Here is a 72089-nt window from a genome sequence, read left to right as displayed (position 1 = left end):
AGAGGCCTGCCCAGATGCACTACCCAGGAAGCTGCTTTTTCATTGTGTTTTTCTTTCTATGCATGAGAACCTTGTGAGCAGGGCCTATAGCTCTGGCACCCTCTGGGGATGAGTCAGAGGAACGGCTGTCCCCTCAAGAAGAACAGACCAGTTTTCTCCTAGTTTTCTTGGGCAAACTCTTGAACATTTTCCTTCAATTACTCCTTAGGGGAGGTGGGGATTGTGAACCTGAGTCGGATGAGGCGTTTTGTGAACTGCTTCGGCTAACAGACATTTCTTTACCTTTGCCCTTTTGAGAAAGGATAGGCGGCCAGTGAAGGCATACTGCAGCTGCTGCCTGGGGTTCGCAAGATTTCACCTCAGAGGCTGCCAGCACTTTTGGCCCCAAATTCAGGAGCCTCCTGTCCCATAAGGGATTTTTTTCCTTGAGGGCAATTCCCTTCTTCTCCTCCCCATGAAGAATTCCTGACTTCCCCTGGGGCAGAGGGTTAGAGATCGAATTGCCCAATGAAAAAAGAGAGCGGGAGATGATGCGACCTATGCATCAGCAGTGCACGCATCAAAATGGTCTGACCTGAAGGGTGGGGAGAGAATCCCAGATTGGTTTTACCAGCCACTTCTTGCTCTGTCTGTGGTGGATTTGTCTGGTCCCACTAATGGTTTTCCTATGCCGGGCAGCTGCCCTTTGACATAATAGCCTTCAATGGCAGAACAGCTCCCTTAATTTTTCCACCATCCTTTGGGACATCCATGGCCTGGCTCTCAGTCTCCCTGCTGGTGGGGATCTCCTAGGGAACCAGCTCCTGGGTCGGGGAAGGTGGCTGAAGTGAACCCTTTCATCAGGTGGATGACAGGGGCTAGAATGCACAAGGCAAACATCTCCTTCTGCAAAGATACAGAGCCGGATGGACATAGCAGTGCAGTGGGGGATGGCAGGAGATCTATATATATATATATATAGATATATATAAAATTCTCTCTTGCTGATTCTGGATTCTTCTGCCCTCCCAATAGCTCCAAGAGGCAGAACAAAATGGAGGGGGCCTTCAGAAAGGGGACGCTAGTCCCTTGTCTGCCCCCTCCACCTACAAACAGGTGATGACCCACTGAGGATCTGGGAACTTGGCTCTAAGAGAGAATACATTCTTTTCCTATCTTCCTTTTATTATTTCTTTGTTGTTTGTTTACTCAGGAAATTTGCAAACTTATTTTCACATCTATTTTCATAAATTTCCATACATTTCGCGGTGTCTTTGTGGAGATCCCTTGGGCAATAACACTCATCAGGGAAGTTCTCAAGCTTTCCTGTCATGAAGGATTTCAAAACACTTCAAAAACATTCATGCATTCTGTATACATGCAAAGTGCTGTGTTATTAACATCTTAATGATGTGTTATTGCTTTGGGATGCACAAGTACTGAGTGATAACATCACTTTACACACATCAGAGTCCTCTGATCTCGTTCCCCTCTTCAGATCACATTTCATAATCTTGGAGTTCATTTGATTTTCATTCAAAAGTAACTACACATTTGTTTTTAGAGAAATTCCTTTTAAAGCTGATAGGTAAGATCCTCAGCTGGTGTAAATCAGCACAGCTTCATTGGTCCTTTTTGGTCATGTAGCTATGAATTTATGAAGAGATTTCACTGTCAAGACACAGATGAATATTTGCCCCTGTATGCCAAATAGTATTTTCCAAGGGTACTCCCAATTTACCTCTGTAAGGGTTATAAAGGACTGGCCTCTCTCTTGTATGGCATGTCTGCAAATTTATTTAGCAGGTGGCTTGTTACTTGGTTAAGATGTCCGTGCCCTTTAGCCATTTCCCATTCCCTGTGAATTTAGTCCTCATACGTAGAGGAGAGGATGGATAGTCTAATTAAAGCATCATGTTCAGAGATTTTAAGACCAAGATTTTCAAAACTGACGCAGTGATTTTTGGGCGCCTGACCTGAGATCCATTAAAGGGGCCAGATTTTCAGAGGCTGGGTGCTCAGCACTTTCTGGAAAACAGTCCTGTTTTAAGCTGGGGGGGCTCTAGTTGTGTGCTCAGAAGTTGACACACCTCACACTGCAAATCATGGATGAAAGTCTTGGCTGTGGGTTTAGACACAGAATGAAGGAACCTGGCTAAATCAATAAGCTCTCTCTCCACTGCAGTCCCTGTATTGGTTGCATTCTGCTTAGATGTTCCTTTCCTTAACCCCCTTTTCCTCCACATAGACTCATAGAGGAGCAGAGCAGTGACCTGGTGTGGGGGTTTGATGCGGGGTTTCCTGGATAAATTTTCAGGGGCTCCCTGCCCCACAAGACCAATCACAGCTCAGCTTTGTGCTGGACGGTGCCAAAGGATCCTCCTTTGACACTGAGGAACCCTGTTGCTGACCAACTGCGAAGAAGCGGCAGCCCCGGACACTTAGCATGAGCTATGGAAGAAGCACAGGGCTATTCATTCTTTCCTTCTGTTGCACCCACCCGTGCACCGGGGGCAGAGCTCAGGGCAAGCAAATGATTGTTATCCTTAGTGGATCCTTTGGGCACATAGCTGCTGTCCTTGCGATGCTGACAGACCATTGCATTTTCTTTCCTCTTTGGATCAAAACTGCGTTCGGGTTTCTGCTTGTTCTCACATGGTCTTTGAAGGAGGTGAATCTATTTTTTTTATTATTTATTTATTGTGTGGATCGGGGCAATGAGGGTGGAGAGGAACACACCTATCAAAATTGTGGGCTTCCTGTCGAGCTGGGATAAAAAGATTTACCAGCAGACTCCGCTCAGAACCTATTTCTATGGTGGCTCGAACCCTCTGCGTGGGGGTGAAGAGTAACCTGGTACAACCAATGATCCAGACCTCGGTAGCCGTGATGGATTCTCTGACTGGGCAGCCAGTTTGACTTTTGGGGTCTGCCACTCAGAGCAAAGGGTGACTCATCTGCACCCACCCTTCGATAGAAAACATGATTATTTCCCTCCTGAAGCTGTTTACAGTCTTGTTTAATAAAGTTCTGCTTTTTACACCACAACTTATTCCTCAATGAGGAGGTGTGGTTTGGTGTATTCCCTGGGAAATAACACTCGTTGGAGAATGTAATGAGGATTCAAAGATTTCTAACCGCTTTACAAACACTCATTAAAGGTTTATACAAGCAAAGTACTGTATAATTTGAATATTAAATAGATATAAATGGCTTTTGACACCCATGCATTGAGTAATAGTATTGCCTTCGAATGAGCATGCAAGGCCACTAATCTCGTTCCCCTAATCAGGTCATGATTTATAGCATTAAAATGCAGGGTTATTTTATTTTAACTAAAAAGTAGCTTTGCATTTCTTTTCATATAGCTCACGGGCGAGATTCTCCGCTAGTGCAAATCAGCACAACTCCAGCTCCTTTGATGGTACCACAATAATTTACAACAATTTATTTTAAATAATGTATTTTAGGAAGCTCCAGTGCGATCAACAAGTTGTTAAAGCTTTTTTCTATGTTCTGACTCTTCTGTCTACCAGTGGCAGACTTAGTTAAATATCCTGTGACCTTCCATTATAGCCCACCTCCCCATGCATGTAGCTCTGGTACATAAAGGAAAGGTATAGAAGATAGTCTCATGTTTAAGTCATGTGGGTAGGACAATTGAAGGCCAACATCTCAAAAATGATTTTGGAGTAGTAGAAACTGGATGAAATTACACTGATCTGATCTTTTCCTGTCTTGCAGCTAACAGAATACTCTGTGAGCCTCTGCAACCACTGTTTACAGTCTTGTTTAATAAAGTTCAGCTCTTTATGCCACAACTTATTCCTCAATGAGGAGGTGTGGTTTGGTGTATTCCCTGGGAAATACCACTCGTTGGAGAACGTAACGAGGATTCAAAGATTTCTAACCGCTTTACAAACATTCATTAAAGGTTTATACATGCAAAGTGCTGTATAATTTGAATATTAAATAGATATAAATGGCTTTTGACACCCATGCATTGAGTAATAGCATTGCCTTCAAATGTGTATGCAAGGCCACTAATCTCATTCCCCTAATCAGGTCATGATTTATAGCATTAAAATGCAGGGTTATTTTATTTTAACTAAAAAGTAGCTTCGCATTTGTTTTCATATAGCTCACGGGTGAGATTCTCCGCTAGTGCAAATCAGCACAACTCCAGCTCCTTTGATGGTACCACAATAATTTACAACAATTTATTTTAAATAATGTATTTTAGGACGCTCCAGTGCGATCAACAAGTTGTTAAAGCTTTTTTCTATGTTCTGAAAGACTCTTCTGTCTACCAGTGGCAGACTTAGTTAAATATCCCACAACATTTCATTATATCCCACCTCCTGGTGCATTTAGCTCTGGTACATAAAGGAAAGGTGAAGAAGGATTGTCTGGGGTTTAAGTCATGAGGCTAGGACTACTGAAGGCCAAAAAATTTTTAAAACGATTTTGGGTGCCCCTCTTGTCTTCATCCACCAATATATTAAATTTGTGATGACAACACTCTGCTATCTTTTGAGGGGTATTTATTCTAGATCTTAGGGTTTTTTTTTTCATAGCTGCCTGCTTCTGTTCTACATAAGTATCTCCAAGTAAACCTCTGTGAAGCAGCAAGTACTGATCACTCTGACGATTCCTATATCCCTACATCTGCACAGAGAGGTCCATGGGGGACTTCATAGAGTGTCCCTTTCTTCCTTTCTCTCAGTTTATAGGAAGCTCCACTTGGAGTGCAAAACTAGTCCAGTGATGGCGGAGTGGCTTTCTCAAAGAGGTGCTCCCCCAACGTGGTCAGACTCTTTGTCACATTTGCTATGTTGTATTGATGTGTCATGGATGGAGTTGTAGGTGCAAGAGCTGTTAAAAAAAAAACAACCCGCAACAATTTTCTTTCACCCACTGCGGACTTTCATGTCAAGTCAGTCTGAAATCTACAACAGGCAGCCCTCTTTTGCTGTATGATGACCCCCAAAACATTTCAGTATAACTAAGGTCACTTCAGAGCATAATTCCTTCTCATCACTGAGTGAAATACACCATATGGAAAGGGCCTATGGAGAATGTTAAGTTCCACATAAGCCATATTTTGAAGGCTAATGTAGCAGTTAAATGGCCCATGAAAGTCTTGCAGTGGCTTTCTTTCCAGGAGTGGATTACAACCCCTAGGACCTCATTCAAAGATTCACTGAAGTCACAGGACAGATGTCTGTAAATTGTTATGGATATTGTATTGAACACATAGTGAACAGATAGAGGGTGCAGATGCTAAGTATCCAGAATCCCCATCCTCTTAGGAAATCCCCACTTTCTCCCCAACTAGCTAGTAGCCTGGATTTAAAAGACTAAAATAGAATCCTGGACATAATGGCAAATTGTGCTACTGAACCATCTCTGAGCTCTCTTCATGTAGTAAAGATGGCCAAAAAAACCCCAAACCCACCAACTAACCAACTCTACATCAATGGAACCAGCTTAATTCCTCTTTTATCTCAAATGAGGTCAACGGAATGATACCAGAAATTCATTTTGTACATACAGTTTTTAAGAAGAAAAAAACATGTAGGGTGTAATGTAGGGTGTAACAGGCGTGCCACCCAATGTAGGACTGATCATGTCCTGATAATCACAGGCAGAGAACAAAGCAATAAGCTGGAGGAAGTACATGCGCAACAAATTTTGCAAATAGAGGGCACAAAGAATGTCTCACTTCCTCCAGGATGCCTGAGGAATAGTATAAAAGTGTTCGCCACTCAAGGCTGTTCCAACCACTTCTCTTGACTTAATCTCCTTGGTGAACAGGTAAGTCTGATACTTACTTACTTGGAACTGAATCCTGCAAAAATACCTTGTGATTTTGGCAATCAACAGGGTTTATTTTGTGTGGGGGGTTCCCCCTATTTTTATTGATATATTTATATTTTCATTATTTAACTGTAGGGGTTGGTTTTGGAGACTTTAGAAGTTAAGTCTGTGGATTTCAAAAAGACAAAGGTGTTTGGGACACCTGATTCTTATTAACTTTAATTTGGGAATGCAAATCCATTGAGCGACTTTGCAAACCTCATCCTCAAGGTACTTTAATACTGCAGAGTATTAATCATTTAAAGAAAAAATAACATATAGGTATATATTATATGTGTGTTTGTATGTGTGTATATGGCCACATCCTCCACTCTCTTCAAAGGAGCTAAACCCATCTTTGAAAACTGAGGATCTAGTCCATTTTTTTAAATAAAACAATGATATTTGATTTCATATATAACTTTTGAAGTGTAAATATATTGTTCCCTTCAATTTAGTTTTCATTGATAGATTAGATAAAAACATAACAGTCAGACTGGGTCAAGACTAATGGTCCACCTAGCCTAGTATCCTGTCTTCAGATAGTGGCCAGTGACAGATGTTTCAGAGGGAATGAACAGAACTGGGCAATTATTGAATGATCCACCGCCCTGTTGTCCAGTCCCAGCTTCTGGCAGTGAAAGGCTTCAGGACACCCAGAGCATGGGGTTGTATCGCTGACCATCTTGGCTAACAGCCATTCATGGACCAATCCCCCATGAGCTTATCTAATTCTTTTTTCGAACCCAGTCATATTTTGGCCTTCACAACGTTCCTTGGCAATGAGTTCCACAGGCTGAGTGTGAGTTGTGTGAAGAAATACTTCCTTTTGTTTGTTTTAAACCTGCTGTCTATTAATTTCACTGGGTGATCCTTGGTTCATAGAATCAGAGGACTGGAAGGGACCTCGAGAGTTCATCTAGTCCAGTCGCCTGCACTCATGGCAGGACTAAGTATTATCTAGACCATCCCTGGCAGGTGTTTGTCCAACCTGCTCTTAAAAATCCCCAATGATGGAGATTCCACAACCTCCCTCGGCAATTTATTCCAGTGCTTCACCGCCCTGACAGTTAGGAAGTTTTTTCTAATGTCCAACCTAAACCTCCCTTGCTGCAATTTAAGCCCACTGCTTCTTGTCCTATCCTCAGAGGTTAAGAAGAACAATTCTTCTCCCTCCTCCTTGTAACAACCTTTTATGTACTCACATGTGTTATGTGAATGGGAAAATAACACTTCCCTCTTCGCTTTCTCCACACCATTCATGAATTAATAGACCTCTGTCACATCCCCCCTTAGTGGTATTTCGATATTTTCTGTTTTATGATCTATCCCTTTCCTAAAGGTTCCTCAACAGACTCCAAATCAATAGTTTGGGAGTAATAGAAATCAATTCTCCTTCTTCAGAGCAAAAACCAGGCTCCACCTTAGGGATGTCAGAAAAAAAACATCCTGTATGTGTAGTTTATTCCCTAGTAGACCACTTGAGGGGTTACTGCTTTCCTATGAAATATCTGTTACTGAAAGCTTTCACAAAAAGTACGGGATGGGGCTAGGACAGCTGGTGCTACCGAATATGGCAATGGCTAAGTTATATGTTGAACTGGGTGTTCTTAAATGCAGATAAATTGTAAACAGGATGAATTACAAAGGGACTGTACAGATTTTCCTAGCCCTCATTGTCTCTATGAATCAGCTCTTCATACATAAAACAGGGATAGCCAACCTTTCCTCCCTCCCCTTGTCTCTCTTGTTTAGTTTGTTTTTATGCACTGCAGGGCAGAGAATGTCTGTTACTCTGTCTCTTTACAATGTACAGTACAATGAGGCATGGATCGGAGAGCTTTTCTACACGGTACGACAGTCTAGACAATGGTGGTGTGAATTATAGACCGCTTGAAGGTGTTCTGCCCTGTGCGGAACCCACTGGCACGAACTGAAATGGACCTAGTGCATGTTAACATAGTCCTGAAACAGGATTACATTGATGCAAATTAGGTACATTTTAGTTTGTGCCAGCAAGTTGTACACAGGGGAATTAGAGTGTGACATGCTGGCACACTCTACAGTTGAGACCCCCATAGTCTGCATTGCAGCACAGTATCGATGAGAACTCAGATGCTGCTTCTAGAAGCGACTGGAATTCAAATATTAACAAAAAGATTAACAGGTGGGTGTGCCTGAATTCTAGTCCTAGCTCTTCCCTTCATTCAACGTGTGACCTTAGGCAAGTCATTTGGCCTCTCTGTTGCAACTTCCCTTCTAGTGAAACAGGGGTAATAACTACCTAATTCACATAGATTGTATGACAGCAAATGGGTGCTTAGAGCTGTGAAGATATTCTATGTAAGTGCTAAGTAGGATTATAATGATTATCTGTGTTTGAAATAATTGATTTAGTTTGATTTAGCACTTGTGGGAGACGGGGCTCAAGAAACAGGGAGAGAATTAAAATGAATGGATGCAGATGGTGCAAGGATGAAGCGGTTGTGAGCGCTAGAAAGATCATCAATGAAGGCTTTACTCACCAAGGGATTAAGTCATCATTTTCTTCATTATATATCAATCTATCCCGGTTCCTACATGATACCCCTTACCACAATAGCTGAGAGTTGTACCTCTTATTCCACTGGCAGTTTGCCTTTTGTTTACTCCCTACTTTATATTTCAGGCTCAACTCTATTGCAGAAAGATGTATTCCAGTGAGGAGTTCTATAACAAAGGTCAGCAGCAACATCCACAACAGAAACACCCAGAACCATGTCTGCCGCAGAAAGGCCAAAAACCATGTCCGAAGCCGTGTCCGAAGCCGTGTCCGAGGCCGTGTCCGAGGCCGTGTCCGAGGCCATGTCCTCCGTGTCCGCAGCCATGCCCACCAATGTGTCCACCAATATGCCCACAACCATGTATTGATGTCCGCAACGAGCCGTGTGTCGCACAATGCGGTGACTCGACTGCACTAGTCTATGCACCACCGGTTGTCGTGAGATTCCCAGGCCCAACTCTTGCCACTTGCCCTCAGTATAGCGTAGTGGGATCCTCACTACCAGATGGAATTTTAGTCCCATATGGTTCTGGGGGCTCCTTCGGTTTCGGGGGCTCATCCTTCGGTTTCGGGGGCTCATCCTTCGGTTTCGGGGGCTCATCCTTCGGTTCCGGGGGCTGCTCCTTCGGTTCCGGGGGCTGCTCCTTCGGTTCCGGGGGCTCGTACCCATGCCAGTATGGAAAATGTGGGCCATGTTAAACCCAGCAGGAATAACCATGGAAGAAAGAGCAACAAGGAAATGACAAACAGGATACAGATTCATGGCTGAGCTTATGGGATTTAGAAGTGATGGGCATCCACAACTCCTACTGAACTCAGTCGGAGCTATGAGAGCTCAGCACCTCCTAAAAATCAAGCATACGTGTGTCTCTCTCATGTTATGCTTTATCTTAGATTTCTGACCCAGGGGCTTCCCATCTTTTCTTTCCCCTTCATATATTGTCCTTTGTGCTATTAGATGCCGGTAGGGATAAAGCAAGTAACATAAAAAATGTATAAAAGAGCATATGATTGCCAAACTGTACAGCTGCAACAAAGAAAGAAGAATATCTTGTGTAAAATGCATCACCTTGCAGAAGGTGATTGGTTGTAGGCCTTATTGAAATGCTAAACACGCTACTTTATTTGCATTCTGCAAGTGTTTACTGTATTTCTCACTCTCATTAAAATTATCTTGCATCATATTATTGGGCTTCTGGTTTTTCTTTCACTTCCATTCTTTGTTTACATACCACTCTGTGTGAAAGTCAAGTTTGTGGAGAGGACAAATGCCAGGTCTCTGCCCTACTCAGATTCTGAAGTTAGATGCTAATCAAGTACCTTAAAACAGTGGCTCTCAACCTTTCCAGACTACTGTCCCCCTTTCAGGAGTCTGATATGTCTTGTGTACCGCCAAGTATCACCTCGTTTAAAAACTACTTGCCTACACAATCAGACATCAAAATACAAAAGCGTCACAGCTCACTTTTACTGAAAAATTGCTCACTTTCTCATTTTTACCATATAATTATAAAATAAAGCAATTGGAATGTAATATTGTACTTACATTTCAGTGTATAGTATATAAAGCAGTATACATTAATCATTCTCTGTATGAAATTTTAGTTTGTACTGACTTCGCTAGGGCTTTTTATGTAGCCTGTTGTAAAACTAGGCAAATATGAAGTTCGTGTACCCCCTGGAAGACCTCTGTGTACCCCCAGGGTATGTGTACCCATGGTTGTGAACCACTGCCTTAAGAGGTCAATAGAAATATGCAGGTCTCCTGCCATGTGGAGAATTTTACCCTCTTTACACGTGTTTCAGAACTCACTTTATTGTGTAACAATTTTCCTTCCTTGGAGAGGCTTGGTTATACCTTCTTCTAGCTACAGAGTGGGAGAAGTATAGGTAAAAAATATGCCTGGAAAGGTTAATCATTATTAATTCATCCTGCCACTCAAAAATCAGAGAAACTATATACCTCTGATGACTCCAAAATGGGTACCTCCACATAGTCAACTCCACCTAGAAAGTCAACAAAATAAGAAAACATTGATTCATATAAGAACAACCATATTAGGTCAAACCAATGGCCCAACTAGCCCAGCATCCAGTCTTCCAACAGTGGCTGATGCCAGATGCTTTCGAGGGAATGAACAGAACAGGGCAGTTTTGTGCTATCCATCCCATGTTGTCCAATCCCAGCTTGTTGGAGTTGGAGGTTTAGGGACACCCACAGCATGGGGTTCTGTCACTTAGGTAGCCTTGGTAGGCCTGATGGAATATCTGGCTTGGAAGACAGTTTGACTTATGGCTGCCACTCAGAGCAAAGGGTGACTTATCTGCACCAGACCTTTACTGGAAAATATATCATTATTTCCTCCTTATGATATTTACATTCTCTCTCCCTTTTTCAACAAGGTCGCAGCCTGCATGCCATAAATTATCCCTAAATGTTGAGGTGTGGTTTGGGAGATCTCCTGGCCAATAACACTCAATAGGGATATTCTGAGGCTCAAAAGAAGGGCTTTCAAAGCATTTCACAACTTGTTCATGGTATATAGAATCATAGAATATCAGGGTTGGAAGGGACCTCAGGACATCATCTAGTCCAACCCCCTGCTCAAAGCAGGACCAATCCCCAACTAAATCATCCCAGCCAGGGCTTTGTCAAGCCTGACCTTAGAAACGTCTAAGGAAAGAGATTCCACCACCTCCCTAGGTAGCCCATTCCAGTGCTTTACCACCCTCCTAGTGAAAAAGTTTTCCCTAATATCCAACCTAAACTTCCCCCACTGCAACTTGGACCATTACTCCTCATTCTGTCATCTGCTACCATTGAGAACAGTCTAGATCCATTTTCTTTGGAACCCCCTTTCAGGTAGTTGATAGCAGCTATCAAATCCCCCCTCATTCTTCTCTTCTGCAGACTAAACAGAATAATAGAATATCAGGGTTAGAAGGGACCTCAGGAGGTCATCTAGTCCAACCCCCTGCTCAAAGCAGGACCAATCCCCAATTTTTGCCTCAGATCCCTAAATGGCCCCCTCAGGGATTGAACTCACAACCCTGGGTTTAGCAAGCCAATGCTCAAACCACTGAGCTATCCCTCCCCCCATAATAATCCCAGTTCCCTCAGCTTCTCCTCATAAGTCATGTGCTCCAGCCCCCTAATCATTTTTATTGCCCTCCGCTGGACTCTTTCCAATTTTTCCACATCCTTCTTGTAGTGTGGGGTCCAAAACTGGACACAGTACTCTAGATGAGGCCTCACCAATGTCGAATAGAGGGGAACGATCACTTCCCTCGATCTGCTGGCAGTGCTCCTACTTATACAGCCCAAAATGCTGTTAGCCTTCTTGGCAACAAGGGCACACTGTTGACTCATATCCAGCTTCTCATCCACTGTAACCCCTAGGTCCTTTTCTGCAGAACTGCTGCCTAGCCATTCGGTCCCTAGTCTGTAGTGGTGCATGGGATTCTTCTGTCCTAAGTGCAGGACTCTGCACTTGTCCTTGTTGAACCTCATCAGATTTCTTTTGGCCCAATCTAGGTCCCTCTGTATCCTATCCCTACCCTCCAGCATATCTACCACTCCTCCCAGTTTAGTGTCATCTGCAAACTTGCTGAGGGTGCAATCCATGCCATCCTCCAGATCATTAATGAAGATATTGAACAAAACCAGCCCAGGACCGACCCTTGGGGCACTCCACTTGACACCGGCTGCCAACTAGACATGGAGCCATTGATCACTACCCGTTGAGTCTGATGATCTAGCCAGCTTTCTATCCACCTTATAGTACATTCATCCAGCCCATACTTATTTAACTTGCTGGCAAGAATACTGTGGGAGACCATATCAAAAGCTTTATAAATGCAAAGTTTTGTATTATTTGTATATTAAATGTATGTGACCTATTTCAGAAGCCAAAGCACTGAGTAATAGTAAACCTCCCCTAATGAGGAGAATGTCATTCCCTTAAGGAGGTTGTGATTTATAGCTAGTTATTTATTTGGAATGAAAAGGAATTTTGCATTTGTTTTCATAAAAAATCCTTTTTAAAGCTTACGGTATCAGACCCATAGTGAATAATTAGGAGGTAGTGTTGCTAAGCCTGAAGAACTCCCTTCGTCTTAGGACCTGCAAGGAGAGACTGCACGTTTTCTCCATCAAGACACTACCCAGGAGTTAAAGGACTGAAATAAAACCCTGTGCATAACAGCAAACTGTGCAGCTGAAACATCTCTGAACTACTGTAAAGTTGAGGGCGGGAAGCTAAATAAATGGAGCCCGTTTATTCCTGCTGTAACTCAAATGAAGTCAATAGAATGATACCAGATATTAAGCTGTTAAACCAAGTTTTAAAATGGAAGAAATATGTAGCGGGGAATGCACATGTCATGCTGCGCAGGACTGATAATTGACTTAATAACCACAAGCAGTGAGCAGCACAGTAATTTGGAGCCATTATATCTGCAATAAAATTTGCTTTATAACTAATTAGGACCTCATGCAACTAATTAGGACCTTTCAGCTCCTTCAGGCTGTCTGAGAAATTGTATAAAATCACTTGCCTCTCAGGGTTGTTCTAACCACTTCGCTTGCGTTATTCTCCTTGGTGAACTGGGTAAGTCATATACCTGAGTCAACTCTTCTCTTTCTAACTGTCAAAACTGAAGTTTTCACATTGAACTGAATACTCCAAAAATACTGTGATTTTAGTAATTGTAAGTGTTCTGGGGGAGTCAGGGGGGAGAGCAGGGGAAGTGGCCCACACACTTGTTTTTGTTTTTCAATTCAGTTACACACTCAGGTGTGGGCGAACTTGAGAAGTTAAGGCTGGGGTTTTCAAAAACACATTGGTTTTTGAAGCATCCAAATCTTATTAATTTCAATTTGGAAATGCAAATACATTGAGTGACTTTCAAAATATCAGCCTGAAAGTACTTTGATACTGAAGAGTATTAACCTTTTAATACACTAAGAGTCTACTATTCTGTCTTTCTACAATAGCCAGCACAATGTGGCCTTGATCTCAGAGCTTGTCTATATGGCACCACAGGCCAGACTATGGGGATGTGAATTGTAGAGCAGTCAGTTGCACGCTAACTGCCCTGGGTAGACGCTGCTGGCATGAACTAAAAGATACCTAGTGCATATTAACATAGTACATTGACTTAAGCTAGATACCTTTTAGTTCATAGACAGGGTCTACAGGGGGCATTTAGAGAGCAACGTATTAGAGGTATTTGCAATTCACACCCTGAAGTCTGGACTGCAGAGCCACGTAGAGAAGCCCTGAGATCAAGCTCCCATTGTGCTGGGTATTGTACAGAGTAATGCAAGTCCTCAGATGACACTTCTCAGAGCAAATTGAATTCTAATTATAAATAATAAGATTAACAATGGGTAGGTGTGCCTGGGTTGTGGTCCCAGCTCCATGAGACCAGCGACAGCAATATTCAAGCTTCAAAACTCTTATTTCACGGGCAGTGGGGCTTATGTTTACTGACTCCTCAGTGTGTTTCAGGTTTCTCTCTGTTGCAGAAAGATGTCTTGCTATGACAGGTGTGACACACCCTGTGAAGGCCATGCCCAGCACCCTGTGCTGAGAGCTGCACAGAGCCATACGCCAGACGGTGTCCTGGCTCTAGAATTGACACTGCGAGGCCCAAGCTCTTGCCTGCAGGATAGTGAAGTGGGATCCTCCGGACCAGCTGGAATCAGGAGTCTTATACAGTTCCAAGGACTCTCTCTTTCTTGGAGGCTTATACAGTTCCAGGAGTTTCCAAAATTACCAGAGGTTCATCCTTGGGTACTGGATACTGTAGCCCTTATTCTTACTGGCAGTACAATAGATATCGCTATGGAAGCTGTGGGTCATGTGAAGCCCAGCAGGAATTACTGTGGAAGAAGGATTAATCAGGAAATGAAAAACAAGATACAGATTGCTCTGCATACCTTATTCAGGCACATGTGTTTCTTTCTCTCGTTATACTTTATCTTCGATTTCCGTTCTAGTGGCTTCCCACCTTACTTTTCCTCTTATGTTGTGTATTGTTGTATTTGACATTGACCAGGATTTTTTAAAACGTATTTTGGACACCATGGCAGGAGCTCACCTCCACATCTGTCCATCCCTTGATTAGCTATTAATTCTGCCCCCAACCTCCAAATCAATCCTGTTCCCCCGATCCCTGCATCAGTTGGTGCACCACCAATTCAGACCATCCTCCTGCACCCCAGCCGTTCAGCCCCCACCCAGCCTGTCCCCCAGCAGTAGTGCCCCCATGTGTTCAGCCTCCCTATCAGTTCAGCCCTCTACTCTCCCTCTGCTCCTTACTGCATCCTGCATCCTCCTTTCCAAGACCTGTGGGGAAGCTGCAGTGGGGCTCCTCCCCATGAGGGTAATTGCTGATCTGATTTTGTCCTGTCTTGCAGCTAACAGAAAAATTTTGTGGGCCTCTGCAACTATCTGCACTAGATGAACTAGGCACTGAGATGGTTGAAGATGACTTTTAGAAATTTGCTGTAAAATCCTGCTGTTGTCATGGTCTGAGTCACTCAAGAGGACCTTTCCTTGGATGAGACTACGCCTTGAACATCATCCAGGAAAAGCAACACCAGTACCCCCTTCTGCCGGAGAAGAGCCACCAAAATGACAAGGACTTCCGTGAACGCACAAGGTGCGGATGAGAGTCCAAAAGGCAGCACTTTGTATTGGAAATGATTGTCCCCATTGTTAATGGCAGAAATCCCATGAGAGTCTGGTGAATTGACACATGAAGGTCAGTATTCCTCAAGGCGACTGATATAAGGTAAACCCCGGGGCAGATTGCCACCACTATCAACTTCAAGGACTCCATCTTGAATCTGGTTATCCTGATAAACTTTTTCAGGTGACTTAAGCCCAACACCACAAGGGGCACGGTCAAACTGCAAAAAGCAGGGTCCCATTAACCCGGCAGGTGTCGACACGCAGCATAAGCTGGATTTGCTCAGTCTGGCAGTTGTCACATGGCTGATTCGCAGCATAACTTCTCTCTTCCTCTGATTGCCCATGCAGTGTTCTGCCCGAGAAGCCTGCCCCCACACGCTACGCTGGAAGCTGCCCTTTTATTATGCTTTTTCTTTCTATGCATGAAAACCTTGTGAGCAGGGCCTATAACTCTAGCGCCCTCTGGGGACAAGTCAGAGAAACGGCTATCACCTCAAGAAGAGACCAGTTTTCTCCTAATTTTCTCGGGCAACTTCTTGAATGCCTGTTCTCAATTTACTGCGTTGGGGAGGTGGGGATTGTGAACATGAGTTGGATGAGGAGACATATGAACTGCTTCTGCTAACAGGCGTCTCTTTTTCTTTGCCCTTTTGAGCAAGGCTAGAAGGCCTGTAAAGGGACACTGCAACTGCTGCCTGGGGCTCACAAGATGGCAGCCTCTGAGGTGAAGGGACTTTTGGCACCAAATCCAGAAGCCTCTTATCCCACGAGGGATTTATTTCCTTGGAGGAGATTCCTTTCTTCTCCCCGTCCCCCACCCCCATGCAGATTTCCTGACTTCCCCTGTGGCTGAGTGTTGGAGACCGAACTGTCCAATGAGGGAAGGGAATGTAGCCCTTACTGAAATTCTTCATACTCTCCTGTATGTCATTCTGCAAGCATACATGGCACTTCTCATTCGCATTAAAATCATCCTGCATCATACTGTTGGCCTTCTGGTTTTTCTTTAGCTTCCGTTCCTTATTTATGAACCTCCATTCATTATTTATGAATTTAGCTTTGTGCAGAGTGCTACTCAAACTCTGAAGTCAGATGCTAATCAGGTCCCTTAAATGGTCAATAGTATTATGTAGGCCCCCTGACTGGCGTGAATTTCACCTTCATTACACATTTCAGAACTCATGTTATTGTGCAGCAATTCTCCTACCTGGAGAGCTTTGGTTACACCCTCTTCTGGCTACAAAGTGGGAGAGGTATAGGTAACAAATATTCCTAGAATGATTAATAATTCTTCCTGCTCCTCAAATAACAGAAAAAACTATACACCTCTGTTTAATCCAACATAGGGTCCCACCCAGTACTCAACTCCACCTAAAAAGAAAAGAAAATAAGAAAACAGTGAGTCACATCATGTGAGACACTTTGTCTAAGGAACCACAGATGAGCTAAGGTTAGGAGATCCCACGCTCCGAAGAACAGAAACTAAGTATGTTTAAATATCAGTATTCTTAATTGCCTAGGCAAGAATCTCTCAATTTGCATGTGGATAAAATGTCTCTCTCTCTCTCCTGGCTTATAAAGTACCCAAAAAGAGGGACATCTTGCTTTCTTATATAAAATGGATCATGTGGCTTGTTCTAGTGTTAGCCCTGGAAGATGGGAATGCTTATATGCAATCTGAGAATGCATAGACTAGGTCCACTTGAATTAGAAGACAAAGATGTGGTTTGTTCTCATTGTAAATGATTGTTGCACTGCAAAGGTGATTTGAATGATATAGCTCAAGAAGGAGAAAGGCGTAATGAAGGTTATAAGCACCCACCCAAGGTATAACTTTGAAATATTCAAGGCAATTGCTTAAAAGCAGGAATACCAATTGGTAGTCGGAGTCAATAATGAGAAATACAGTCATTACAATGAATAACCATAAAAAACCTGCTAGAAGAAAAGGTTTGCAGAAATTTCTTGTCATACACCATCGCCATCTGCTGGACATCAGAGAAACTAAAGGCTGAAACAAGAGAGCAATTTGGAAAGTGTAGAGACCAGAGGGTGGCCACCTTCAATGAACACTGAAACCAGGGTCTGAAACACAACGTCACTTGTGGCACTCCAGAATTCCTGGAAATATTCCACTCATATCCAGAAGTCTTTGAAAACAATGTTCCCCCTCTCTTGGGGTCTAATTTGTTAAACATTGCTCAGCTCCCCAGAAAGAGTCAGCTTTTCACTCACCCCTTAGGTCCTGGGCCCCTCAGGCCTCCTTCCTGGGGCTGTGTGGGTCAAGCCCTGGCTTCTCAGTCTGCAAACTCTCTTCTTTAGTTCAAAGTTTTTCACAGCCCTCCTTCTGGGACTATATCATGGCAGAGTCTCAAGCTTTCCATGACCCACTTTAGGTGGTGTAAAAACCACCCACATGATCAGTTTGGATCTGCCATACAGGGTCAGACCATGGTCCATTTAACCCACTATCCTGTCTCCAAGAGTGGCCCATACCAAGGGGAATATACAGAATAGGGCAATTATGGATTGATCCACCCCTGTCTTCCACTCCCAGCTTCTGGCAGTCAGAGGTATAGGATTGCCCCGAGCATGGGGTTGCATCCCTAACCACCTTAGCTAATAACCATTAATGGACCCATCCTCCATGAACTTATCCAGTTTGAACCTAGTTATACTTTTGGCCAACATAATATCCCATGGCAATGAGTTCCACAGGTTGACTGTGAAATGTGTGGAAAAAGTACTTCCTTTTGTTTGTGTTGAATCTTCTGCCAATTAATTTCATTGGATGAGCTCTGATTTTTGTATTGTGTGAAAGGGTAAATAACACTTCCCTATTTCATTTTTCACAACAGTCATGATTTTATAGATCTCTGTCATATCACCCCTTAGTTGTTTCTTTTCTAAGCTGAACAGTTCTAACTTTTTAGTGTTGGTCCCAAGATATTAGAAACACAAGGTAGGTTAGATAATATCTTTTACCAGGCCAACTTCTGTTAGTGAAAGAGACAAGTTTCAGAAGAGCTCTGTGTAAGCTCAAAAGCTTGTCTCTTTCACCAACAGAAGTTGGTCCAATAAAAGATATTCCCTCACCCACCTTGTGTCTCTAATCTTTTTAGTCTCTTCTCAGATGGAACCTGTTCCATACCCTTGATCATCTTTGTTCCCCTTTTCTGAACCCTTTCCGGTTCCTCTATATCCTTTCTGAGATGGAATGACAAAACCTGGACACAGTATTTAAGGTGTGGATAAACCATAGATTTATATAGTGACATATGAGATATTCTGTCTTATTTTCTATACCTTTCCTAATAGTTCCTAACATACTGCCAGTTTTTTTGGTGGTTGTTGTGCATTGAGTGGAAGTTATCAGAGAACTATCCACAGTAACTACAAGATCTCTTTCTTGGGTGGTAACAGCTAACGTAGAACCTATCATTGTATATGTGTAGTTGGGATTATGTTTTCCAACGTGCATTACTTTGCATTTATCAATTCTGAAATTAATCTGCCATTGTGTTGCCCAGTCAACCAGTTTTGTGAGATTCCCCTGTAATTCCTCACAGTATCTCTTTGGAATTAGCTATCTTGAATCATTTTATATCACCTACAAACCACCTCAGTTGTTCACTCCCCTTTCCAGATCATTAATGAACATGCACTGGTCCCACAACAGATCATTGGGGGATCCCATTATTTAACTCTCTCCATTGTGAAACCTGACCATTTATTCGTACCCTTAGATCAGGACAGGCATGGCCCCATGCAAAGCTGCTCTTAACCATTGGCTCCAGTTACCCGGTGACAGGTGAGGAACTGATTCCCCTTTTTGGCCTTCCCCCTTCCCCCAGCTCTGGCATGTTTTCCCAGGGTGTTTCTCCAGACCCCAAAGATATGCATAGACCGGGAGAACATTTCCTCTCCTAGCAGTGAAACCTCTAACATTCCTCAGAGCTGACTACCTCTCCACAAGATCAAGAATTGAGAACCCTGTGCCAATACTCCCTGGTAAAAGGAATCAGTAGAGGGATTCTCTTCCCAGTAGTTTGCCACTCAGAGTGATTACGCTGGCGCACCGTTCTCCCCACACATCCTGATGGGAGCTGAGCAGTGGGTTTCGCCCCTCACCTCTCAGAGACATTTACATTTTCAAAGAGCATCAGAAACCTACCAGCAGGGAGAAGTCCTCCTCCTTCATAGTGGCTTCGACTTCTGCATTCTCCCAAGCAGCTGCTGAACACTTGTCTTTGCTTTTCCCCAACTTCCGGCAAGTGTCAAAGGCTGGCAGTAGTCTTTAACTCCTCATTTTCCTCACATCCCATGGGGATTTGATTCCCATCAGCGCTCAGCTGTGCCTCGGTTTCCCCATTTTCAGCTCAGGTTTTATCTGTAGCAACACCCAGATGAGCTCTAGGCACAGCAGTGCTCTGCTCTGCCTCAGTTTTTCTGGTAAGGGAACAGAGTAGCAGCCGGGTTAGTCTGTATCCGCAAAAAGAAAAGGAGGACTTGTGGCACCTTAGAGACTAACCAATTTATTTGAGCATAAGCTTTCGTGAGCTACAGCTCACTTCATCGGATGCATGCAGTGGAAAATACAGTGGGGAGATTTTTGATCTAGCCTCACTTTTCTATTTCTGTTTTCTATTGGACAAAACTGAAATCTTCCAAAGTTTTTTGTGAAAGGAGAGAGAGAGAGAGAGAGAGAACAAGCGCACCCGCAAGAATAGAGGGTTGTTAGAGAGTCCCTCCCCCAAGTTCAAGTCCCTGATCTAACATGATCACACTTGCCAGTCTTCGTCTGGCTCTCTAGTTTTGACCAAAAGTTATGTCTTGTGCCTGAAAAACCTTTTGCAATTAAAGTTTAATCAAAACTGGTACATTTCCCCCAAACAAATTTTGTTTTTAATGAATAGGTATTTTCCTACAAAAAAACCATTTGTTGAACAATTCCCGACCAACTCTAGTCACAAACTTTCTTGAACAAGTTTGTTCTCCACACATATATACCAATTACATGCCAAGAAACAAAACCCCTGCTTTCGGAAATGTGGGTTCAATCCTATGGTCAGTTCATATCCTTGGGAGGTTATACAGACATATACCTGCAGAATGTATGTTGGTGTCGTGATGTTGGCTATCCATTGGCTTTTTTTTTTCTGTTCAGGTCAAGCCAGAATTGCATGCATACTTCCATGTGTTCCCATAAATTCTATTGCAATTTTGCAGCTGACATAGTCTTAGCACAAAGTTAAATTCACTCGGCTGAGAGGGCAGGGACAGTGATTCGGGATGAAATACATCTCCCAGAATTGTGTGATTCATGTGTGTCTAGGACCAAAAGACTCACCAGCAAAGACTGCCATGGTGGCAACTCTAGCCATCTCTACAGGAGTGGAGAGTAATTTGGGTAAGCCTGGTGCCCAGCCTTGGGTGGGCCAGATGCTCTCTCTGGGAGGGGTAACATTTTTTACCTTAGTTTCTGCCGGTCAGGACGATGGGTTTCTCATGCTTGGATTTAGCAGCTACAGCCACCCTTGACTACAAACGTGTATTCATTTCCCAGCATAATTTGGTAACTTTCTTATTATTTATTTAATAATAGCTTTGGCTTTTTTGCTATAAATTATCACTAGCATGTGAGGTAGCCTGAGGGAATGACACTCAAAAGGTGATTCATGTTCTCTCTGAGGCGCTAAAGTCACCCTTTCCTACAAAGTCTACTTGGCTTTTCTCCTCAATATGATTACACTCATATTGCTCGCTCATTTAATAAACCTGCAACCATTTTCACATAAATTATCCTTAAATTATGAGGTGTGTTTCTGGGGATCCCCTGGGCAATGACACTTAATGGGGATGTTCTCTGGTTTCCTAAGAACAAAATTTCAAAGCGCTTCACAAACATTCATTAATGCCTTACACACGCAAAGTGTTCTATTATTATAATATTGAAAATACATTATTGAATTTAGACTCGCCAGTCCTGAGTAATAGCATCACTTTAAATATGTGGGTCAAGGTAATTTATGTCATTCCTTGAACTTCCCCATACATTTGTATCCCTCTTTTGTCTTATAGATTATAAACTCTTTGGGACAGCGACTGTCTTTTAGTTCTCTGTTTGTACAGCTCCTAGCACCAAGTGTCCTGCTCCATAATTAAGGACTCTATGTGCTATGGTAAAATATTAATAATAAAGGTATAAATTTTTGTCATTTTATTTGGGAGCGTGAATTGGCACACCATGCTGAATGTATATTGTAGCTGTGATGTTGACTAGCCATTGCTTTTTCTTTGCTGTTTGTGTCATGCTAGAATTGCATGCTGATTTTCACCTGTGTCCATACTTGTGTTGCAGGTTTTGGGTGGACGTCATCTTCAGAGAGTGGTAAATTCATTCAACTGTTTGGTGCAGGATAGTGAGGAGGGACAGAGACCTATCTCCCAGAATTTTTGTTTCATGTGTACCTGGGACCAAAGGACTTACCAGCAGCGACCATGTGAAGCCTGTCCTGCAGTGGTGTCTCTCATCATCACTACAGTGGGATTCCGTGTGACTTTGGGCAAACAGACCTGGGTGGGCCAAATGGTACCTGTGGCTGAGGAACCATGTTGACCTTGGCCTCTGCCTGTTAGGACAAAAGGTGGTTCATACTCAGAGGAGGAGCTAAAATTATCCTTTGTTGCAAAATCTTTGTTTCTTTACATGCTTGTTGTCTGCTCATTAGACAAAGTTGCAAACTTTTCCACAAATTATCCCTAAATTATTATGTCTTTGTCAGGATCATCTGGACAATTACTCTTATTGGGAAATTCTGAGGTTTCTCCAGAACAAAGGATTTCAAAGTGTATCAGAAACATTCATTAATGGTTGATGCATGCAAAGGTTTGTATTACACTAATAGTCAAAGCAGGAGAGTGGAGTTAGAGGCTCAAGGACAACTGAGTAATAGCGTCACATTAAAATGTGTGTCAAGGTCACGCATGTCATTCCTCTAATCAGTCATGAGCTCAGAACTCAGAATTCTTGTTTTTTTCCCATAAAAAATAGCTTTGCATTTGTTTTAATAAATATTCCTTTTAAAAATGTATAGCCCAGACCTCAGCTGGTGCCAACTGGCAATACTCCATCGACTTCAATGACCCTATCCTGATTTATGCTATTTCAGGATCTGGCCCTATGTTTGATATATCTTCCTGCGGGACTTCAGCTTTATCAGGGACTTATTGTATTTTTATGTTGTAAAAGGATGGTGTTTTACTTTTGTAGAATAGCTGCACTTTTATTTAACAGTCTGCCAGTCGTCTGCTTGAGATTACCTTTGCCTTCAACCACCTTTCACTGCCTATGGATTTAAATCTGGTACATAAAGGAAGGAAGAGGTGGCTAAGACCTGAGACTTGCAGAAATGAAAGCCAAAGTTTTAAAAAATTGACCAGTAACTTTGGCCTCTCTTTGAAACACCGTATAGAGGCCTGGTTTTCAAAGGGTAGGTCTGAACAAAACAGGATCTTTAAGGGTGTCTCCACTTTGGTAGCCAAAATCTTTGGCCACTTTTGAAAATCTTGGCTTAGGCTTAAGCCATAGAACTCGTGAGTGATCTTGGTCAAATCAGTAAACTCTCTCCTCTTCCCTCTCCCCATAGATACCATTAAACTCAGCTGTTCTCCCCCTTAGCTCCCTTGCGCTCTACACAGACGTGCATGGAAGTGGGGGCAAAGGCCAACAAGCCCTGATGGCCTCCTTGGATGGATGCCAGATGCTCCAGGCCTCTCCCAAATTTGATGGAGCTGCATACCTTCCTCCCCAGAGCCTGAGATGATGGAGGCGTAAAGGTCTTCACAAGGGACTATATTTATTTGGACCAGAATAGTGAGTAGGGAAGGGTATATTTCTCCCAGAATAATGGGATTCATGTGTATCCAGGACCAAAATACTCACTGGTAGAGACTACCCGGAATCTATCCCAGTGGTGGCTCTAATTCTTTCTACTAGAGTTGAGGATAATACGGTGCAAGGAATGTGCCCAGATTTCTGTTAGCTCAGTTCACAGCCTTCCCCCCTTGACAAAAACACCTTATTTCTATCTCTCATGAGCAGTGTATCTAATCCAATAGGGTGAAATTAACCCTGTGCGGAGGGCTTACACAAGGTTTATGCACCACTTAAACTCTACTTAAGCACTATTTTTCAAGGCTACAGTGGGACTTAAATAGCACATTGACCACATGCTGGCCCTCTGTGTAGGAATGAATTGCTACTCGTATAGCTGAGTTCAAAGACAATTGACCTCACTGGAGAGATGCCCATGCATTTCCATGGGTATTCTACTAGATCAATAATAAATAGTTAGGGGCAGAGATAATAAAACACAGATGAAAGTCAGCCTCTATCATCAGAGTTGCAAGGGTGAACTCCACTTTGTCCCCAACTAGACTGTAACCGGGATTTAAAAAACTAAAGTAGAACCCTGTGTATTACAGTAGATTATACTATTGATGTTCCCCTGAACCATTCATGTTTTAAAGCTCATATAAGAAGAACAAAATAAATGAAATCTGCTTAATTCCTGGCATAACTGAAATGTGGTTAATGGATGTCAGGAATTAATTTGACACATAAAATTTTAAGATCAAAGAAACTTGCAGAGCATAATGCGCAAGCCATACTGTGTGAGGCTGAGAATACACTAGCAGACAACAAACAGTAAGCAAGACAATTCCATCAGTGGTTGGAGTTAAGCATAGAGCATGATTCGTTTTGAAACTAATTAGGGCCTCTTATGGAAAGTGCGTCACAGATCCTCCAGGCTGTCTGGGAAACAGAATAAAAGCACTTGTCAGCCAGGCTCTTTTCTCCTCTTCTCGTCTATTTTCCTTGGTGAACCTGGTAAGTCCATTTTGGTGAATTGTTCAATTCTATTTAAATGTTAATTTAGTGATGGCTCTCAGTTTACAATTGAATCCTGCATAAACACTATGTGAGTCTCGAAAATGTTACAGGATTTCTTTCCATAACAGAATCTTTTTTGTAGCCATTCAGTTTCAGGCAGTGGTGCCTGCAGGCTTCAAAAATTAAGACTGGGGTTTTCAAAGCTACTGAAGTGTTTGGGACATTCATTTTAACATCCCATTCATTTTAACTGGGCATTAGGTATCCAACCCCCTTAAACAGCTTTGTAGAATCTCAGTACTTTAATACTGGGAAGTACTGTTTTTATATTTTAAAAATATTTATATATATCCAGATCCTCAGATGTCTTCAATGAAGGTATGATGTTGGCTTTCAGTTTCTGAGGAACTTGCCCTAAATATTTCCATAAAACTAGAGATTGGCATTCTCTAGCGTTGAGATGCAACTCTATTGCTATTTTCAATGGAGGAGACTACATCTATCAATAGCTACCTACTAGGCAGATAGATATGCACCCAGAGTTTGGACAGAATATATTTAAATCCTCCTTCATCTGGTCAAAGGCAACTTTTACCTTAGGAGTGTTAGGGAGAAAATCCCCCTATGGATATTTTACTCCATAATGAACCAAGTTAGCTCTGAAATGACAGACACTATCTGAGACAGGATACTGGCCTTGATGGACCACAGCACTGATTCTGTATAGCAATTCTTTAATTCTCATATGCAGAACTAGCAATTTCAGATCCAGATCCTCAGCTTGTATAATTTGGTGTGGTTCCACTGAAGCAAAGTGCCCTTACTGGACATGCATATGAGGGTCTTGTGGTTACAGCTCTCTGTTGTGTCTCAGGAAATCTGCCTTTAGGTCTTGGCTCTGTAGAGATTTCCTGGGGAACCTTTGGCAAGTTATTTGGGGCCAGATTTCTAAGGACTCAAAATGCTTTGAAAAGCTAGCTCTTAATCTTTGTGCATCAGCATCCCATCTGTAAAACTGAGATAATGAATACATCTCCCATCCTTTGCCTGTCTCAGCTAATTAGTCTGTGCAGAGCTGGGACTCGCTCTTAATTTGTGTTTGTAAATGGCCAGGAGCAGCCGTTACATCTTCAAAGAGCTACTGGAATTCAAATTAGAAATAATAATACAACAACGAGAAGTGCCTGGGTTCTATCCAGGCTGTTCCATGGGCTCACGAAGTGACCTGGGGCAATCCTCTGTGTTTGGGTTCCTCCTTTTATTAAGCATGGATAATAGCTACCCACCATTTCATATGAGTGTTGTTTTAAAATTAAGGTTTGCATAGAGCAGGGGAAAGGTAAATTGTTCTGGTAAGTGATCGGTAGCTTTTTTTAATAGTGTCTGAAGCAGTAAAAGGCATGGTAAGGAGTGACCAGGGAACAGAGTGGGAGGATAGGAGAGAGCAAAGGTTAATGAAAAAGAGGACTAGAATGAGCAAATGGGAGATACCTGTCAGTAGGAACTAAGGAACCAAGTCATCTTTGCGCACCACTTTCTTCCTATCTACATGGTCCCATAATCATAGTATCTGAGCTTTGAATCTCTTACTCCAAAGCCTTTTGTGCATTTTGTATATTCAATTTGAGATTGTGTGTTGCAGGTGTAATCTCCATCACAGAAAGATGTCTTGCTATGGCCTAAGCAACATACCATGTGAGGTTCCACGCTCAACGCCAGATGCTGTCACCTACAAGGAGCCTTGTGTCATTCAGTGCCCTGAGTCAATATTTGAGACTGACTCACCGCCGGGCATTGCTATAATCCCTGGGCCAATTCTCACCACTTTCCCTTATTACTCTCTAGTGGAACATTCAGCACTATTTGACATTGAGAGATCATTCTGCTCCAAAAGATCTCTCGGTTCTGAGGGTTTCATGAACTTGTATAATTAGAGTTTTCCATCCTTTGACACCAGATCCTAGAATCTTTATTCTTCCCAGCTGCCCAATAAATTCTGCTCTGTGAACTGTGAGCATGTTGAACCCAATAGGAATATCCAGGGTACAAGTAACCTGGAAATGAAAAGTAAGATACAGATTCATGGCTGAGCTCAGCACAATGAGTTTCAGAACTGCTGAGCACCCACAACTCCAATTCAAGTCAATAGAAGTTGCAACTGCTCTGAACTACAGCTGTGTGGGAACCAGAATTTCCACTGCAGCGAAATAGTCACAATTTCAAAAAACCTGTTTTTGTTCCAAATTAGAATTAGAATTTTCAAATTTAAAATGGAATTTTTGAAAAAAAATTCAAAAAATGTTTTGTCTTGACTTTTTACAGATTTTATACTATAAAATTAAATTAAAAAACAACATTGTTTTAAATGAAAAATCAAACGTTCTACTCCTATGATATCTGATTATGACATAATCAAAACACTGCCCCCCACACCTCCCAAATGAAATTTCATTGAAATTAATAAGCTCCTATAGAAAGTTTCAATTTAGCTGAAATTTACATTTTCCTATGTAAAAACTTTCCATTGTAAATTTTTTAACCAATTCTACTTGGTACCTCTTAAAATTAGGCCTAAATAAGTTTCTCTCATGTTATGCTTTACTTTAGATCTATAATATAATGGGTTTCCAACTTAGTTATCTGCTTGCAATGTGCTTTGTCCTAATTGACACTGTCTGGGATAAATCAAATAACTAGAAATATATGAAAATGGGACTTGATTGTCAAACTCTATAGTTATAACAAAGAAAGAACAACATCTTGTGTGAAATTTAAACCTTGGAATGGGTGATTAGTTGTAGCTTTTCTTGAATCCCTGGAAATGCTTTCTTTAGGCAAGCATACACTCCATTTGTCATTCTCATTAAAAATTATGCTGCCACATAGTATTGGTCTTCTAGTTTTCCTTTCTCCTTCTTTCCTTATTTACAAACCATTCTGGGTGAAATTCACCCCAGTACAGATGGTGAATACTGAGCCTATGAACTATTTAACATCTACCGAAGCTAAAGTGACTGGCTAACCATGCCCCATACATGGTCTTTAGAATTTTGCTGGCCCTCTGCAAAGAGGTGATTTTCACCCTTGATACACATTTCAGAACTCATCCTATTGTATAGCAATTCTACTTCCTGGAGGGGTTTGTTTACATCTGCTAGCTACAAAGTAACAAAAAAGAGTAGCAATGAAATAAATAAATTATTTTTCAATACGAAAATATTTCTGTACTCTAAATAACATTTACTTGGAGCTCAGAAACACTCATCTTTCACTAATGAGTTAATACATATTTCATTTACTTTGAATATCCTGTGAGGATTAGTGGTAATCTTTGAAAAAGAAATTTTTCATTTCCAACTTTTTGGTCCCAAATTGGAATAATTTCCCCCCCCAAGATATGTGAAACTTACCATGGGTTGGAAATTCCAGTTCCCACCCATCTCTAGTTGTATATTTCTGCTGCGCCCCAATTTGAACTTGGTGTAAGCAATTAGGCTCGTGCTGAGTCCATGTGGATACAACTATCCTTCGCTGCAAAGACTACATTCATTTTGGTTAGATATGAGGGAGCTGCAGACCCCCCACCCACCCAAGCTTGAGCTGTGACAGAAGTAAAAGTCCTATCAGCCTATGCTTCTGCTGCATTAAGGTTTTCCCTGCCACTAACCCCTGGACATGGAATCTGGGTTTAGGGCAAGCAGTCAGTTCTTATCCTCAGGATTATTAGCATATTGTTAGCATATCAATATTAGCATATGACTGCTACGTGTAATTCTGCAACTAATGTAGTGTTTGCGAGGGTGGGGGAGAGGTTATATTTATTCAGTAGCTTAGATCTGGATGCTGTATAGGAAGGGGTATATTTCTCCTAGAACTATGGGATTGCTGCATAACTGGGAATTAAAGGATGACTGTCAGAGACAACCTGGAATCTATCCCTCTGTGTGGTATGGTACAAAGCGCATAACCAGGCCTGGCTAGGGAACCGTTTTGACCTTTTTTATCTGCCAGTCAGGACACAGAGTGGCTCATGCTCAGACCCACCTTTGCTATGAAGCCTATGCAGGGAAATGAGCACAATTCACTTCCATTTTCATGGTTATTTGATTTAGGCAAGTTGTGGTCTTAATACTATTCATTATCCCTAGCATGTGACCCACCTCTGTGAGACCGCCTGAGCAATAATGCTGACTGGGGATGTTCTGAGGAAACCTCAGGGGACCTCAGGATTTCAAAACATTTCACAAATACTCATGATTTCTATAGACATGCAAAGGGATGCCTGAGGATAATCTCACTATGATGTCACTCAATGTAGATACCCCATGTTGAATAGTAGCATCACTTTAAAATACACACCTCAAGGTCAAGCATGTCCACCCTTTATTTACATAATGAGGTACAGCTTCTGAATTCAGGATTATTTGATATTCACTATAAAAGTAGTTTGGGCTTATTTGTTATAATTTTTTTTTTCAAATTGATAAGCCAAGTCCTCAGCTAGTGTCCATTAGAATGTCTCAATAGATGTCAATGGCTCTCTACCATCTACATCAGTTGAGGATAGGACCCTATATTTCTAATAAGATACCCCCTATCATATTATGGATGAGTAGGACAAAATTCTAAGTTAAAATCATCACTTAAGTAGAATTTCAATAGTAATGAAGAAATTGAGGCCCAGACCCCCCACAGTGTTTAGGCACCTAACTCCCATTGATTTCCTTGGGAGTTAAGCATCGAAATAGCTTTTGAGGGTCTGGGTCTGAGTCAAAAAGGATTTACCCACTTCACTGAAGAGAAGAAGTCAGAGGAAGTGGAGTGAAGAGCCATTGAGTTGCAAGAACTTTGGGACGGATAGAGCTGAAAACAGCCTTCATGCACCTGAGGTCCTAATTGGTTACTAATCAGTTTGTTGCACACATAATTCCTCCAATTCATGACATTATTTTGCTCCCTGTGTTTGAGTCTATTCTCAGCCCCATGTGGCCTACATTGCACATTGCACCTTGCAGGTTTATTTAATCTGTCATACAGGGAATTAACACATGGCCATGAAAAAGGGAATTCAAACTCACAATCCCTGGGTTAAAAGGCCAACAGCTCTTTACAAAGTCACTGAAAGGAGATGATCCTAAAGGGGAAAAAGTAGCTTGAAGAAGTGTGAAATGTCTGTAGGCAGAGTTGATAAATCTTCTGTAGGTCATTAACTTTGCAAAAAAAAGGGGGCGGGGTTATAAAATATCTATAGTGCCTTTCAATATCTAATCTCTGGAGCAATGACATATTTTATGAAGATCAAAGTCATTATTTTTTCTTATTCTGTGTAAATAAATATATGTGAATATAATAAAAACAGATCATTTTTGGATGTCACTCAAACTTCATGACAAGATGATGTCAAATTTGCACCATAAAAAGTCTGCTGACATGACTTACCATTTTTAAAGGTGATTTCATTATTTTCCTGGAACTTCTAAAGCATTTTATATTCTGTCTGGACACAGATATATTTCTAAAATGTTTTTAAAATACCAGCTGGGCATGTCATTAATATTCTATACACAATATCTTCAGCTCAGCCTCACCTAAGAAGAAAAAAGAAACCATGTACTTTGTCTTCAGTGTGAGATCCTATTCAGAGGGGTGGTCAGCCATCTTGCTGGAAGAAGCGTGTGCTAAGAATCTTACCCAATACCTGGACAACAGTTTGTTCAAGTTTTAGCACCAGAATATTTTTATTTGTGTGTGTTTGTCACCCTTTCTAACTCTATCCTTTATAATTGAACTGACTTAAAATCTTATCTCCTTTTGTTAATAAACTTGGTTTACCTTTAACCTAAACCAACCAGTTCGGTGTTTGAATTAAAGTGATTGTTAAGTTGGGCTACTGTGGCAAGCTGCTGGGTATTGACTGTTTGAAGGAGCAAACAAACCTTCTTATTCCTCTCAATGGTCCAGGAAGGGGCTCGACATTGCAGAGCACACAGCTTTGAGAAAATTCGAGACTGGGAATGTGTTGAAGAAGTCACTTGGTTAGTAGTAACCAAGGTTGGTGGATACCATGACTGTGGCTGGGGTATAACAAACAGGTTGCTGGACACAGAGTTGCTGAATGAAAGCTGCTCAACACACAGACACTCAGCGCATGCTTGTTGACTGGCTGTTGGTGTCCAGGCTGTGAGCCACAGTAGCGGAGCTTACCAGGGTTACAGGGCAGGCAATAACACAACCCTTCACTGGTCTGGACTGCACCCTTTCCCTGAAGAAGAGTTCTGTGTGACTCGAAAGCTTGTCTCTATCAGAAGTTGGTCCAATAAAAGATATTACCCCACCCACATTGTCTCTCTGTACACAATATAGTCAGTGTTTTGTTTGTTCATATTTTAACCCACCTTTTGTCCTTCATTGTTCTGTTGCTTCTATTGTGAACCATTCAAAGGTAGAACAGGACATACAGCTGAAAGGAGAATAATAGACTATGTCGTGTTGCATGATGAACTAAACAATATCGTTTTCAGAGTAACAGCCGTGTTAGTCTGTATTCGCAAAAAGAAAAAGGAGTACTTGTGGCACCTTAGAGACTAACCAATTTATTTGAGCAAAAGCTTTCGTGAGCTACAGTTCACTTCATCGGATGCATACTGTGGAAAGTGTAGAAGATCTTTTTATACACACAAAGCATGAAAAAATACCTCCCCCCACCCTACTCTCCTGCTGGTAATAGCTTATCTAAAGTGATCACTCTCCTTACAATGTGTATGATAATCAAGGTGGGCCATTTCCAGCACAAATCCAGGGTTTAAGAAGAACGTCTGAGGAAGGGGGCGGGGGGGTTAGGAAAACAAGGGGAAATAGGTTACCTTGCATAATGACTTAGCCACTCTCAGTCTCTATTCAAGCCTAAGTTAATTGTATCCAATTTGCAAATGAATTCCAATTCAACACTCTCTCGCTGGAGTCTGGATTTGAAGTTTTTTGTTGTAATATCACAACTTTCATGTCTGTAATCGCGTGACCAGAGAGATTGAAGTGTTCTCCAACTGGTTTATGAATGTTATAATTCTTGACATCTGATTTGTGTCCATTTATTCTTTTACGTAGAGACTGTCCAGTTTGACCAATGTACATGGCAGAGGGGCATTGCTGGCACATGATGCCATATATCACATTGGTAGATGTGCAGGTGAACGAGCCTCTGATAGTGTGGCTGATGTTATTAGGCCCTGTGATGGTGTCCCCTGAATAGATATGTGGGCACTGTTGGCAACGGGCTTTGTTGCAAGGATAGGTTCCTGGGTTAGTGGTTCTGTTGTGTGGTATGTGGTTGCTGGTGAGTATTCGCTTCAGGTTGGGGGGCTGTCTGTAGGCAAGGACTGGCCTGTCTCCCAAGATTTGTGAGAGTGTTGGGTCATCCTTCAGGATAGGTTGTAGATCCTTGATAATGCGTTGGAGGGGTTTTAGTTGGGGGCTGAAGGTGACGGCTAGTGGCGTTCTGTTATTTTCTTTGTTAGGCCTGTCCTGTAGTAGGTGACTTCTGGGAACTCTTCTGGCTCTATCAATCTGTTTTCAATATCGTTTTGTTATAGGCACTGTATCAATGAAAGTCTTCACCAAGTGGGCCCAAGGTTCCACCACTAATCATGCCCCAGGACCCAATGAGTAATTTTCAAGAAAATTCAAGTATTCATATGGATATTAAAGTACTTGGAAACACTGAGTCTGAAAAACAGAAAGCTCTGCTCCATACTGTCTCTTTTCCATTCTATTCTTTTGTTTGTTTGTTTGTTTTTTGCCTTCTTCCAGGATATGCAGCAATATACAGGGGTTAGAAACCAGGCAAAGGATAGTCGTTTACACCAGTGCAAAGTGCTCATAACATGCTACTGGATCGGGTAGTCTACATCCATTGTGCTTTCACTTTATACTGATGAAGATGGCAGTCTGAGGTACAGGGTTAAGTATTTCAGCTTAATTATGAGATTTTGCACCCAAGTCCACTTTGAAGTGATGCAAACTGGACTGCAACACTGCCTAGTCTTTCATCCTGTGATCAAAAGACGGGGTAAGACGATGACTCATCAAGGATGTTGCAAGCAAATCTGAATAAGTCTGTTCTCACATATTAATTTACACACCAACAAATACAACCCAGGCCCTGAGAGACAGGGCTGTGGACTCAGGGTAGATGTTTATCCTTGAGAGACTGTATTCGTTTATACCCAGAGACTACTATAATTAATGAGACAAGGTGGGTGAGGAATTATCTTTTATTGGGCCAACTTCTGTTGGTAAGAGAAAAGCTTTGAAGCTTACACAGAGCTCTTCTGATTAAGAGTTGCATATTATTTTCTGTTTGGCTCCAGCCTGAATTGTGTTTGGGTTCCCACATTTAATCGCAGTTTTGAACTGGATGTCATCTTTCGCTGAGATGGTGAGTGGGGAGGGGCATGTGTCTCAGAATTGCAGGATTCATGTGCTAGGAGCAGAAGTCCCTTCTGTAGAGATGGCCCAGAGAGACTGTCCCATTGGTGGCTCTAATCCTTTCTACAGCAGTGCAATGAGGCTTGATTCAAGCAGCATAACCAGACCTGGGTTGGGCCAGATATTTCTGTCTGTGCAGAGAATTTGACTTTGGCGGCTGCCAGCCTGGACAAAGTGTAGCTCAGGCCCAAGCTATGGACACCCTTTGCTGCAAAGACTATGTTTATTTCTGTTCATTTATGTTCTTATTGTTGGTTTATTTTGTTAAGTTTTTGTTAGGCTATCAAGGATCCCTAGCTTATGGATAGGTTGGAAGGATGCAATTTTTATTGGTAAACGTCAGTGAGCACTGATTTCATGTACACAAACCTTACAAAAACATTTACATCTATAATCGTTAAAATTTACAGACTGGCAAAGTAATAAAAATGCTGCTTGGAAACAGAGTTTGAATTAAGGTTATTTATTTGGTATATTTTGGCATGTGATGCTGACTCTGTGTTCTAATGGTCAGAAAGCTTTAACGTTTTGAATCTCAATGCCTACTCTCGTTAAATAATTATTGCCTGACCACCCCATCATTTTCTGTATCTGTGAACATTTAAATCAATAAAGATAAAGAAATGCTTAAAAACACTAATATTATCCACTGATATTATAAATTGAATGCTGACATGTTCACTTAAGAAGTGTCTTTCACCTGATCAACAAGACTTATGAGGGATAGTCCGTGGATTCCTGAGAACAAAGGATTTCAAAGAGTTTCACCAACATTCATTAACATGTTACATATGCAAAGTGTTTTACTCTAATATTAAGAGCATGTTGCTGGGTTTAGACGCCCCAGCGTTGAGTAATAGCATTACTTTCAAATGTGTGGCAAGATCACGTCACTCCCCTAATCAAGTACTAATTTACACCCTCATAAGTTGAGGCCACTTGATTTTTCATTAAAAGGTAGCCTTGCATTTGTTTTCCTACTTAGAGTTCACTGGTCAGATCCTCATCTGATGTAAAGGCAGCACAAGTCCATACAATTCAATGAGGCTACATCAGGTTACACCAACTGAGGAACTGGTCCAGGTAACATTTTCCTAGGACAACCCTGCACAATTCATGATTCGGTTTCCCTATTGTGTTGTGAAAAGATGAGCTGCCTTTTTAGACATATTTGTAAACTTGACCCCAGCTTCAGGCTCCCTTGGCCTTCAGTAGGAAACTGAGAAAATTGAAAGCCAAGATTTTCAGTGACGACTTGCCATTTTACAGTGCCCAACTTGAGACATCATAAAAGGGGACACATTTTCAGAGGGCAGTGGCTTAATGCTTTTGATATTAAAGCCCCCTTAAGGTATTTCAACTTTTGAAAATCGTCACCTTGTATTTAGCAAAAGACATCCTGAGTGATCTTGAGTAAATCAATAATCTCTTTCCTCTTCAGTGTGCTCATCGGTTAAATAAGGCACGATGATATTTTCCTGACAGTCTTTGGTATCAAGCTATTCATCTATTTTAGGATTTTCCATAGCTCCCACTAGCATAGTATTTACATGGCCCAGGTAGCTATCTCTGAAGGAGCTGGTACTGACCATTGTTGGAGACAATATATAGAACATTGAAATATAAGGCTGGAAAAAGACCTTGAGAGGTTATCTAGTCCAGCCCCCTGTGCCAAGACAGGACCAAGAATACCTAGACCACCCCTGACAGGTGTTTGTCCAACCTGTTCTTAAAAACCTCCAATGATGGGGATTCCACAACCCCCCTTGGAAGCCTATTCCAGTGCTTAACTATCCTTAGAGTTAGAACGTTTTTCCTAATAGCTAACCTAAATCTCCCTTGCTGCAGATTTAGCCAAATTACTTCTTGTCCCACCTTCAATGGACATGGAGAACAATTGATCACCATCCTCTTTATAATAGCCCTTAACATAGCTGAAGACTCAGAGACCAGAGGGATCATGGTTCTAATCCAATTTGGCAATTTCTAAGTGGTGACATGACAGCAAGGCCCTTCAGACCTGAAGTTTAAGTTGCTATAGGATAAAAATTTACCCCTGGGCCTCAGAGCAGAAGGCCAGAACAAGGTCCTATATACCATGTAAGTCCCAATTAAGCACCATTTTGAAGGCTTAAGTGAAACTTAAAAGGTGCATATGCCTTGGTGCTTGCCCTTAGTCCAGAAATGAACCACAACCCCTAAGGTCTAATTCATAGTCAATTGAACTCGTTGTTGGAAAGATACCCATGGACTCCAGTGAGTACGGACATCATAGGAGTAAAATGGCATTAGATTAATTCTCACTGTAACGCAAAAGGAATCAGTAGAATGACATTAGAAATGAATTTGCCCCCTAAAATGCTGAGAGAGAAGAAACTTGTAGGTTGCAACATGCATTTCAAATTATCTGATTCTGGGAATTGAGTAATAATAAAACAGTGAGCAAAACAATTGTAGCCACTTGAGGAGTCACAAAGTTCGGTTTATAAGTGATTAGGACTTCATGCACAAAGGGTGTCTCATGTCCTCCAGGCAATCTAAGAAAGCATATAAAAGCCCTCCCAACTCAGGGCTAGTCTTAAGGCTTCTCTTGACTCATTCTCCTCGGTGAACTGAGTAAGTCCAATTCGACTCAATTGGTTTTATAACTATCTTTTGGTAACTAATTATTTTAGAGAGAGAGTTTTATTAACCTAGAGCCAAGTCCTACACATAAAACTTTTTGATTTTCACCAGTGCTAGGGAGGTTCTTTCTATAAAACTGTTTCTGTAGTGATTCACTTCACAGGCATTGGTGGATGCAGACTTTAAAAAAAAAAAAGTTTGTCCCAAATCCATATGAGGTTTTGGAAATCTCACCTTGTCAATTTTTTTTTTTTGAGTATTGAGACTGTAAATACCTTATATAACTATGAGAGAAATTACTTCTGATACTAGTCATTTACATTGTTTTGGCATATGTATGCGAAACACCAGATGAGAATTCAGCCTTTTGCTTTCTATTAAAAATGATTGAGATGAGCTTTCATATATCTATTGAGTGAATTTCACTGCTGTTTTCAAGTTGGTTTATCTATAGATATAAATATGCAGCAGTGGTTTGGAACTTAATATATTAAACAATCTCCACACCTTCTGCTGCTTTATTTGGTCATCATGGCAAATTACACCAGCTGAGGATCTGATCCTATTACCACGTTACTAGGGAGATCAGCTTTTATATATCACTATTGAAGTGTCACTTTATGGCTGTTTAATTTATTTTATCTCTGCAGCTAAAAATTTGAAAGATATTTATGGAAGTTCTCCTTCTTGAAGTCAAAGCCAACTCCTAATTTAGGAAGAAATGCCCTTTATGTTTAGGTTTTTCCATTATGGAGCATTTCAGCCTTCTTATACTTTCCTCTGAAGCAGCTGGGAGCCCACCCTCTTAGAGACAGGACAATGGATTAAATGGGCCACAGATTTAATCCAGGATGGCCATTTCTATGTTCTTATGTGAGCAACTAGCAATTTTAGAGCCACATCCTCACCTACAGTAAGGTAGCACAGCTCTGTTGAAGTCAGGGGAACTGAGTTTAACAATGTAGTCCTCAAGGTTTTGTTTTGACAAAAGGATTATTTTCTGTTCCTCCATTAGGAAGTATTGTTGACTCACAAGCTTTAGAAACAAGAGTACCCTGGCAATTCTGGAGAACTGGTTCACATGGGAAGATAAAAATCTTAGCAAGGCCATGGTTATGATTAACGGTGTTCCCACCCTACTCAATGCTATAATTTTCTAGGGTAGTTTGAAAACACCCATGCATCCTACACTAGATGGAAATATTCCACGTTCGCTTATTAGAGTCAGCATTTTTCACTCGGCCGCCTCCTTAGCATTCACTCTTCTGTGAGGGTGATGAAACCAGTTCTAGACCATTGCTGCTCATAGGTCTGAAAATGAGATGAAATATTTTGTTTATTCATCGTGTATTGTTGATTTTCCAGTTTAAAACAAAAAACAAAGTCACACTGTGGTGCTGAACTGAACCAGTTTGCATATTAAGATTTAATCTGGAGGAGGGAAATAGCATTATTAGCCTTTTCCCAATCCTAACCCACTCTATAGTTTTCTGAACTGGTTTGAAAACACCAGCTGCCCCTGGTCCAAATTTTCTACAGTGTTTGTTTTGCTTATTATAATCTTTTTTGCTTTTTAACCCATCCCTCATCCTACCTCATTTTGTGGGTTTTAGCAGAACAATCTCAGGAAATTACAGGATATTTTAAAAGTCAATACTGGAATTGTTCTGCTAAAACCCACAAAATAAGGTAGGATGAGGGATGGGTTAAAAAGCAAAAAAGATTATAATAAGCAAAACAAACACTGTAGAAAATTTGGACCAGGGGCAGCTGGTGTTTTACAAGCCCCCAACACCCTCTGTCTTTGCCTCATTGAGCACCAAGCCTCCAGTCACTCTTTGCCTCAGCAGTACCTACTTATAAAAGTAGGTAATAATCCTTCCTCCCACCTTTGGTCAGCTTTGCCAGTTGAGTAGATAAGCTCTTTAGAGAAGGGACTGTCTCTTACTCTGTTTTCGTACAGCTCAGCCCCACCCACTCTCCATTGCAACATCTCAGACACACTGGAAATGGAGTTTAGATAAAAAGACAAACAACAACTAGCAGTGCCCAAGTTCTAGTTCCAGCTCTTACAGAGCCCCCACGTGACAGAGGATAGCCCCCCCAACCCCCGCTATCTGTCCACACCTGCTTGTTTGGCTAATGAGACCCTGGCTCATTAACTCAGACCATTCACAGTGAAACCCTCAGCCAATCTAGTCATCTTGCTGCTTTGTCAAAGCCCTCTCAGCCCCTCCTGCCTGGATTATTTTGAGCCACTCCAAGGCATTTCTGCCTAAAGCCTTTCTCAGCATTGGTAAGCCACTCCTAGCCCTACCTCCCTAGAGTCTTTACTCCTCTGGCATCTTAGCTGGTCCTGCAGGAGCCTTTTGCTTCCTACAGCCCTCAGCTGAAGTCTTTATCTCTGCAAGTGTCTCACTCACCCAGCCTCTTCCTTATATAACCATCCCAGATTGAGTCATATGACCATTTTCCCCCACCTGGGGAGTCAAGCGAAGTATTATCACAGGTGGGACTGAGACTCGGCTCCCCTTAAAGAGCCAGCCACCCTGTGACACTGTGAAAGTATTAGGGGAATTTGTTTTGTTTTCATTTTGGTATTTGGGTCTGAAGCTTGGGTCCAAGAGGTTGTCTGGGAACTGGCTCAAGCAACAGAGTGTGGGCGGACAAGAGGGGTGAAAAGATGGGGATGATGCAGCTCAAAACAGTGTTTATCAGATCATCAGCGCAGACTTTACAGATGAGATGCATTTTGTGGACAGCACCCACGTGAACAGGAAGGTTTCTTGCTGTCTAAGTAAGAGAGACAGAGGGCTTGTCTACACAAGAAACTAGTGGCAGGCAAGCCAGGGTGTGAATTTACAACATGCCAACTTGCTACGCAATCACTCACTGTATGGACCCTGCTACCACGCACTAACAGTTCTGTAGCACTATGGAACTTTTAGTGCACATTACTGGTGTCCCCATAGCCACTTAGTGTGTGGCAGACTAGTGAGCTGCAGATGCACACCCTGGCTTGTGAGCACTAACCCACTGTGCGGAGAAGCCCAGAGAGAGTGAGAAGGGCACAGTGGGGCTGGTTAGGAAGGAGGATAAGGGTGAATGGAGCAAGTAGACAAGGACAAGTAAGTGGGAGCAGATTTGTAGCCAGGAACTACAGCTAGCCTGTATCTATCTTCCTATCCATCTGGGTTCCTACGCAGTCCCCATTACCTTTGTATCTATTTTTCCACTAGCACTTGTGCCTCATGTTTACTCTATCCCCTCCTATGTGCTTCAGGTTTATCTCCATCCCAGAAAAATGTCTTTCAATGGACCACAGACTGGTGCCCAGGGCTCCCTACCATGTGGGGTAAAATGCTCAGAACCATGTATCGTCACAGCCAATGAGCCATGTGTGGTGAAGTGTAAAGACTCACGAGTGATAATCTACCCACCACCCGTTGTCGTGACGTTCCCGGGACCAATCCTCACCACTTGCCCTCAAGAGAGCATAGTGGCATCCTCAGGACCACCTGACATTGGTGTGGCTGAGTCAGCTGTGAGGATATCTGCAGCACCAGGAGTCACTGGAAGCTTGGGGCCACATCTCGATAGATGCCCTCCAAGCGTCAATACAATACATGAGCCCCAGTACACTCCAAAATACTCCTACACTTATTCTTCCCGATGGTCATATCCTCACAAGTCCCTGGAAACTGCTGGTTATAGTCAAATCACAAGGAACATCCACAGAACAAAATAAAAAACAGGAAATAAAAGGCCAGGTAGAGTTTTGCAGCTGAGCTTATGGACGTGGCTTACAGAAGTGCTGAGCACCCACAACTCCAACTGAAATCAGCAGTGGGAGTGAGAGCACAGCACCTCTGAAAATCAGATCCGTAAATGTCTTTGTCATGTTACCCTTCACCTTAGATTTCCTATCTAATGGCTTCCCAGCTTAGCTCTCTGCTTATAATGTGCATTGTCAGCTCAAATGGTTGAAAATGGGAACTTGACTGTCAAACTCTGCAGCTACAACAAAGATAGAAATACGTGCAAAATGCATCACCTTGGAGTGGGTGATTGGTTGCAGCCATTATTGAACACTGTATAATCTTTATACTTTGTATTGTTTTGTTCTGCAATTTTATACCCTCCTTCTTATTTTCATTAAAAATTGTACTGCATCATGACATTGGCCTTCTGATGTTCTTTTGTCCTCTATTATTTATTTACAAACCACTATGGATATTTGCCCTGAGCAGAGGAATTGAGCTGTGAACTCTTTTGGTCCCACGCAAGCCATGTAGTGAAAGGACAATCAGGCCTTTTAATGGGTCAATAACACTGTGCATCTGAAGAAGTGGGTTTTTTTACCCACAAAAGCTTATGCCCAAATAAATCTGTTAGTCTTTAAGGTGCCACCGGACTCCTTGTTGTTACAGTGTAGGCTGCTGTACAAGGGTGTACTCAGTTCGTTTCAGTACCCACGCTATTGAATGGAATTTTTCTTCCTGGCTTGGTGAGGTTACAACTAATGCTGGGTGACTAACCGATTTTTCAGTCCAGTGACAGTTCTGGGAGGGCGTGGGGGGGCGGGGGGGGTTTTCAAAAATTTCAGCAAATCAAAAAAAGTCAACAATTGTGTTTCAGTCAAATGAAACATTTCATCTGCCAACATTTTAAAATACAAACAAAGGAAGTAAAGGGCTAGATTCACAAAACGGGGGTGAGGAGGAGCTTTCCTGATCATCTCTAAACACAGTGGTTAAGACACCCACATAGGGTGTGGGAAACCTATTTCAATTCCTCCCTGTCCCCCGCCTCATGTGGAGAAGGAATTTGCACTTGGGGCTCTGGCCACTGGCCTATAGGGCAGGGCACTCTCAATCTTTCCTGTTGAAGCTGTTCCTCTTTGTATTAAATGGTCAATGGCACAGGGACCTCAATGTTTGCCTCCCACCTCCTAGAGTGCGTACCCCAAACATCAGGTTATAGAGTCATTCCCATACTTTCTTTTTACTCAGTATCTATTCATGTATTTTATACACAGTGGAGTAGCATCAGTGGAGACACTAAGAGACAACTGCCTCAGAATATCCTCTGGTTATAGAGTCAGAGATTTGAAAGTCAGAAAATCTTCCGGTCTGACCTCCTGTACATCACAGGCCACCACCACCCAGCATTGGCACACTAAATCCAACAACTGAAATGAGACCAAAGTATCACAGCCCACCGGAGACCAAGCAATTATGTGCCACAGGCAGAGAATAGAAGGGACCAAGGTGTACTAGTGCCAGAGGCCCCTGCAATGGCCAGGAAATGATTAAGTGAGATGCACCCAGTTAATGCTGCTAGGGACCTCCACCCACCTGCTGCAGAGGAAGGTGAAACCCTCCAAGGTCCCTGCCAGTATGACCTGGGGGCCAATTCCTTCCCCACCCCACACATGACAATCCAGAACCAGCAAGAACCAACCAGCCACACACCTGAGAAGAGAGACTGCTCAGAACCAGCTCAGAGCCCTGGCCCGCCCCGTCCAATGTCTCATTTCCAGCCATGGCTATTCCTGATGTTTCAGAGGAAAGGAGAAAAAAAGAATACATTGAGGGTGGTGGGAAATCCCTTCTTCTCCCTTGAAGATGGCTGGCTGAATACCTGAAGCATGAGCTTTAGGAACATAAGACATAAACCGGAAGTGAGTCCCAAGCTGCTGAGCTGTGTCCCCCACCATCACAAGTAAACCCATCACAAAATCGCACTCAGAAATGTGTCCAGCTCTCTCTTAAAGCTAATTAGGTCCCGTCCCCCCGCCCCCCGTTTGCTATTGGAGGCTGTTCCAGAAACTCACCCCTCTGGTGGTTAGAAACTTTCTTCTCATTTGCAGCCTGAATTGATTCATGGCTAGTTTATCCCCATTTGTTCCTGTGACAACATTGTCCTCTAGCTTAAATATCTCTTTGCCCCTCCCAGGTGCTTAGCCCCCTGATGTATTTCTAGAGAACAGTCAAATCCCCCATATTGCCTTTCTTAAATATATATGTAGAGAGAGAGAGAGAGATGTCAAGAGGGAAAGGGAAGATAAGAGCACATCGCCCCATTTTAACAACAGAAAGAATTCCCCAAGAATATCTCATGGCCCAGTGAGAGGCCTAACTTCAAATGCCTTCTCCACATCAAGCAGAGAGGAGAGCAGAATGTGGGTCTCCCGTGCCCCAGGTGAGTAACACAGAGCTAAATGTTATAAGGAAGGCACTACTGCTGCTATTCAGCAAACCGGTGAATCGTTTCAAGCCTGACACTGTCTTTTTGGCAACCTCGTCATCCAAAGACTTTCACCCCCGTGCTAGGGACACCATCTTCCAACGACAAAGCAACAAAGTGATAGAAATGAAAGAAAGAAATGACTTCCAACTTGTAAATATTTCCCTGCTCAAAATATGATTGGCCTGAAGCTCAGAAATTATTACCCTCTCCATTGAGGTTTTAATAAATTGTGATGCTTTGGGGGAAGCTGCCTCTGTACAGCTTATGCATTCTGTTTGATATTGGAGAGGCTTTTATGTATATCTGGGTCAGACTGCAGACTCCATTTTGAATGTGCGGTTCGTTTGTCCTCTCGGGGGGGAGGCGGGGGCCTGGAATTCCAAGGGATAGCGCCACAAGGCTAACAATGAAGGGCTGGTAAGTTAGGAGCTGCTTCCCCTCTGAAATGGAGCAACCGTTGACAGAGGCCTAGACTCTTCCCAGGTGTGTTGGTTTATCAGGTTGCCTGGCAACACAAGCAATTGCTAGGGCTCTGTGCTCTTGTGTGTTGAAACTGAGCAAGAGGTCGCAGGCCAGAGGAGCCTGGGAAGGTATAAAAGGGCAGGAGCTGCTCTGTTCTGGCTCTGTAGCCATTTTCTGCTGCTCAAGCTGAGGGGAGCTGCTGCAGGAGCAGGAACTTGAGGTGGCAGAGGGCAGCCCGGCCTACCTCAACACAGGACCTCCCCACACGCCCAGGGACTCTCAAGGTCATATAAGGGGGCTGTTGGGCTTATAGTGAAACTTTAGTGGGGATATGTTTTTTGGTTGGCCCTCTCCCATTAGCAAAAGAAAGGGGGAGAGAAATCAGGTTTGTGAGATTGACAGTCCGCAGGGCCAATGGGGAGAGGCCAACACTCCAAGTCAGTCTGATTGACAGGGCAGGCAGGCCAATGAGGGAGTCAGGAACCCAGGGGCCTGTCCTCCAAGCGAGCTGCTGCTGCTTGAGCCAGAGTAGGGTCAGAGCTAAGGGGAGCCCAGCAGCCCAGAGCCGGGCTGGGGAGTGAGCAGCAGCCTGGGGCCAGAGCTTGGGAGCAGGAGCAGCGCAGAGCCAGGAGCTGGCGCAGCAGAGGCCCGGTGTGAGCTGCAGCTGGACGCTGTGGGGCCAGAGCCGGCATGGCGGATGCTGGCCGTACCACACATGATAGCGAAGCCGAGTGGGGTGAGCATCTGGGGAGAGCGAGGCGGGCACCCTGGGCGCAGGGCCGGGCACCCTGGGCGCAGGGCCGGGCACTGGGAGACTGACTTGGCGGAGGGACATGAACCCGACGGGAGGGACGATACCAGGAAGAAGGGTCCTGCCACCCAGAGCCTGAGGGCTTGTGCCCGACCCCCGGTATCACCACAGTGCAGCCAGGGCCTGGGCGGGAGGCCTGGGGAGTGTGAGGAAGAGACTGAACTTCCCTTACATCCCAGAGACCACTGTTTATGCCCACAGGGTAGGGGTCCTTGTTCCCTTTTTTTGGCTTTCTTTCCCCTTATTTTTTCTTACTGTTTCTTGCCGTTTTTAATAAGTTGTATGTGGTTTGAACTTAATGGAGTGCTCACTGGGCCAGGGAGAGAGCACCCTGGAGTGGGGACACCCTAGCCTCCTGTCCTGAGAGACCCACAACGAGACAGTGGGTTCAGCCTCCCAGGAATCCTGGGCCCAGCCTTATTGGGGTTACGAGGACTCTGCCACATGGGAGAGTGGAAGGGGCGTCCTCAAGGTCAGGCAGGCCCCTAGGTAAAGGGTAGGAGCGAGGACTTGGATCCTTTCGCTACCCAATTCCACAGGGGTCGTTCAGAAGTCAGGAAACTTTCCCCACAATAGCGGGGCTGTTCCCCTGTTTACAGTAAAGGTAAGCTGGAGGGAGGGTGTTTGTTGTTTTTTAGATGATCGGTACTCTCTTGTGTTTTATCTCTTCAGAGGAATTGCACTAGAGACTTTTGGCTAAGCCTGTGTCTGATTGCTTCTGCTACCACATGTCCTCGAAGAGGTGAACTGTAAACCAGGAGCCTCATGCCTTTGGGGGGGATTTTTGGGGAGCATCCAAGAGCTGCTGGGAGGGTTGGGAGAAGCACCACTAGTCTCAGGGCCTGGACAATTGGACCTCATGAACCCCACTCTTAAGAGGGGTATCAGACAGGAGGTCTGCAACTGAAGTTTGTGTCTAGTGGCCTAAAGCCTGGGACAGGGCCTAGACAAGTCCCAGCTACACAAGCTCAGGGCAAGTAGGATTCAGTGTTTGGATCCCCTCACAGTAGTCTGGTGAGCGTCCAGTAGGGGGAGCACAACCAGACCCATGACCCGAGTCTTTCATGCGGTGTAGTTTGTCGGTCCCAGGATATTAGATGAAGTGGATGAGGTAATATCTTTTATTGGGCCAGCTTCTGTTGGGGAGAGAGCCAAGCTTTTGAGCTACACAGCACTCATCTTCAGGTCTGGGAAATGGACTCTGGGAGTGTCGTGGCTAAATAGAAGGTGAAACAGGTTCTTTAGCATAAGTAATTAGCACATATTTCAAGGGCCCATTCAACGTGAAGTGACTTTCAGGTTTTTTTGAATAACCTCTAATAGTGTGTGAGTGCTACTCTTAGAAAAATCTGCAAGGGTTGGTTGGGTTGTTTTTTAACTTGTATTGTGACTTTCTTCCGATAATGCGTTAGTATGTTGTAACACTTGGCTTTTTTCACTGTCTACACTGTCTCAAGCCCAGCTGCTATAAACACTTATGTACATGCTTCACTTCTAGCGTGTGAGTTTTCCTTTTCTACTCAATGAGACTATTCCGAACACATGCAGGACAAAGGTGTGGCACCTCTGGTTCCTTCATGCAATCTGGCTGGGTGTGGGACTCCACCTGCTGTTGTGCTGAGCGATGACAGCTCCTGGGACTGTTGGTGGTTGCTTGTCACTCGCAAAGGGTTGCGAGAGACACCCAGCCCAGGCTGGAGAGTTAAGGGGGCACAGCGGTACTCCAGTTCCAAATAGTACCCCAGGGATCCTGTCACAAAAGGGTAGAGTGAAAAAGTAGTGTGAGGAGAAGAGCTTGACTCAACTCTCAACTATCTAACTTCTAAATACTTTCCCTGCTTCCCTGGTAAAACAAATCCCCAAAGACTGTGCAATATTTCAGTATTTGCAATTAGCAAGAAATCCATCCTGGGATGTCACTTGGGCCACTCCTGCCTGAGCATGGTGAGGTCTGCTAACTGCTAACACACTGCTCGTTCTCTCCAGAGCAACAGGTTTCAGAGTACAGCACCCAGGATAGGCACTGAGCAGTGTGGAAATTCCAGTGCAGGTGTGGAGTTCTGGGAATATGCCAGGAAATATGGCTAAAATGGGGCTATGTATTTCACTTTCCCCCGGACATCCCTCCTGGACTGTTAGCCTCTGAATGTGACATGAGAGCCATGCTAATCACCTGCAAGTTCACCTGGGATCAATAATACTAAACATAGCATCCTGAGGGATGGTGCAACTGTGTGATTGGGATTAGTGATGTGAATTTATGCTGAGCTCTTCCATATTTTCAGTCCCTATTGCCATGCCCAGGGGCAGAGTTAAGACTGGAGAGACAGATAATAAAGACCATATTTTAAATATAGCTAATGATTTTGGGTGTTGAGGTCTTCTTGAAAATTTGACCCCAATTAGTACAAATTCATACATTAAACCTATGGCAGAACCAGGAATTAAATGCAAATCTCAGTTTCTATCCTTTCCCTTTCATCACAAAATCATCCATTCACACCAAGGTATGCATCTCTTTGTTTGTGGTGCAATCCTGTCTTCATTTGTCCATGGATACCAAATAAAGGACCTGTCAGCAAAATGTTGCCATTCTTGTAGGCATAGATCTTTCTGGGCATAAGTAAACTTGCATATAGCTTGATGAGTGCAAGGTTAAACTGTAAGCAAGGGTGTGATAGGCTGTGTGCTGGAGTCTGTGTTTTCTGGCTAGTTGGGATAAGTGGGAACACTCTGAACTGATAGGCTTGAATGAGGGTGTAACAACCAATCACTTATATCCTCACCTTATCTGCAAAGTGGTTGGTCCTTATGCGAGCCATATCAAGTCCAAACTAATTGGATTGAAGTATAGATGTTAGTAGCTAGGAAAAAAGTATCTAAACTGGATAGTGTGTGACATAGTTTGGACTTGTCACATAACCGTGTACCTAAACTCCCTGTGTCTGGGCCTGGACAGTGTATGCAGAGAGCTGTTCTATGCCTAATAAAGTAACCTGAGTGACAAGCTGGAGTTTTTGGATCCCAGAGAGCAGCCTGAAGTGTTCTCCCAGATCTGGACAAGGTGTTCTGGATAAGCTGAGTGGAAACCGTCTCAGAGGGAATCCCAACAATTCTTACACATCTTGCACACTCCCAGTAACTCAAAACTATGTCATGATCTCCAGTAAGCTGAAATTACCCAATTGGATTTGACATCAGGATCAATAATTACAGTTTGTCTAACTCTATCAATTGCAAACATCTGGGATGCACGCCAGGGAATTATTTGTGGAAGTGTACAAGGCTGATTTCGCCCAGAATAATATGTGAATAGGGAACAATAAGAAAGGAAAACCAGAAGGCCAATGTCATATTGCAATGTAATTTTAATGCAAAAGAAAAGTAGAATATGTAATTGTAGATGGAAATAGTGCAGAGAAGAAAATATATTTCCAGGGTTTCAAGAAGGACTGCAACCAATTACTCATTCCAAAATGATGCACTGCCCAATAACAGGTATGAAACATTTATGCTGATCATTTTGTTGGAGAATTATACTCACATAGAAGACAAAGGAAACATGGTTCACAATATTTGTCTATTGTTGAGGCTCAGATAAGATGACTCATCCAGAATGTCAGAAAAAAATCCACCAAATGAATCTTTATAACAATATTTTTGTTTTTGACACATTTGGAATTGAAGAATGTTATCTTCTAATGCAATAGAGGTTAGGACTGGTGTTTGAAATGTCACATGAGGAGGCAGGATTCCTGGATTCTGTTTCTGACACTCAGTAGCTCCTGGTGTGACATTCACCTCAATGTTCCTCTTCTAGCTACATATAAAACAAGGGTAACCGTCATCGTGACTTCTGAGTCTTCCTCAGAACTAAGGATTTCAAAAGTTCTTCATGAACATTCATTAATATTTTATAAGCACAAAGCATACTGTTATAGTATGTCCTGCTGTAAAGCCTGCTAAACGACTCCCACTGATTTCAGTATGCATTGTATCAGACCCACTGGGGATGGAGGTGCTGAGCGTTCAGAATAACAACTCTAAATCCTTCCTAGGAACTGCCAGGGCAAATGCCTCTAACCAGTTCCAGTGTGGATCTGAAGAACCAGAATGAATTCCTGTGCTTGACAGTAGATTGTGCTACTAATATACTATTGTATTCCCATGACATTCATTCCCACTGTAACTTCAATGAAATCAATGTAATAATTTGGCCTATAAAATTTTAAGATGAGTCCTGCAAGGTGTAATGTACATGTCATACCATATGAGGCTAAAAATAGACTAATAACCACCAGCAGTGAGGAAAACAGAGGAGTTCTGGCGACTACAAAGTGTATTTTAGGAATTAATTAGGTCTTAGAAATTGTATAAAAGCGCTCATGATTTAGGGCTCTTCTAACCACTTCTCTAGACTTGTACTCTTTGGTGAATTGGGCAAGTCTGAGTTGATTCAATCTCTGTATTGCTATCCATGTCATGTTAATCTTTGTTTAAATTAAAGCCTAAATTCTACTAATACATGCTGTGAGTTTTAGGAACATAGAGGGGTTATATTAAGTTACAGGCATAGGTTGATTTCAGCTTTAGAGGGCAAGTCTGAGACTTTTAAAACATACACATTTGGGAAACCTATTTCCTGTTAAATTTTAGTTGGAAACTGCACTTTCAGGTCCTTGAATTTGAAATATCACACCCAACTTATAGTTCACAGGTGTTAGGAAAGTAGCAAATGGGTAGTAGTAATTTTAGATTTAGATCCTAAGATGGTGTAAGTTAGTGCATCTGTATTGGGGTCAATGAAAATGCATGGATTTGCACCAGCTGACATTCTGCTTCATAGTGCTTTATTTTCACAAAAGCATATTTTGCATTCATTCATTAGCAAGTTTGGTTTAGAAACCAAAGTGCCAATCTGTGATGCTGGACAGAACTGATTTCAGAGATTAAATCATAAAAAGGAAATCAACATTAATGTTGTCCCCTCTGTACAACATGTTAAAATTTTCTGAAATGGATTGAAAACTCCAGGTGTCCATGATAAAAATACTCTGTATTGTGGGATTACTTATTACAGCCTGTGTTGTAAAGGCAAAGAGTGAGAGACTGGTTTAAGGGTGTGTGGCTAAAGATGAGTGAAGCAAGAGAATAGAAGGAGGAACTGGGAGCAGAGGTGAAGCTAGGGACTGAGGGACTAAGTCATTGCCTTATTCCATCTACATAGCCCCCATTACAATGTGCATTACAATCAACCTATGCCTGTGACTGTGCTTTAACCCTTCTAATTCCACTGGCACTTACACCTCCTGTTTACTTTCTCCCTGCTGTGTGTTTCAGGTTTACATCCATCGCAGAAAATGACTTGGAGCGGCTACGGGTGCAATGATGGGTGCTACTCACCCTGTGGCTATGGGGGCCAATGGGCTTGTGGGAGCCCTTGTGGCTACAGGGGCCTGTGTGGCTATGGAGGCCGTAGTGGTCCTCATGGCTCATGTGGTTATAGGGGTTCTTATGGTTACAGGGGATCATACGATTCCGGACATTGCTACCCATTTGCTTTCCAGCGGGGCCATAGGTACAGCTATGGAAACTGTGGGCCATGTTAAACCCAGAAGGAACATGCACAGAACAATGAAAAGCAAGATACGGATTCACAACTGAGCTTATGAGCAAGGCTTTTGGAAGTGCTGAGCTCCCACGACTTAAATTTAGTCAATGAGAGCTGTGACTGCACAGCACCTCTAAAGTTGCCCACTAGATGTATTTCCTATGTTATACTTTCTGACTTTCTTCTTATGCCTTCCCAGCTATCTGCTGATTAACACCAAAGGCCTGATTCCTGATTACTATCTTGTTACACCCAGCCCTCTGGCAGTGTAAAGGAAGCAGGGCCTTAAGGTGAATATAAATTACATTTATACTCTTTAAGGATCCTTTCACTGCCAGAGTCCTGCAAAGAGGTCTTAGTGTCAATGCAGATTAGGTACTCTGTGCTCTAGCCTTTCCATGAATATGTACCATTTGTTTCTTGCTTTTAACTTTGCTACAGCAGATTAGTCTTGCTTATACCATGCTTTGTCTCTGTCACTGACTGGGGTGAAACATGTGGCTTGAGATGGTTGAAAACAGGCTTCATTATCTAACTTAAGAGCTGCAAGAAAGAAAGTAATTCACACTGGAGTGGGTGATGGGTTTGGAGCCCTTCTTGAACCTCTGGAAAACATTCTTTATACTGTTTCTTTCTACCACTGTATATTCTACTTCTTAGTCTCATTAAAATTTTGCTGCATCATAATACTGCCTTCCGTTTTTTCTTTCTCATCCATTCCTTATGAGCAAACCAATCTGCGTGAAATTCATTCTGTACAGAGAACCAAAGCCAGGCCTATGCACTTCTTAAATACTATGTAAGCCCTGAACTGAAAGGAAAATCAGGCCCCTTTTGTGGTGACAAGCATTGGGTGGGCCTTCTGCATGTGGGTCAATTTTCCTTTCAGTAAAGACCCTGCCCCTCAACACTTATGCACATACTTGACTTTAATCATATGAACTGTCTCTTTGAATTTAATAAGGCTGATCACATAATTTATGTGAAGCACCTGTGTACGTCTTCACAGGACAGTGGTCCAGTTTTTCACAAATAAAATAATTCACCTCCAAAAATGCTTCGTTAATGCAGGGTAAATTCTACCCCAACCCCTCTGTACTGTCTTTTTCAAGACAATCTGAGGATGCTTTTGGTATCAGAGCATTTTCAATAATTGGTTCTTAAACAGAAAGCTCTGATCAACCTGTAGTATACACTTTACAGCCACTCTTCCCTAAGCTCCCCGTAGAGTTTTCATGTGCCTCAGCAGAGATGATTAGTATAAACTAATGCTGGGGAAATTTTAATGACAGGGTTTTTTGGGTTTTTTTTACTCTGGGGTGCTGGTCATCAAACCAAGTTTCCGCAGCTATCCCTGTTCCAGGCCCTGATGAAGCATAACAATGCCAATGCAGTTTGCACAGGTGAATGTTGGAGCATTTTGAATAATTGGCTCTAAATCAGAAATCTCTGCTCTCCTTCTACCTATAGACTCACTACCACTCTTCCACACTATTTGTCCATTTTGCATTACTATACATTCTTCCTTTCTTCTGCTTCTGTGTCGTATACTGCCACACAGAGGAATGTAACTGGTGAATGGGGAGAGTAGTCATTTGTGTCAATCTTAAGTATGTGCAAAGTTCTACCAGATCAGATGCTCCACCTTCACTTAGCTCTGGTGTAGGTGACAAGATTCTGGGTGGTGGTGAATCTGACCCAGATATCTTATTTTCATGTAGTGAATTTGGGTTTCAGTTCACTGGAAAACTCAAACTAATCCACTAGTGTGTGATGTGTTCAGAAACTGGGTTACAACAATTTCCAGTCTTTCAAGCTCTGGACAAATATAGTGATTGACAGTCAAGTCATCAAGAATGTTGCAAACACCTGCATATATCCATTTCCGACACATACAACAAATACCTCTGCAGGGTCAGGAATCTCCTGTGTGTTTATAAATAGTTCTTCTTAGTGTAAACGTGCCTCAGGTGGCATGTGACCAGGATTCATCACAAATTTGGTCCGCTGATTGGATCATTCGCTTCGTTGGCTTGAGCTGGGTACTGATGGGGAGTGTGACGTGAATGCTGATTCATGGTCCCCTATAAATAGTTTAACCATTAGGAATTAATTCAGTAATGAAATGCAATCGTTTCTAAGGGAGGTGGGTTACACAGCGCTACAGCTTGCCAATGTTTAATAAAATGGCCTTGGGATACCATGACTCAACACAGCAGGAACGGTGACATTTGCTATGCTGAATAGCTCTCATAGGGTGACCAGACAGCAAGTGTGAAAAATCGGGACAGAGGGTGGGGGATAATAGGAGCCTATATAAGAAAAAGCCCCAAATATTGGGACTGTCCCTATAAAATCGGGACATCTGGTCACCCTAAGTTCTCACCACGTTGCACTTGCACCAGATGCACTGGTATAAATAGGAACACAGATTTCAAAGTAGTGTAGAATAAGGCTGATTTTTCATTGGACAGTGTTATCTGAGCATGTGGATCCGGAGGTCCTTGGTGAGGAGATGGCAGACCGTGGCAGTTGTCCTGTGGGGCCATCAGTTTTCAAATTACAGCGCTGTATAATATAACCTTATAGAAGAGGGGTGTGGAAGGAAAATTTAGTGAGAAAATGTCTGCTTCTGTTGGAATTCCCTTGACCTTCAGCCATCTGCCAATGTCTTTCAGGGTTTTTTCCCCCTAAATAGTGCTTCCCCTCAGGGTAGTGAGGGACAACTTGGACTAAATTCTGATATCTCAGTTGCATACTAGTATAAATCTGGAATAATTTTATAGAAGTTAAATAGCTACCCTAGAGTTCCACATGTGTAAATGAGAACAGAATCCTGACCTTTTTCTTGTACCAGATGGAGGGCAAGGCCAAGGTTTTCATCTGTCTAGATCAAGATTTTTCAAAGTGATTGATATTGGGGGCCCTGAATAACCCTTTCTCTGTTTCAGCCTCCTTATATGTAACATTCAGCTCTGCTGTCCTCCTACACACACACACACTGCCCTTAGTAGAGCTGGTCAAATTTTAGTTCATTGGCAATTTGGAAAAGATGAAGAAAAATCAATTTGGGTCAGACTCAAAACAATTTTTTAAAAATTCTCAACGAATTGAAAAGTCAAAAAAATTAAAAAAAAAAAAGTCTTCGGTTCTACTAAATGTTTTGCTTGAAAAAAATAGAAATGTTCCATTTTGATTTAGACAATTTCTAAATGTTTTGTTGGAAATTTTCTAATGAAATCAAAGCACTTCTAAAAGAAAAGTTGTTTCAAACAAAAACCAGTGTTTCAGTATTTTGGGAATTTTTTTTGTGAATGAAGAATGGGTAACATGGACATAAATTCATGAAATGTTTTGTGTTGCACAATATGCATTTTTGACCAAAAGTATCGGCCAAAGAATCTTACCCAGTTCTGCTGCGCCAGTTCACAGGGTAGTGGGCTGGTGGCTGGCATGCTATGTTTGCTAATAGAAAAGGAGTTCTTGTGGCACCTTTCCTTGGATGGTTGCCCAAGGCCTCCTTGTCTCTTCACCTATCACAGTCCAACTATTGGAACTGAAATGTGTGAAAGCCCTTAGTGCAGGGGAAATCTCAGAACACCCAGTGAAATTGCTATTCTCCTCCTACTACTTGCAGATTTACAGAGGCACATTGAGATGAATGCCACTACTGCATATCAAAGGCAGAAATTAAATATAATTGTCTTAACCTCTGGTGCCACATACTAACCACTAGTCCTGACCCATATTAGACTGTAAAAAGAAAAGGAGTACTTGTGGCACCTTAGAGACTAACCAATTTATTTGAACATAAGCTTTTGTGAGCTACAGCTCACTTCATCGGATGCAGACTAACACGGCTGCTACTCTGAAACTCTGCTACTCTGAAACCTGTCATTATATTAGACAGTGTTACACAAGACAACATTAATAACATACCTTGTTAAGTAACCTTTACCATTCTTGGCTTCCAAATATGTCACTTACATGAGAGTAATTGGTAATTCTCTTTTTTTAAACAATGACCACCTAGATCAGATCTCAATATTATCTAACTTTGCCTTTTTGGAGGCATGTTATTTTGCCTACATAAGGAAAATAATTCTCCAAAAAAACACAAACATGTAAATGTCATGCTTGTTCAGGTGTGGTGTAGGACTGTAAATCTCCATATAAAATTCAAGTGTCCAAACTTCATTACAAGACCTGTTTGGTTGCTCAAGTGTAAATTAATCTGAGTGTTGCTAAAAGGAAAACCTTTGCTCCAACTCCATATTTTCCTCATGATATTTTTCTGTCTCTTCCAGCAATCCAGACCCTGGAACTGTTCCATGCACAAGCCAATTTTGTGTAGTCAAAGTTAAGCACCTGTCAGAATTAATGTGCAGAGTTGTGTAGCCCTTTCTTTAAATAGAAAGACTTCTGTGTTTTCTGATCACAGTAGCCCAGTGAAAGTGTATAATTTCAGGTATTTGTACCAAGATATAGGAAAGCCTTTCACCTAGACTAGGAATATTTTCCCTTTTAACTTTCTAGGTAAGTAGTGGGAAATTGCATTTAAGCAACTGGGTTGTCTTTTGAGTTTTTTGCTATTTGAATTATACATTGAAATTTAACTCTACTCCACCTACTAACATATTTGAAATTTGTAAGCACTTCAATCATTTGGGTAATTATTATCCTTCTAATTGTAGTAGGTAGACCAACTGTTCTGAGGCCCTTAGCACCATTTGCTTTGGGGAATATGGCAGTAAACTTTCACCCCAGGCACAATGGCTGTGAGTTCCAGGCCTGCCAGTGGCAGGCTTCTGAAAACCTCTGCTTTGGATATGACTATTTGTGTTCTGTTTCCCCTGAGGTGCTGCAAAGTAGCTCTGTTTTGAAATTTGTTGCAAGAGTAACCATTACTATACTAAGGCTTTCTCTGATCCTTAGGTACAATTCAGTGCCTTTTTGTGTTAATCATCTCTGCTGACACACAGAAAGACATTCAGAGAAAGGCTTTATGGGAGAGTGACAGGGAATTGCATCAATCAGGCTAAGCAGAGTAAACTTAAGGCACAACTGTCAGTGGAATAAAAATTCGGAAGTTCAGCTACTATTCTTACGGGAACAGAGAACTGACATAGTCTCTCAGTTTCTGGCGACGTACTCCCTCCTTCTAGATCTCTTCCCCTCCACCCTTTTTTTTTTTTAACCTTCCCTCTTTTCCAACCCCTTTGAACTCTTCTCTTTGTCTTTCTATCCTGGACACCTGGAATTTTCTGTCCATTTCCCATAATTATAACCGAGAGTATGGAGAGTACAATGTTAGTAATGCTTGTTTCCTTGTTTAACCTCTCCACGTAAACCAGTTGTGTCCCACATGTTCTGGCCAGCATGCTTGTGCATCTATATCCTAATAGTTTTTTTATAAAAAAACTATACTAAGGAATAGATCCTCAGGTGTTGTAAATGTGTCCAATTCTTCTGATTTCAGTGGAGCCACAGTAACTTACACCACCTGATCTGACTCTAAAATTGCTTCTTACATACAAAAGATAAAAACAGTTCCAAATCAGACCTGTGGTCCTTGTAATGTATTGTCTCATTTCAAATAAAGTTGAGTACCGTTGTTTCAGATATTGAGAACCCTGCAATGATCCATTATGGAATAAATCATAGGCGATTCTTCCTTACAGCCTTAAATTAAAACTTAGGGCTGAGATTTTTCAGAGCTTTTTAAGGGATTTGAATATCCAATTCCCAGTAAAAATTAATGGGAACTGGGTGTCTCAAATAAATATGTACCTTTCAACATTCCAGCTTTAACTTTTATTGGGTGTGTCCACTTATGCAGGCAACATATATATATATGTGGAAATCCGACCTTAACATGTTAAGAATTACAGAATGCCTGTGCAAGATCCAGTTAGTACATACACATGACATCTGAATAGCTTTAAAGACAGTGAGTCAAATCAGACTTACCAAGTTCACCAGGCAGAATAATGCAAGATAAGTGATCTCAAAAGTCCAAAGTTGCAGATGTTTACCATAAACCATGACACTTCTTGAAACCAGAAGAAAAAAATACATTCTTAAAGTGACAATCTTTATTTATCTTTCCAGGTAAGGACTCTTTGCTCAACCAGGCAATGCAAGCAGGAACTCCAGCCCTGTGCAGAGGGCTTGCAGAATCCCATGGACCACTTCAAGAGCCGGTTTCACTCCATAGCCTTCAAAGTTGCAATGTGAGAAGTGCCCAGTGCTGCCTGCTCCACAGGGATGAATTTCATCCGGCACGATTTTTAAACAAGGAGGGAGGAACAAGGAGAACCACAGGACTGATATTACGATACAGCATAGTTTTTAATGCGAATGAAATTTGCAGTACACAGTTACAGGAAGAAACAATACAGAGCAAAACAGTTTTAAGTTCCTTGATTTATCCCAGTTGGTGGGAAATGAAGCAATGCATAACAGAGGCAGAGAACTAGCAGCTTTTCCATATCTCTCCATATCTCTATTATATATGCCATAGTAAATCTCAAAGTGAGATGCTTAAGGAACATAATGATGAAAAGGACAAAACATGTAGGGCCTACTCTCCTTTATTTCATGGATATTCCTGTTGAGATTAACATGGCCCGCAGTATCCACCGCGATAACAACGGCCATATCCTCCGTAACCACACAATCCCCCATAAACACCTGATCCCCCGTAACCGTAACCTCCCCCATGCCCACAGAGTCCCCAATAACCAGTGGAAAGCGCAGATTTGCACGAGCTGAGGAAGTGGTGCTCAGTGTTTTGTTTTGATTTTTAAAAGCCAAATACGTTCCTTTATTCATCAGCAAGTACTGGTGACACACAGAGGGCTGGTCTTCACTACGGGGAGATCAACACTGCTAGACCTGCTAAATCGACAGCAGAGCACTCTCTGGTCAACCCCAGTACTCCACCTCCCCAAGAAGAGCGTCTCCCATTGACGCAGTGCAGTGAAAACACCAGGATAAGTCAACCTAAGCTAAGTCACATAACTTAGGTCGACTTACCCCCCTAGTGAAGACAAGCCCTAAGGTTTACAAACCAAAGTACTGTATTCTGATGCTGGACTGAACTTGTTTGTAAGTAGAGCTTACATCCTAACAAGGAAACTAGCATTATTAATACTATCCCAGCCATGTTCTTTCTAATCATTTTTTAATGGAGTGACAATCCAAAGCATTAATGACAGAAATATTGTCACTAAGACACAGGACTTTTTCGGTCAAAGACAGGAACACGGATTCAATAGAGTTGGTTAGGTTGGTGACTGGGGGTAAGTGGAGGAAGAAGACTAAAAGCAGAATACGGGACCAGAGTTCGAAATAAAGAAGAGAGCGATTAGGTCTGTCTTTGTTACTCTCTCTCTCTCTCTCTCTCTCTTGCTGTCTCTTTAGGTCTCTACGTGATCTCAGATGAGTATTCTGAAAGTGGGTTGCTGATTCCATACTTCAGTTTCAGCAGAGTTTCTGTTTGAGAGTTTATTATTCAAAGTGCTCTCAGATTGCCATGCCAGTGATACATTGGTTTGAACATTCTTCCTTAGCCCGTGGAGTAGTGCTAGCGATGGAAACGGGGATTGGTTTGGTCAAATGCCTCCAGATAAAGCACCCGTATCCAATGGCCATATAAATAAAGTTTTCCCAGTGTTTGTCTTTATCAATAGTCTCTGCTGAAAAACCCAAAGCCTGTGGAAAGGCAGCTCTATAGAACAGCGAGGTTATTTGTGGAGTTAAAGTTGAGAAGAGCTTTCTAGTGAACAGCCAAACCTTCAAAGCGCTCTAGAAGCAAAGGCAGCCTGTCTCGAAAGGTCGAGGCTAGATTGAACCATGCATTAACCAAGCAATTGGCTGGCCAGTTCTCTTTTCTTTTCTTTCTTGAAACCTGGGTCATTCTCCTGCAAAGGCTCACACAGATGCTTACCATGAACCATCTGTTTGGTCTTCTTGAAACCAAAGGGAAAATGTACATTCTTTAAGTGACCATGCGTATAAATCTTTGCAGGAAAAGACCCTTTGCTCAACCCGGTAATGAAAGGAGGAACTCTGGCCCTGTGCAGAGGGCTTGCATAATCCTATGGACCTCTTCAAGGGCCGGATTCACTCCATGGCTTTCAAAGTTGCACCTTGAGATGTGCCCGGTGCTCCCTCCTCCACAGAAATGAATTTTTAAACAAGTAGGAGAAACAAGGAGAACCACAAGACTGATATTATGATGCGGCGTAGTTTTTAATGCGAATGGAATTTGCAGTACACAGTTACAGGAAGAAATAATACAGAGCAGAACTTTTTTAAGTTCCTTGTTTTATCCCAGTTGGTGGGAAATAAAAGACAGCATAATAGAGACAGAGGACTAGGCAGCGTCTCCAGTACATATCTGACGTAGCATGATTCCAAGTGAGATGCTGATGATACAGATTGGTGGAAAGGATAGAACATGTAGGGCCTATTCTCCTTTATTTCCTGGATATTCCTGTTGGGATTAACAAGGCCCACAGTATCCACCGCGATACCTACGGCCGTATCCCCCATAACGGCATAATCCCCCAAAACCACCTAATCCCCCGTAACCGTAACCTCCCCCGTACCCACACAGTGTCCCATAACCTCCCCCGTACCCATACAGTCCCCCATAACCTCCCCCGTACCCATACAGTCCCCCATAACCACCTAATCCCCCTAAACCATACAATCCTCCAGAGCCGTACAGTCCCCCCAGACCGAATGAGCCCCCATAGCCGGCTCCGACAACAGGTGCTCCTACGGCTCCCACTTCACTCTGCTGAGGGAAATTGCTGAGAATTGGTCCTGGGATGGTTACGACAACTGGGGATGGTCTAATGACCACTTCAGAGTCAGGGCACTGCCTAACACACGGCTCATTGCAGCTGCCAGAAACTGGACTGGGCCGGGCCACCCCGCATTCTGGGTAGTACAGGCTGGAGCAAGACATCTTTCTGTGATGGAAGTGAACCTGAAACACACAACAGGGAACAGAGTAAAGAGAAGGTAGAAGTGTCAGTGGAAGAAAGGCTTCAAAGCTTGGTTACTATGGTAGTGAGGTCTACAAGGGCCTGAGAGAGAGGCGGAGGAGTGGATTCAGTCCCTATGTTCATGGTTATTATTTGTTCCTATTTCCGCTTTCTGCGCCTCTTCTCCTCTCCCACTAAACTTCCCTCCCAACCAGCCTCTTTGAAGCTCTCTCAGTGATTGTGTCTGAAAGGCACCAACTGGAATCAGTGTAACTATTTCTATTACGGACAGCTGGGATTTTGTGTCTATTTTAGACATTTCTCAAAGAGAACATAGCTGGGATAATGGTAATCAAATTCTTTTCCTTTTGGATATTGGCTGTGGCTCTTTGGTTTTCCAAACTTTGTGAATCACCAATACTTGCTGAGAAATGAACAGAAACTTTTCTTTTCTCCAGATAAATCATGAATGAATAACAGCCTCTTCAGAATAACGTAGAAGACCACTGAATTGGCCCTGTATGGACTACACTGGGAAAGTTTCTTCCTAATCTCCCTAAATGAAAAATGGCTAAGGGACGTTCTGAAAGGCTTAAAAGATTTAAATGCCCTAATTCAATTTCCAATTCAATGAAACTATATTTCCCAGTTGCATATGTTGCTTCTAAAATCTCCCCTTTAGCTTGACATCATGAATCCACCAGCCCTTGCAACTGAAGAAGTGCACGAGATTATAATGGAAAAACACCCTCATCCCTGATAAAAATCCCTGAGAGTATGTGCACGATTCAGTCTTAAATGTAAATGGATGCTACTAGGATATCTCTATGGTAAGAAAGAGATGGAGTTGGAACTGGACTTACCGTGTTCACCGAGGAAATGAAGTGCAGAGAAGTGTTTAGAAGAGCCTTGAGTCGTGAGCGCTTTTATACAGTTTGTAGGACTGCCTGAAGGATCTGAGATGCCTTTTGTGGAGGAGGTCCTAATTAGTTACCAAACAAACTTGACTGCCTTGCTAAATCCTCCTTTGGATGGAGCTGATTTCCTCAGGGTTTGGGATTATTGGGCTAATTTCAGCCTCAAAGGGTGTGACATGGTTGCACTCTTCAGCTTTCTTTCATCTAAAAATTGTACGAGCCAACTGCTTTCCTCATGGTATTCCACTGACTTTCTTAGTACTGCAGTGAGAATGCACGTCAAGGTGATTCAGAGCTGCATCAGTAGCACAACTGGCTGTCCTGAACAGATATCCCCTTTGGTCCTTTCTGTTCATGCTGGTCGTGGTTAGGGCATTGGGCACTGCATTTTGTACCCTCACCACCTCCCTCCCCAGTGGGTCAGATCCAGTTCCCATTGTAATCATTGGGAATCATTCCATTGCCTTCAGCGTGTTTCTTGGCAGGAGCTTAAGTCTGAAAATCCTCATTTGGCAGGGGGATACTACGATGTCTCTGGACAACTGGAGTCCCACTTGAAACTTTCACACTAGGTCTTAGTAGGGACTCTTGTGGAGCGTGGGCCTTTGGGATGGCCCTCTGCCAAGGGGACAATTTCACTTTATGGGGATTCAAAATTAACCAAAAATCAAACCTCCACTTGTGGCACCAATTCTAAACAATTATCAAAATTAAAACAAACAAACAAACAAACACACAAAAAACAAGCCCTGGAATGAGCCTCTCTAAGAGTTACTCTCAGGTTCGGGACACATTTGGAAGCCATGAACGGGAAGTATCCAGTAGGGTTCAGGAGATTGAAGTTAGTGTTTGGCCTGAGTAGTCCCAACTATTGGGGGCTTTTTCTGACTCTGCCAATCACTCCCTGTCTGACCTTGACCTTGACCTTAACATACCTCCGTTCACCTCTGTGTAAAACATGTATAATTATAACTTTCTTGATGGAAACTCTGAGGCTTCCACTGAGCTAAGCATTTCAAAACACTTCACAAACACTCATGAAGTTTTATACGGCCAAAGAGATGTACTGTATTATTAAAGTAGTCATAACTTTTTACCGCAATTAGAGATTCCAGTATTAAAGATTAGATTCACTTTAAAAATGCATGTCAAGCTCTCAGATGTAATTCCAGTGCTCGGTTCTTGATTGTGAGCTCCCTCCCCCTCAAATGGAGGCTCTTTGATTTTTTTGAATGTAGCTTTGTTTTCCCTTGTATATATATCTTAAAGTTAAAGGGGTTGAACTTGAGCTCGTGTAGACCAACACAACTCCATCAACTTCAATTGAAGGAAGGCCCTTTACCCAGCCTAGGTTAGAGAAAACCTGGTGTGGAGTGTATCTTTCTGTGCATACTCTGCACCTCCACCCACAACAGTTTGTGTCACATCAGACTTAGCCATTTCACCAAGAAGAATAAGGCAAGGTGAGTGATCTGCAAAGTTCTAAGTTGCAGGTGCTTTCATATGCTTTAGAAAGGACGTGAGATGCCCTTTGCTTCTGATGAGGACCTTATTAGCTACGAAACCAATCTTGTTGCATGCATAACAACTTCAATGAATGTAAATGTTTTCCTCATTGTTTTTGATTATTAGTGTAAAGCTACAGTTAATGAAATTTTAATACCCAAATTATGAGGCTGTATATCATGGCCTGAGTAGGGAAGGACATGAGAGACCTCGCGTGAATGTTTTGACGTGACTCAAACACTCAGGACTGGGCGTTTAACACAAAGAGGACACCCTCAATATTATAATACTAAAGCACTTTGCCCTTATAAAATAGTAATGAGTGTTTTTGCAATGCCTTGAAGTTCACAGTTCTGAGGAAGGCTCACATGTAGCATAACTGTTGTTATGCCTGTTTTATATGCAGAGACACAGAAGCACTTTGAGGTGAAGATTACACACTGAATCCAATTGAAGAATTACACACAAACTGCACATAAATTCCAGGATATGCTGTCAGATAAAGCTTAACTGTAACCTCAGCACATTGACTGGTGCATGGAAAAGTTCCATTGTCCCGGTTGATGGAAGAGATGGGAAAATACCTTGAGGAAAATATAGGCTTTGAAAGTTTCCTTTCATTGGTCACCGTGCCTTTTCTGTACTCTACTCATTGCTGTGTGTTGCAATGCGCTTCCGTTGCAAATAGATGTCTTGCTCTAGAAATCCTTGATGGGTGCTACGTAGGCCCTCAGTCAGTTGCTACGCGCTGCAATGAGCCATGGATTAGGCCGTGCCAAGGCTGCAGAGTGGTGCTCTACCCACCATTGGCTGCCGTGACTAACCTGGGACAGATTGTCAGCTCTTTTCCTCAGGAGTGAGGAGTTTTAGGATGAAAGAGAGGTCCAGAGTGTATTGTGTATGTCCTGCCATGTGGAAGTGAGAACAAACTGATCATCAAAAACACAGAGGAAAAACTTACATCAATTGAAGGGGATACAGAAAGTTTGTTTCTTAACTAATGAGACTTACAGGAACAAAGGGCCTCTCTAGTCCTCTAGGCTGTCTACAAAACTGTGTAAAAACACTCATGACTCAGAGGTCTACAAACCACTTTTTTAACTTAAGTTTCAGAGTAGCAGTCGCGTTAGTCTGTATCCACAAAAAGAAAAGGAGGACTTGTGGCACCTTTGAGACTAAATAAATAAATGTGTTAGTCTCCAAGGTGCCACAAGTCCTCTTCCATGAATTGGATAAGTCCTACTCGACTCACTCTCTCTGTAATCTTTGAGATGACGTGTTCGCGTGTTAGTGATAGTTTTAATTTCGGAGTGAATCTTGCACATACACTCTGTGATTCCTAGCAGTGTTAAGGAGTTGGTTTGGTTCTTTTTCAATATCTTTTAGTCCATTATAAAGTTGCAGGAATTTGTTTCTTCAGGCTTAGAAGCTAAGGCTTGAATTTTCAGAGCAAGACATGCATTTGTAACACTAGTTCTCATTGATTTTAGTTGAAACTTGGGCATACAAATCCCATAGGTAGCTCTGAAAATACCTACCCCCAATTTTTTTTTATAGGGTTTAGGAATAAATGCCCTAAGTTTACCCCATAAATGACAAATTAATTGTTCTTGTTCCTTGTGAAGCAGCTGGTAAGTGACACTCATTGCAACGGGATATTGGATTGGATGGGCCACTCATCTGTTCCAGCATGTCAATTGCTACATTCTAATGTGCAGAGGTGATTATAGGTGAAGCTTCTCATCTCGTCTAACCTAGTGTAGCTCCAGTGAAGTCAATGGAAAGCGCAGATGTGCACTAGCTGAGGAAGTGGTGTTCAGTGTTTTGTTTTTATTTTTAAAAAGCCAAACACGTTCCTTTATCCATCAGCAAGTACTGGTGACACACTAAGGTTTACAAACCAAAGTACCACATTCCGACACTGGACTGAACTTGTTTGTATGTAGAGGTTCTATGCTAACAAAGAAACTAGCATTGTTTATGCTATCCCAACCATTTTCTGTGTTATGATTTTTTAATGGACTGAAAATCCAAAGCATCAGTGACAGAAATTTTATATATTAATACGACTTAGATACAGGATTTTTTCGGACAAAGACAGTAACAAGGATTCGATAGAGCTGGTTAGGATATGGTTACTGGTTACTTTGGAGCTGGTGATAGGATATGGCCCTTCATGAAACCATGGATATATAGCCTTTCTTTCTTTCTTTCTTTCTTTCTTTCTTTCTTTCTTTCTTTCTTTCTTTCTTTCCTTTTCTTTTGAAAATTTACGACTCCCCTTTAGTTCAAATTCAAATATATAATACATTATACTATTGGTCTTATGGTTTTAATTTCTCCTTCATTCGTTATCTTTTCATGTCACGAAAGGCTTCCATATCGTTTGGCCAAAAGTGTCTCCCAGTTTTGGACACCTCCTTTGTTGTTGCTGAACCACTCAATGAAGCTTTTGGCCTGTTCTCGAGAAATATTGAGCATGGAAAGCTCCCGTTAACTTCAATAAAAGTTTTCAGTACTCAGCAATCCAGGAAAATGGGCCTGGAGCCTCTCCTGTCAGGCATCTAAAATTAATAGCTCCTTTGGAAAGACATTTTCTTAGATGTTTCCAGATCTAAGACCATTGTTATATTTGCTGATTTAGCCCAGGTCCCATTGTGTTACAGCATGAGTTGACCATGAAACACTATCACTGGAATTCAGATAATCAGGGTTTGCTAGGCCTTCCAATTCAACAATAAAGAAAGGATAAGTAAGTAGATATTTTAGAGAGGAAGATTGGCCATATTAGGGCATTTCTTCTCAATGAAGTTTGTGATTTGCCAATGAAAGGCTCATTGCTTAATGGGAAAGGTTTCTTCCTCAGTAGTTCAGGACTTGAATGCTGCAGCTTTAAATTGGTATTGATCCTCGAGTATCTCAAAGGAGAGGGATGAGTTGGGATATGTCTCTTGGTGATGTGGACAGAATGGTGCTTGCAGAAAATAGAGGAAATGAGGAAACGGAGACTGAGATGGATTTACAGCATTTGTTCTAGTTTCAAGGATATAAAGTCTTGTGCTTCAGGGTATCATCCAGGAATGGAGGTTAGATCTGATGGATGGGAGATAATGACTAACTTCCTCTGTGGGCAAGTGACCCTATACCTCTGTTCTCCTGGGTTACTTGCAGCTCCCTGTAAGGCCTCTGGTAAAGACTGTTGATGGAGAGAGGCCTGATCATCGATAGCAATGTCTATGTTCTACCATTCCAAGGAGGAGTCCATAGGTACGGTCTGATATTGAAGAGTAGAGCTGTATTGCCCTTAAATAAAACCTGCGGCTAGACGGATAAATCTCCCGTCACCAGCTAAATATTATGGCATGTTCTTGAAGAGCCAGGCTGGCCTAGATAATTTTTTCTTTTCCTTTTGTGTCATCCAATCAAAAAAATTGATTATAGGAAAATATTCATCTTCTGGGAGCTGAAGGGCACAAAAATGTTGACGACGTATGTCGTGGAAAATGTCATTTTTAATTTGCAGTTCCTGCAATATCATGCCATGAGAGACCCTGGGGAGGTTAGATAAGAATGGTAATATGGAGTGTAGTGAGCAACAGCAACCTCAAAACCGTTAGATTCTTATACGAAAGTAATGCTCTCTGCATTAATTCATATCACACATGAGATTCCTGACAGCCGCAGATTCCTTTGGTGTAGTCTAATTTGTTCTCTAGGCTGAACAAACTCAGTCAGGTGTGTTTCCAACATCCTTGTGAAATCCACTATCAGTCTAATCATTTCACCAAGGAGTGGAGATTGCTGCTGACCAGTTGATGAACATATCAAGGCAAAGAATGAGAAGAAGATCAATTTAATTGCCTTTTAATGGTGCATTGAAACCCAAAATCACAATCTGAAGCTGAACTATTTCTGCCCTATTGCCCATTGCCTTAGATCTCGTCAACTCACCTCCAGCATGGCAAAGTGAGTGCAAAGTTGGTGTAAAGGAGAAGACCTGGTTGAATTTACACCTTCCTTAGGTTGTCATAACTGACTGCTGTCTAGATGAATTCTACGCTCTCCATGTCACTGGAGGTCCCAGCAAAGCAAAGGAGAACAATGTCCTGGAAGATGGAGAATTATTCTGAAAGAGGGCCGCTGATTCCATACTTCAGTTTCAGCAGAGTTTCTGTTTGAGAGTTTATTATTCAAAGTGCTCTCAGATTGCCATGCCAGTGATACATTGGTTTGAACATTCTTCCTTAGCCCGTGGAGTAGTGCTAGCAATGGAAACGGGGATTGGTTTGGTCAAATGCCTCCAGATAAAGCACCCGTATCCAATGGCCATATAAATAAAGTTTTCCCAGTGTTTGTCTTTATCAATAGTCTCTGCTGAAAAACCCAAAGCCTGTGGAAAGGCAGCTCTATAGAACAGCGAGGTTATTTGTGGAGTTAAAGTTGAGAAGAGCTTTCTAGTGAACAGCCAAACCTTCAAAGCGCTCTAGAAGCAAAGGCAGCCTGTCTCGAAAGGTCGAGGCTAGATTGAACCATGCATTAACCAAGCAATTGGCTGGCCAGTTCTCTTTTCTTTTCTTTCTTGAAACCTGGGTCATTCTCCTGCAAAGGCTCACACAGATGCTTACCATGAACCATCTGTTTGGTCTTCTTGAAACCAAAGGGAAAATGTACATTCTTTAAGTGACCATGCGTATAAATCTTTGCAGGAAAAGACCCTTTGCTCAACCCGGTAATGAAAGGAGGAACTCTGGCCCTGTGCAGAGGGCTTGCATAATCCTATGGACCTCTTCAAGGGCCGGATTCACTCCATGGCTTTCAAAGTTGCACCTTGAGATGTGCCCGGTGCTCCCTCCTCCACAGAAATGAATTTTTAAACAAGTAGGAGAAACAAGGAGAACCACAAGACTGATATTATGATGCGGCGTAGTTTTTAATGCGAATGGAATTTGCAGTACACAGTTACAGGAAGAAATAATACAGAGCAGAACTTTTTTAAGTTCCTTGTTTTATCCCAGTTGGTGGGAAATAAAAGACAGCATAATAGAGACAGAGGACTAGGCAGCGTCTCCAGTACATATCTGACGTAGCATGATTCCAAGTGAGATGCTGATGATACAGATTGGTGGAAAGGATAGAACATGTAGGGCCTATTCTCCTTTATTTCCTGGATATTCCTGTTGGGATTAACAAGGCCCACAGTATCCACCGCGATACCTACGGCCGTATCCCCCATAACGGCATAATCCCCCAAAACCACCTAATCCCCCGTAACCGTAACCTCCCCCGTACCCACACAGTGTCCCATAACCTCCCCCGTACCCATACAGTCCCCCATAACCTCCCCCGTACCCATACAGTCCCCCATAACCACCTAATCCCCCTAAACCATACAATCCTCCAGAGCCGTACAGTCCCCCCAGACCGAATGAGCCCCCATAGCCGGCTCCGACAACAGGTGCTCCTACGGCTCCCACTTCACTCTGCTGAGGGAAATTGCTGAGAATTGGTCCTGGGATGGTTACGACAACTGGGGATGGTCTAATGACCACTTCAGAGTCAGGGCACTGCCTAACACACGGCTCATTGCAGCTGCCAGAAACTGGACTGGGCCGGGCCACCCCGCATTCTGGGTAGTACAGGCTGGAGCAAGACATCTTTCTGTGATGGAAGTGAACCTGAAACACACAACAGGGAACAGAGTAAAGAGAAGGTAGAAGTGTCAGTGGAAGAAAGGCTTCAAAGCTTGGTTACTATGGTAGTGAGGTCTACAAGGGCCTGAGAGAGAGGCGGAGGAGTGGATTCAGTCCCTATGTTCATGGTTATTATTTGTTCCTATTTCCGCTTTCTGCGCCTCTTCTCCTCTCCCACTAAACTTCCCTCCCAACCAGCCTCTTTGAAGCTCTCTCAGTGATTGTGTCTGAAAGGCACCAACTGGAATCAGTGTAACTATTTCTATTACGGACAGCTGGGATTTTGTGTCTATTTTAGACATTTCTCAAAGAGAACATAGCTGGGATAATGGTAATCAAATTCTTTTCCTTTTGGATATTGGCTGTGGCTCTTTGGTTTTCCAAACTTTGTGAATCACCAATACTTGCTGAGAAATGAACAGAAACTTTTCTTTTCTCCAGATAAATCATGAATGAATAACAGCCTCTTCAGAATAACGTAGAAGACCACTGAATTGGCCCTGTATGGACTACACTGGGAAAGTTTCTTCCTAATCTCCCTAAATGAAAAATGGCTAAGGGACGTTCTGAAAGGCTTAAAAGATTTAAATGCCCTAATTCAATTTCCAATTCAATGAAACTATATTTCCCAGTTGCATATGTTGCTTCTAAAATCTCCCCTTTAGCTTGACATCATGAATCCACCAGCCCTTGCAACTGAAGAAGTGCACGAGATTATAATGGAAAAACACCCTCATCCCTGATAAAAATCCCTGAGAGTATGTGCACGATTCAGTCTTAAATGTAAATGGATGCTACTAGGATATCTCTATGGTAAGAAAGAGATGGAGTTGGAACTGGACTTACCGTGTTCACCGAGGAAATGAAGTGCAGAGAAGTGTTTAGAAGAGCCTTGAGTCGTGAGCGCTTTTATACAGTTTGTAGGACTGCCTGAAGGATCTGAGATGCCTTTTGTGGAGGAGGTCCTAATTAGTTACCAAACAAACTTGACTGCCTTGCTAAATCCTCCTTTGGATGGAGCTGATTTCCTCAGGGTTTGGGATTATTGGGCTAATTTCAGCCTCAAAGGGTGTGACATGGTTGCACTCTTCAGCTTTCTTTCATCTAAAAATTGTACGAGCCAACTGCTTTCCTCATGGTATTCCACTGACTTTCTTAGTACTGCAGTGAGAATGCACGTCAAGGTGATTCAGAGCTGCATCAGTAGCACAACTGGCTGTCCTGAACAGATATCCCCTTTGGTCCTTTCTGTTCATGCTGGTCGTGGTTAGGGCATTGGGCACTGCATTTTGTACCCTCACCACCTCCCTCCCCAGTGGGTCAGATCCAGTTCCCATTGTAATCATTGGGAATCATTCCATTGCCTTCAGCGTGTTTCTTGGCAGGAGCTTAAGTCTGAAAATCCTCATTTGGCAGGGGGATACTACGATGTCTCTGGACAACTGGAGTCCCACTTGAAACTTTCACACTAGGTCTTAGTAGGGACTCTTGTGGAGCGTGGGCCTTTGGGATGGCCCTCTGCCAAGGGGACAATTTCACTTTATGGGGATTCAAAATTAACCAAAAATCAAACCTCCACTTGTGGCACCAATTCTAAACAATTATCAAAATTAAAACAAACAAACAAACAAACACACAAAAAACAAGCCCTGGAATGAGCCTCTCTAAGAGTTACTCTCAGGTTCGGGACACATTTGGAAGCCATGAACGGGAAGTATCCAGTAGGGTTCAGGAGATTGAAGTTAGTGTTTGGCCTGAGTAGTCCCAACTATTGGGGGCTTTTTCTGACTCTGCCAATCACTCCCTGTCTGACCTTGACCTTGACCTTAACATACCTCCGTTCACCTCTGTGTAAAACATGTATAATTATAACTTTCTTGATGGAAACTCTGAGGCTTCCACTGAGCTAAGCATTTCAAAACACTTCACAAACACTCATGAAGTTTTATACGGCCAAAGAGATGTACTGTATTATTAAAGTAGTCATAACTTTTTACCGCAATTAGAGATTCCAGTATTAAAGATTAGATTCACTTTAAAAATGCATGTCAAGCTCTCAGATGTAATTCCAGTGCTCGGTTCTTGATTGTGAGCTCCCTCCCCCTCAAATGGAGGCTCTTTGATTTTTTTGAATGTAGCTTTGTTTTCCCTTGTATATATATCTTAAAGTTAAAGGGGTTGAACTTGAGCTCGTGTAGACCAACACAACTCCATCAACTTCAATTGAAGGAAGGCCCTTTACCCAGCCTAGGTTAGAGAAAACCTGGTGTGGAGTGTATCTTTCTGTGCATACTCTGCACCTCCACCCACAACAGTTTGTGTCACATCAGACTTAGCCATTTCACCAAGAAGAATAAGGCAAGGTGAGTGATCTGAAAAGTTCTAAGTTGCAGGTGCTTTCATATGCTTTAGAAAGGACGTGAGATGCCCTTTGCTTCTGATGAGGACCTTATTAGCTACGAAACCAATCTTGTTGCATGCATAACAACTTCAATGAATGTAAATGTTTTCCTCATTGTTTTTGATTATTAGTGTAAAGCTACAGTTAATGAAATTTTAATACCCAAATTATGAGGCTGTATATCATGGCCTGAGTAGGGAAGGACATGAGAGACCTCGCGTGAATGTTTTGACGTGACTCAAACACTCAGGACTGGGCGTTTAACACAAAGAGGACACCCTCAATATTATAATACTAAAGCACTTTGCCCTTATAAAATAGTAATGAGTGTTTTTGCAATGCCTTGAAGTTCACAGTTCTGAGGAAGGCTCACATGTAGCATAACTGTTGTTATGCCTGTTTTATATGCAGAGACACAGAAGCACTTTGAGGTGAAGATTACACACTGAATCCAATTGAAGAATTACACACAAACTGCACATAAATTCCAGGATATGCTGTCAGATAAAGCTTAACTGTAACCTCAGCACATTGACTGGTGCATGGAAAAGTTCCATTGTCCCGGTTGATGGAAGAGATGGGAAAATACCTTGAGGAAAATATAGGCTTTGAAAGTTTCCTTTCATTGGTCACCGTGCCTTTTCTGTACTCTACTCATTGCTGTGTGTTGCAATGCGCTTCCGTTGCAAATAGATGTCTTGCTCTAGAAATCCTTGATGGGTGCTACGTAGGCCCTCAGTCAGTTGCTACGCGCTGCAATGAGCCATGGATTAGGCCGTGCCAAGGCTGCAGAGTGGTGCTCTACCCACCATTGGCTGCCGTGACTAACCTGGGACAGATTGTCAGCTCTTTTCCTCAGGAGTGAGGAGTTTTAGGATGAAAGAGAGGTCCAGAGTGTATTGTGTATGTCCTGCCATGTGGAAGTGAGAACAAACTGATCATCAAAAACACAGAGGAAAAACTTACATCAATTGAAGGGGATACAGAAAGTTTGTTTCTTAACTAATGAGACTTACAGGAACAAAGGGCCTCTCTAGTCCTCTAGGCTGTCTACAAAACTGTGTAAAAACACTCATGACTCAGAGGTCTACAAACCACTTTTTTAACTTAAGTTTCAGAGTAGCAGTCGCGTTAGTCTGTATCCACAAAAAGAAAAGGAGGACTTGTGGCACCTTTGAGACTAAATAAATAAATGTGTTAGTCTCCAAGGTGCCACAAGTCCTCTTCCATGAATTGGATAAGTCCTACTCGACTCACTCTCTCTGTAATCTTTGAGATGACGTGTTCGCGTGTTAGTGATAGTTTTAATTTCGGAGTGAATCTTGCACATACACTCTGTGATTCCTAGCAGTGTTAAGGAGTTGGTTTGGTTCTTTTTCAATATCTTTTAGTCCATTATAAAGTTGCAGGAATTTGTTTCTTCAGGCTTAGAAGCTAAGGCTTGAATTTTCAGAGCAAGACATGCATTTGTAACACTAGTTCTCATTGATTTTAGTTGAAACTTGGGCATACAAATCCCATAGGTAGCTCTGAAAATACCTACCCCCAATTTTTTTTTATAGGGTTTAGGAATAAATGCCCTAAGTTTACCCCATAAATGACAAATTAATTGTTCTTGTTCCTTGTGAAGCAGCTGGTAAGTGACACTCATTGCAACGGGATATTGGATTGGATGGGCCACTCATCTGTTCCAGCATGTCAATTGCTACATTCTAATGTGCAGAGGTGATTATAGGTGAAGCTTCTCATCTCGTCTAACCTAGTGTAGCTCCAGTGAAGTCAATGGAAAGCGCAGATGTGCACTAGCTGAGGAAGTGGTGTTCAGTGTTTTGTTTTTATTTTTAAAAAGCCAAACACGTTCCTTTATCCATCAGCAAGTACTGGTGACACACTAAGGTTTACAAACCAAAGTACCACATTCCGACACTGGACTGAACTTGTTTGTATGTAGAGGTTCTATGCTAACAAAGAAACTAGCATTGTTTATGCTATCCCAACCATTTTCTGTGTTATGATTTTTTAATGGACTGAAAATCCAAAGCATCAGTGACAGAAATTTTATATATTAATACGACTTAGATACAGGATTTTTTCGGACAAAGACAGTAACAAGGATTCGATAGAGCTGGTTAGGATATGGTTACTGGTTACTTTGGAGCTGGTGATAGGATATGGCCCTTCATGAAACCATGGATATATAGCCTTTCTTTCTTTCTTTCTTTCTTTCTTTCTTTCTTTCTTTCTTTCTTTCTTTCTTTCTTTCTTTCTTTCTTTCTTTCTTTCTTTCTTTCTTTCTTTCTTTCCTTTTCTTTTGAAAATTTACGACTCCCCTTTAGTTCAAATTCAAATATATAATACATTATACTATTGGTCTTATGGTTTTAATTTCTCCTTCATTCGTTATCTTTTCATGTCACGAAAGGCTTCCATATCGTTTGGCCAAAAGTGTCTCCCAGTTTTGGACACCTCCTTTGTTGTTGCTGAACCACTCAATGAAGCTTTTGGCCTGTTCTCGAGAAATATTGAGCATGGAAAGCTCCCGTTAACTTCAATAAAAGTTTTCAGTACTCAGCAATCCAGGAAAATGGGCCTGGAGCCTCTCCTGTCAGGCATCTAAAATTAATAGCTCCTTTGGAAAGACATTTTCTTAGATGTTTCCAGATCTAAGACCATTGTTATATTTGCTGATTTAGCCCAGGTCCCATTGTGTTACAGCATGAGTTGACCATGAAACACTATCACTGGAATTCAGATAATCAGGGTTTGCTAGGCCTTCCAATTCAACAATAAAGAAAGGATAAGTAAGTAGATATTTTAGAGAGGAAGATTGGCCATATTAGGGCATTTCTTCTCAATGAAGTTTGTGATTTGCCAATGAAAGGCTCATTGCTTAATGGGAAAGGTTTCTTCCTCAGTAGTTCAGGACTTGAATGCTGCAGCTTTAAATTGGTATTGATCCTCGAGTATCTCAAAGGAGAGGGATGAGTTGGGATATGTCTCTTGGTGATGTGGACAGAATGGTGCTTGCAGAAAATAGAGGAAATGAGGAAACGGAGACTGAGATGGATTTACAGCATTTGTTCTAGTTTCAAGGATATAAAGTCTTGTGCTTCAGGGTATCATCCAGGAATGGAGGTTAGATCTGATGGATGGGAGATAATGACTAACTTCCTCTGTGGGCAAGTGACCCTATACCTCTGTTCTCCTGGGTTACTTGCAGCTCCCTGTAAGGCCTCTGGTAAAGACTGTTGATGGAGAGAGGCCTGATCATCGATAGCAATGTCTATGTTCTACCATTCCAAGGAGGAGTCCATAGGTACGGTCTGATATTGAAGAGTAGAGCTGTATTGCCCTTAAATAAAACCTGCGGCTAGACGGATAAATCTCCCGTCACCAGCTAAATATTATGGCATGTTCTTGAAGAGCCAGGCTGGCCTAGATAATTTTTTCTTTTCCTTTTGTGTCATCCAATCAAAAAAATTGATTATAGGAAAATATTCATCTTCTGGGAGCTGAAGGGCACAAAAATGTTGACGACGTATGTCGTGGAAAATGTCATTTTTAATTTGCAGTTCCTGCAATATCATGCCATGAGAGACCCTGGGGAGGTTAGATAAGAATGGTAATATGGAGTGTAGTGAGCAACAGCAACCTCAAAACCGTTAGATTCTTATACGAAAGTAATGCTCTCTGCATTAATTCATATCACACATGAGATTCCTGACAGCCGCAGATTCCTTTGGTGTAGTCTAATTTGTTCTCTAGGCTGAACAAACTCAGTCAGGTGTGTTTCCAACATCCTTGTGAAATCCACTATCAGTCTAATCATTTCACCAAGGAGTGGAGATTGCTGCTGACCAGTTGATGAACATATCAAGGCAAAGAATGAGAAGAAGATCAATTTAATTGCCTTTTAATGGTGCATTGAAACCCAAAATCACAATCTGAAGCTGAACTATTTCTGCCCTATTGCCCATTGCCTTAGATCTCGTCAACTCACCTCCAGCATGGCAAAGTGAGTGCAAAGTTGGTGTAAAGGAGAAGACCTGGTTGAATTTACACCTTCCTTAGGTTGTCATAACTGACTGCTGTCTAGATGAATTCTACGCTCTCCATGTCACTGGAGGTCCCAGCAAAGCAAAGGAGAACAATGTCCTGGAAGATGGAGAATTATTCTGAAAGAGGGCCGCTGATTCCATACTTCAGTTTCAGCAGAGTTTCTGTTTGAGAGTTTATTATTCAAAGTGCTCTCAGATTGCCATGCCAGTGATACATTGGTTTGAACATTCTTCCTTAGCCCGTGGAGTAGTGCTAGCAATGGAAACGGGGATTGGTTTGGTCAAATGCCTCCAGA

This window comes from Natator depressus, chromosome 24 (genome assembly GCF_965152275.1).
Source record: "Natator depressus isolate rNatDep1 chromosome 24, rNatDep2.hap1, whole genome shotgun sequence".
Taxonomy (NCBI): Eukaryota; Metazoa; Chordata; order Testudines; family Cheloniidae; genus Natator; species Natator depressus.
The sequence above is the reverse complement of the archived record's forward strand: the minus strand, read 5'-3'. Positions refer to the sequence as shown.